The following is a 72,089-nucleotide window of genomic DNA, read 5'->3' on the forward strand; positions in this document are numbered from 1 at the left end:
GGACTAACCGTTCAAACAAAGGTAAGTGGTGGATTCTCCATCTCTTGATGTTTTAAAATGTAACTGGATATCTTTCTGAAATATATGCTTTAATCAGACATAAGTTATCACCTTCCGTACACAGATAACTGACTGAATTTTTTTGGCCTGGGTTACACAGTAGGTCAAACTAAAACGGTCTTAAAAAGTCTATGAATCTATGAAAATGGCTACCAGGATAACATTTATTTACCGAATAGGTTGTTTGTAAAATATACAAAACTAGAAAAAAGAACTGAAACAACCTTCAAAAAGTAAAAATAGTAAGATCAATCGCTATAGGAACCAACACTATTACATCATAGTTAGATCTGCTGATGTCACTGATCTTTGAGCATTACTGAGTTTTGTTTTTTTCCAGACATAGTTAAAGTTCTGTGAAAAGTGATCACCAGAATGGTATTTGGCTCAAGGAGAGGACAAGAAACAGCAAAGGCAAGTTTGGTAAGTTCTTGTCAAACAGTATGTTTTTCATATTGCTCAGATTTCATGTCAATTGACATGGTTGTGCATTGAAGCTGACTTATGAAAAGGCAACTTGTTCTGCTTTCCATATACAAATAGAATGCTCAGAGCTGAGTCAAGCTATTAAGAGAGAAAAAATACAAAATAAAATTGTGAAATAGAGCATTGGATTGGGGAAGAAAATAAAGTATGTGTGTTACCTCTGAACTATAGCAAAATGGTGAAACTGTCATCGCCAATATCCTCTAGAGATAACCTTTAATCATGGCTCAGGATCACCTGAACTTTGAAAATGTCAGGAAACAAGTACTATAGCCTTTTCAGAACAGAATCCAGATGACTGTAGCTATATTTTGGACAGTTTTCAGGAAGCCATGACTGTGTTTCCCGGCAAAATGCTTTTAAAATGTAGAACTGGATTTTTCTTTAAGCATAGGTATGCAACTGAAATTCTATCCATGCAGAATTGTTAAAACTTTACTAGATTTATGAAATTGGAGGGGGAAAAATACATAACCTGCAGTGTAAGCATTCTCAGAAAGGTTTAGAAAGTTAATATTTTAATATTGTGCACTATTACATTATGACCGTAATGATGACAAATTTCTGAGTGATACAGTAGATTCTCTATATTTGTGGAGCAGATCATTTGTGATTTGAAGACATTTTTCAAAAGAGCATTTAAAGTATGATTATGTTATCATGCAGAGACATACATTCTATTCTTCTCCTGCAAAAGTATGTCACGGAATACAAATACAATATGAAATGCATTTTCGATAGCATTTTGTTTTGTTTGATTGAACTGCTATCTGGAAACACAAGCAAATGAAACCCTTAAGATTGTTTTTGTTGTATACAGATTCATGCTTTTTTGTAATGGGAATGTGAACACAGTGTATTGTTGCTACATCAACATTGCATAGCAGCGTTCACTTAGAAAAAACAGATATTTTTAAACGAGACAGTGGAAACACTGAAATCTTGCACTGTACTTTTTATTTGTGAATCAATAAAAAGTTAACTTATTTTAAAACTTGTGTCTGGGAGGGAAAAAAAGACAGTCCCTGCTTTAAAAACATATATAACATTTTAAGCTGCGGGGTGGAAAAGCAATATCTATGAAATATTTTTAATGTGAAGATATGGTTGGTGATTGGAAAAGCATTTTCTAACAAAACATATTTAATATTAAAGTCAGACAGTGACAATGATTGAATCTGAACACCAACGTGTTTACAAATTATCTGGAAAAATACTCTCACCGAATTTAAAATCTATTTCTAGAACTTAGATGGCTCTAATGCTTAGGCTCTGTGTGTCTGCCTAAGGAAAGGATAATGAATTGCACACAACTAATAAACCTTCATGTTGTGTAGCATAATATCTTCTCTGATATTAGTCTATCGTACATTGGTTTTCAATAGCTATGCATTAAGGGACATTATTTACAACACTGCTTGTCATATGACCAGCAGCCTGCATATGGACAAGTAAGTTTTACATGCTTCTCTTTCCATGCCAACACAGACTTGCCCCATCACTGGACCCTGGTTGCTACCCTCAAGGCAACTAGGACGTGCACCTGTGTGCATAAGAAAAACAATCCTGTGCCTACAGATCCACACCACTGCCTCCATGCCTGGTCTTCCAACATCTGGAATGGAATCACAGGCACATTAATGTTGACTCACCACCTGAGGTTGCACACGCATATTGCATGCTTCTGAATGCCAGTGCCCACTTGTCAGAATTGCCTGTGCCCCCGTATCCAGCTGTACCGCTGCTATTATGGCCTCTGATTGCCAATGAGTGAGAACAAAATTCCATGGGGCAGAACCAAGCTCACAGCCTTTCTGGAAAATAACTAATGCTCCCCAGCCTTCTTGATCAGTTACTGACCATCACAAGTTTAATATCCCTGCTTGCCCTTGCCAGTGTACATCACAGAGTTCCAAGCCTCCCGCCCCACCCTCCCCCCGACAGTGCCCATGCATAATTCAGGCATTAGCTCGCTAATCCCAAAAGCGCCAAAATTGTTTTTGAGAATGCTGCTCAAAGCAAGGCCGCTTAGATCCCTGAGAATGTTAACTGTGATGTGCCTCCAAGACTGCTGCATGGGGCCACTGGAATACAACCACCCTGCCAGCAACCTTTGGGTTAAGACTGCTGTGTGGATATGAATAGCCCTTTAGCTTCAGCCTGCTCCATGTGAAAGGGAAGCTGCCCCTTTTAAACCCTGCATTCCCATGGGATGAGTCAGTGACCACGCTGACCCTTTTGCAGCAGTTTTCACCTCTCCCCTCCCCCCCAGCCATAAAGAACTGTTCCCTTCATTCAGCTAGCCAGCCAAATATTCCCCCCAGACCACCCAGAAAAGGTGCAGGGTGGTCAATCTCCCGAAGGCATGGAGGCTTGATGGTTCGACTGGTTAATTGTACAGAGGTTTGCACAAATTTACATGACCAGATAGGCAGATTATCAGCACGGACATCAGGCCCATTCTATCTATTAATTAGTTAATGTTAGATGATGTAAATCACTTTATAAATGGTAATAATTATTATTATTATTTTCTACATTATCCTTTTGGCAATGAGGCTCTTTTTCAGCTGTACACAGTTGGTCAATTTGAAACCTAAATGACTTGCCTGAAACCTGGAGAACAGCAAGTCCTAAATGCATTTTAAAAATAATCTTTCCTCCATTGTATTATCACTTTATAAAATCTATCATGCTGCGCTTTCATAGAATGAGTTCTAAAGATGCTACTGAATACAGTGCTGTACCTTATTGATCCCATGCACATCCTTATTTTACCTTAAATGAAAGCATTGCTATTACAAAGATACAGTACATGGTATATTGTATATGGAAATAAATGTTATAAAAATAACAAAGAAGTAAAGAGGCAAAGGATAAGAAAAATCTAAAGTATGTTTCAATAGACCGTTTGTCTGAGGTAACATTGAGGACAAATTCTTCTCTTAGAAACAACAGCACCACTACCAATGGAGTCGATGAGAGTTGAATCAAATTCTTCTTCAAAAGTGATGGAAGCATTTGGGCCTATCATCTTTAAATGGTTATATTAAGTAGGATGGGAGTTCATAAATTCATAGTTTCATAGGTTTTAAGGCCAAAAGGGACCATTATGATCTTCTAGTCTGACCTCTTGCATAACAGAGAACAAAGACTATAACCAAGTGATTCCTGTATCAAGCCTATAGCCTCTGGCTGAGCTAGAGCATTCAGTCTTGATTTAAAGACTTCAAGTGATGGAGAGTACACAGAATCCCTCGGTAAGTTGTCCTAATGGTTACTTATCCTCACTGTTAAAAATGTGAGCCTTTTTTTTCTAGTCTGAATTTGTCTAGCTTCAGTTTCTAACATTGGATCTTATTTTGTTTGTGCTCTACATTAATGAGTCCTCTATTATCAGAAATATTTCTCACATATAAGTACTTCTAAGCTGTGATCAAGTCACATCTGAACTTTCTCTCTGAAGAGAATGAGGATCTTCCAACTGAGTAATCTGTTAGGTATCAATATATTTAAAAAAATAATTACAATACCTATATAAAATCATTTTTTTAGCTAAACAGGTTTACTACCTTTACAAACACTCTCTGTTCAGAATAAGACTAAACTGTTTTGAACAATATTGACCGCTGTTTTACTAAATGAAAATATTAGCTATTAAAAAAACAGATAGGTAGACATGATAATACTCCAGTCTGAATAATTCTGTATTTGAAAAGCTCCACTGAAAAACTGAAATAGGTAGAAATGTAAGCTGAGACTGAAGATGTCTCATGTGTTTGACATACTGATCATGTCATCTTAAATAGTGACAGGTGGGATCTTTGCTGTAGAAAATATATCTTATTTATCATGTACATAACCCTGTCTGATAAGTCACCAGCCCTTTTAAATATCTAGTGAAAAGAAAACTGTAAAAAAAAAAAAAACAACACAGCTTGTTGGTTATCTTTTGTATTATCATAAAACTCCAGAAACCAAGTCATGGGTTAGGACTCCATTGTGCAAAGCACTATACAGTTGAAATGCTTCTCTTTCATTGCAAAGATTGTTGAACAAAATAATCTATGCTAGTATAAAATGAGCTAAGGATTATCAAAGATTGATAATCATGGTCATCTCCCACCGCTGTAAATTTCTGTAATGTTTCAACAAAAACAATTTGTAAATAAAATATAGAATAAACTCTTTTGGAGCTGATTCTCATTTACACCAAGAGCTCTTTACATTACTCCTAGCAGTAAAATTTCAAAGTGAGCATAAATGTGACTCTTATACACTGCCAGTGGGGCTTAGTGTAATGAATATCATAATGGTCCTGCATTTTGACGTTTGTATTTTTTTCCTCTTATCTGCATCCTTCATTCTCTGATTTTTTTCCAATGGCAGACCAACAAATCATTTCCAAATATCCATATATCTACACTTGTCAGTTATAAAATACTACAAAGTGCTGCTTCATTTATATGCTGTAAAATAAAAATATAATATCATTGGGTTTCTAGTGATGAAAATGGCAAAGAGTCCTGTGGCATCTTATAGACTAACAGACGTATTGGAGCATAAGCTTTCGTGGGTGAATACCCACTTCATCAGATGCATATAGTGGAAATTTCCAGAGGCAGGTATAAATATGCAAGCAAGATCAGGCTAGAAATAACAAGGGAGGATAAGGCCCTCTTCTAGCAGTTGAGGTGTGAACACCAAGGGAGGAGAAGAACTGCTTTTGTAGTTGGCTAGCAATTCACAGTCTTTGTTTAATCCTGAGCTGATGGTGTCAAATTTGCAAATGAACTGAAGCTCAGCAGTTTCTTGTTGAAGACTGGTCCTGAAGTTTTTTTTTTTTTTGCTGCAGGATAGCTACCTTTAAATCTGCTATTGTGTGTCCAGGGAGGTTGAAGTGATCTCCTACATATATTACCTGTATATTACCATTCCTAATATCTGATTTGTGTCCATTTACCCTTTTACGTAGGTCCTGTCCAGTTTGGCTGAGGTACATAGCAGAGGGGCATTGCTGGCACATGATGGCATAGATTACATTGGTGGACGTGCAGGTGAATCAACCAGTGATGGTGTGGCTGATCTGGTTAGGTCCTGTGATGGTGTCACTGGTGTAGATATGTGGGCAGAGTTGGCATCGAGGTTTGTTGCATGGATTGGTTCTTGAGTTAGAGTTACTATGGTGCGGCGTGTCATTGCTGGTGAGAATATGCTTCAGGTTGGCTGGTTGGCTGTGGGTGAGGACTAGCCTGCCTCCCAAGGCCTGTGAAAGTGAGGGATCATTGTCCAGGATGGGTTGTAGATCATGGATGATGCGTTGGAGAGGTTTTAGCTGAGGACTGTATGTGATGGGCAGTGGAGTTCTGTTGGTTTCTTTCTTGGGCTTGTCTTGCACCCACGAAAACTTATGCTCCAATACGTCTGTTAGTCTATAAGGTGCCACAGGACTCTTTGCCACTTTTACAGATCCAGACTAATACGGCTACCACTCTGATACTAGTGATAAAAAGAAATCTGTGGCCTCTGTCCTTCACATACTTCTTGCTAGTGTATTGGTAACTGCTGTAAGAAGTCCCATTGCCTATAGAGGACTTACTCTTACCTATTACTTAACCACATGCCTGAAAGTTTTGGAATGAGATATATTCTATGACATGCCTTTGGTGTATATTCCATTAAACCCATTAGATATTTGAAATTAACAAAAAGTAAAACCAAATGTCACAGTCAGAGTACTTCAATGTAATCTAGTTTTACAGATTCAGCACATTTCCCAGAAGGTAGATTTTTCCATTAATCTTTTAATCAACTATTTGTTACATTTTTTCAGCTATTAGCTATCATGGCTCCTGTCACTATTACAATAACAATTTCATGCGATGAAATCAGTCTTTCCTCCACTAAGTGTGCATTGTGGTATCTGATTCTCCTTGCAATAAAGGATCTTAAATTGCAACTGCAACACCACAATTCAGTGAAATTGGAGCATTAAGTTGGGAACTGTGACATGACAGGAGTTTTCTTAGTATTTTTTTTTTTTTTACAAATGAGAAATACAAATGTTAAATGTAGCTCAGTTTCTGTGAGCTGTGAGAGATGGAGAAAATCAGTCTGCAGAGAGGTGACTCGTGGTGTACGGGGAGACTTTGGCAAACCAGTAAAGTGCCTGAAACCACTATGGCTTATTGCTAAAAGCAGCCAAGTCAGCAGGCTGTAAATTAGCCAAGTCAGCAGGCTTAGCTTAATCAAGGCAGGAGGGGAAAGGGGTGTTTGGGTGCCACAGAGAGGGCAGCTTGACCCCCCCCCCCCTCCTGATAAGAATCGTGTTGAAGTTGCTGATACATGCATCTTAAAAGAGCAGGATGTGCCCCAGGAATGTCTATTGGGGCCTCAAGGTTGCAAACACTGGAAAAAACCCACACCTGGTTAATCGATAATCAGAAGGAACCTCTCACTTGACCATTGAAACTGCTTACTTAACAAGTTTGCTTTAAGGGACATGTCATTCTATTACAAATGTATAAATAAGGGGAAAAAGTTTGAAGCAGGGGGGCTCTTCAGGACTGGACTCTCCCTTTGGATTCATTTTGTGTTCCCCACTAGCAGATGGGCTGCCATTGTGCCACTCGAGAGCCACTCTCAGCTTCGGTAATTATCGAGGGTTAGGGGTGTATTACTAACCTATTGTGGACGTATGTAAGTGCTTGAGACTAAGTTTAGCTTTAAGTAAAAGCACTCTTGTGTTATCCTGTTTGTGCCAGCCATCTATCGGTTGGACAGCCGTGTCTCCCCTGATTTATTTCCTGACACCACCTCACACAGAGTAAAAGTTACCAAGAGCTTTGGGTTGAAAGAACCCCGGGTAACAGTGGCTCATGACTATGTTTCATTGACTCAAACAGACATAAGTGTTCCAGTTATGTCTCAACAGTAGCTTTTTTGAGGCTATGGGTTTCTCTTTATTTCAACTGATGAAGTGACCATCCAAAGCGCTAGGAACTGCAGATGTTTGAAAAGGACAGGTTTTTTTACACTTTTAAAGGTGACATACAAATCCTTTTTTTTGGGTATGGACTTAGTCTTATTGTGCTTCTCTGTGTCATATAAAGGAAGCCTGGAAGGTATTGTTTTGTTTTAGACTCTCTTCTCTTTGTGACAAGCCTGCTTTTGCTAGAGGTTTCAGAGATGCTTAATGTGAGTCCCCACCTAATTCAGCAAAGCATTTGCCCATGTGCTTTAAGCAGGCCCTTAGGGCTCAATGGAGTCAAAGGAACTTAAGCACTTCACTGATTATGAATGCTGAAGCAGGATCTCACACTTTATCTATCTAGCATGGCCCTGGATCTATCCCATGGTGGTTGTTGTTTTTTTAAATACAGTGTATTTTGTTTTGTGGGGAAGGATGGTAAATTGAAAGTATATGTACATAGTGAAAGATAGGCTGTTGAGAGATTAGCAAATAATTACAAGATAAAGGAGAAGTTCTAAAAAGTAAAATGATAGAAAGTCTAAGAACATTAGGGCCTCAAGGGATCCAATGACAAAACTTGGCCCTACAATTTTATAAAAGATATATGGAAATGTTTCAAAAGGCTATGACCCTTCGAACAGATAACTAGAACAGAGCCTGTAACTTCAGAATGTTCATAGTTTTATATATTACTTAGTCAAGAGAATGAGGAATAATCTGTGTTCAATTCCTTATTATACAGAATCAGATAAAATTGTCTTAATTTTTTAGGTAAAGAGCTGTGCTCAAAATCAGTGTTTCACACCCATTTTATATCCATGTTTAAAACAAGGAATAATAAAAAAGCAAAAAAAAAATTAAGAAGATAATAGCATCTATATTTTCAAATCCTCTCCAAAGTGTGTTTAGTAGCAGCAGCCAAAAAATAATTTATACTATCTAGGCTGATGGAGAGTGAAATTGTTCCCATTACAGATTGCAATGATAAAAACTCCTTAGGGCTCTATTCCTTGTTATAAATGTTGTGTGCCTATCTTTATTTTATCTTAATGGTCTGTGTTTCAGGATGGTCTAACAGTCTTCAGAGATACTTAGAAGAACATGACCACATACTGGCTCCTTGATGAAGTTTGGCTGACCACGTACTACTTGATTGCTCAATTAAAATATGGGCAGTGAGAATTACTTTACTCTAGCCACATAAAAGAACTGTGCAAATTTTAAATGAGAAGTACATAGTGTGTGTTCTTCAACAAAGCAGGAGACTCATTCAAGGCTAGTCCATAGAAGTTTTGTTTTCATGACCTATGTTTGATAGGGCAGGGGTAGCCAAACGTTTCTTTCTAATGTGGACTACGTTGTAATATAAAGATGGCTGGCTGGACCTTCTGACTTCTCATCAGGACCACTTTTAGGGGTGGGCAAACAGGAAGTCTCCCTGGGCACAAACTTCCAGGGGACACTATCAAGCTATGTGTTGCCCTTCTTGGCTTTTGGGTTTTTTTCTGTCTTCCGGATTGGCTGGCTATTTCAGTCTTGATGGTGGTTGGTTGGGAGGCAGAGGGGGGAGGGGTTGAGAAGGGGCAGTGTGCTGGAAACATTTTCTGCCTTGGCTGACAAAGCGGCTAAGGCTGCTACTGCTTCCCAGTCATCTGAGGATATTACACAACTATAGCAACTTCTGACATCCGTGGAAAAAAAAAAACACGAAAAGTATTCAATGCATTTCAAAAGCTGAAATAGGAAGAAACGCTCATCATGTGACAAGTCAAGTTTTATTGGACCCCCTTTGTAAGCCACCAGTGGTCCCAGCATCACAGTTTGGATATCTCTATAATAGGGAATACTAACGGAAGGGGACAAAATTCCAGAGACCTGAGTCTTGCCTCTATGTGTGCATACACAACTTTCTGCACATACATTATTTCTTTATGCAACCATGTATGCATTCAAATGATAAGTGTAAATAGGATTGTCTTTATACGTTCTGAATTGCATGTGCAAATGATTATTTTGTTGGTCTTTGACCAAAATTAGTGCTCAAAATTTTGCGTTTGAGTGACTGCAATGCCCAGGGCATGGGCAGTCAGTCCTAATTATCAGAGCAGATGGTCAAAACCCAAGACAGCATCAGATACCAAGCCAAAGGTCAGAGACAGAGTTAGGTGCCAGGCCAAGGGTCAGAACTGGAGACATGTCAGGGGTAAGGCAGAGGTGCAGGGGCCTGGCATAGGGCAGGACAGCAGAAACTGGGAGTAGAGAGGGGTCTGGGAGGACAGGAACTGGAAGCAGGCAGGAATGCAGGGCTTAGGAATAGGATCGCCAGCTTTCTAGTTGCACAAAACTGAACACCCTAACCCTGCCCCTTCCCCAAGACCCTGCCCCTTCCAGAAGCCCCACCCCCCGCTCACTACATTCCCCCTCCCTCTGTGGCTCTCTTTCACCCTCACTCACTTTCACTGGGCTGGGGCAGAGGGTTGGTGTGTGGGAGGGGGTGAGGGCTCTAACTGAGGGTGCAGGCTCCAGGGTGGGGCCAGAAATGCAGAATTCAGGGTGCAGGAAGGGGTGCTGGGCTGGGGCAGAGAGTTGGGGTGCAGGCCAGAGTAAGGGCTCTGGTTGGGGGTATGGACTCTGGGTGGGGACTGGGGATGATGGGTTTGGGGTGCAGGAAGGGGTTGTGGGTTGAGGCAGGGTGAGGGTTTCAAGAGGGGGTGAGGGCTTTGGGGTGGGGCTGGAGATGAGGGGTTCACGGTATGGGAGGGGCCTCTGGGCTGTGTCACAGGGTTGGCGTTCAGTGGGGGTGAGTGCTCTGGGCTGGGCGTGGGGATGAGGGTTTGGGGTACAGGAGGGGGTCCAGGCTGGGGCCAAGGGATTCGGAATGTGGGAGGGAGCTGCGGGTTGAGGGTGGGGATGAGGGATTCAGGGTGTGGGAGGGGGCTCTGAGCTGGGGCAGGGGGTTGGGATGCAGGAGGGGGTACAGACTCTTGCCTGAGTGTGTGGGCTCTGGGATGGGGTCAAGGATTAGGGGATAGAGGTGAAGGAGGGGGCTTGGGGTTCAGGTGCAGGCTTACCTTGGGTGGCTCCCAGTCAGCAGCACAGTGTGGAGGGTAAGGCAGCCTGTCCTGGCACTGCACTTTACGTGCCCTGGAAGCAGCCAGTAGGTCTGGGTTCTATGCAGGGGGCGGCAGGAGGCTCCATGTGCCACTCTCACCCACATCTCCCATTGGCCACAGAGGCAGTGCTTGGTGCAGGGGCAGGACACGGATCCCCGCCCTCCTGCTTAGGAGCCGGACCTGCTGGCCGCTTCCGGGGCGCAGCGTGGTGTCAAAATAGATAGGAACTAGCCTGCCTTAGCTCTGCAGGACTGCCAATGGGACTTTTAACGGCCCCTTCAGCCGCCATAACCCACTCCCTTCCATTCCATGACCCAATTCTGGGTCGCGATCCATGGATTGAAAACCACTGCTCCTAGGGTGCAGTCCCATTGCCTGGTGAGAGGTGTGGAGGCTTCCCTCCCCTCATCCTAGTTTCTTTGTAGTTGAGGAGTGGGGAAGGGCTGGGATATGGTGCTCTGCAGTCCTTATCCAGCCTGAGATTAGTTGATGTGGGGATCCTGATTTGTCCAAAGGACCAATGGAGGAGCTGAACAAGTAGGCATTCTGCATCAGCTGCTAAACTACCTTTCCTCTTTGTTCTTTGTTTTTACAGCCATAGTTTGATGCTAAAATTCTGGGAATGCCAAGGAGCTTCAGCCCCCACCACACAATGCAACACTGAGTGTCCCCCTTTCCCTTCCACCCCACAACATCCCCTCATCATCCAGGAGAGATCTGGTGTTCCTAAAGTCCATTCTAATGTCCACAGTGCAACATTTGCAGAAGTCCAGTGTGGATGTTGAGCTTTGTAAGGTTCATCTGATATCCTATTTAGGTTGCAGATGCTTGGGGGCTTGGTATACCTCCTAGGACTTATGCAGCCTGGATCTCCTCTCATCTGAGCTCTTAGCACTCACAAGAAGTAAGGGCAGAAGGTGAATTTATCATGAAAATTTTGAAAGAGCAGCTGGATAGTCTATAGCTTTGATTACTTATAGGAATCAACACTTTGGGTTGCGGTCCAATACTGGGAACCTGCACTGGACAGCTACCGGCTAAGTAGTTAAGGTGATTTAAGCCTTTTTTGGCAGTTTAAATTTCATAGCATTATGGCCTATTTTAATTATTGCCCGGTATCTTGCTGTGTGTGGGGGGGTTAATTTATGATGACCACCCACTCACAATTTATGGTCCCCTATCCTCATCCTCCTGCCCCCCCCCAACCTAAAATGGTTTCACTTGGCTCTGGAGAAAAGAAACACCAATAGTTCACGTCTAATCCCATTTACTTTAACCAATAATAGAAAATCAACAATAACACATGTTGAATTACAGACGTGCAAGCATGCATTATATGCTGGAACCCTTCTCCCTCATGCCTTAGGCTCTTTCTAACCTACAATTCCTTTGAAGGATAACAACGACGTGTACCTTTATTCTGCATATTTCAAAAAAATTAAAATTTAGTAAAGCAGTTAAGTGAAGCAATGTGATTATGTAGTGATAGAGGCTCAAGGGACCCTTTTTTCCCCTGTTAAAATAATTTGCATTTTCCTTCCTGTAACTTGTAAATAAAATTGAACAGTAATAATGATGGAATCATGCACTCTATTGGGGTTTCTAAAGAAAGAGTAGTAACAGAGGTCTGAATTGCTTGTGTCTCCATACCCAACCGTACCGCCCCATACATAATAAAGGGACAGATTCCCTTCAGACCTGTGTTTCTACTCTTTCTAGCACATATCTACCTACACATTCCCAGCTACAGCATAGAAATAGAACCAATGAATTGGGCCCCTGAAGGTATCACTACTTTGTGCCAATTAAATGTTGAAAAGCAGTCAAAGTGGGTCCAAGATTTGAGCCCTTGTGTTTCAGAAGAGGAGTCATTAAACTTCAATGGTTTCCTTTTGTGTTGCCAATGCAGGTGCCCCAGCTTCAGCCTATGTGATGTAACACTTGGTCCCTGTCTATATGAGAGACTTTTACATCAGTGTAATTAGATCAGTGAAGTTACAACAGTGCAAATTCCTAATGTAGATGACCTGCAGATATGTAAAGTGAAGTTTATGCATTCATGAGTCTTACTCTGGTAACTTATTGAATTAAGTTGCATTAGTGTGACTTTTAAGTCAGCTGTATATTTTGTGCAGCACGTCTATGTTAGGGGTTTACTCTAGTGTTGGCGAAAATGTGTCTAATGCTGACAGGGCCTTGGCTTTAGGGCATGTATAGCAACCTTCTGAACAAAAGCTGTGACTTTGACAGATTGAAAATACAACTATTTGCACATGACAAGTACCGCTGGTGCTTTTGCTGTATTATTGAAAGAACAACATGCCTATTGCAAATGGAAACAGAGTAAGAAAGAATATTCTTAGCCTGTATCTACTCATTCTTCTCCCAACAAAGAACTCAACCGCACCAAAAGTCTAAGTCCTCCCTGACAGCTAAGAAGTTGGAACAGGTATAGAGTATATAACATGAAAATTATAACATGATCCAAAGTCTGTAAGTTAAAACTAGACAAATTCAGATGGTAAATAAGGTGTAAATCATTAATTAGCCATTGGAACAATTTACCAGTGGTCATGGTGGATTCTCCTTTACTGACAATTTTTAAATCAAAATTGGGTATCTTTTTCTAAAACATATCCTCTAGGAATTATACAGGAGGTCAGAACAGGTAATCACAATGGTCTCTGCACCTTGAAATCTATGACTCAATATCACTCACTAATATTGTCAGACAACATTGGCTTTGGGGGGCGGGGTTACTGACATAGCAATTTAAAAAAAAAATTCACCCCTCAGGACCCAATCAGAACCCAATTACACATTTTTACTTTTAGGATAACCTAGGAAGCCAATGTTTATGTTGGGATAAATACAGTGCTGACCTTACCTATGGGAATGCCAGAGGTATTTCCTCCTATCCCTGTATTACTTCTGGTACCTCAGTAGTTTCATATCTGTCTCTCTTTTGCTATAGTACTAAACTCTGTCAAATTCCATGTAAAACAGTCTTCCAGAGCTGTTGATATTGTCAGAGAATCTGACATTCTTAGAGTTGCTGGGAGAAAAAAGTTGGTGAACTAGGGCCTAATCCAAAGTCCTCTGAAGTCAATGGGAATTCTCCAAAGCTCAGTCAGGACCATATTGAAAGCAGTGGTTCTGGCAGAGTGAATCATGAGCCCTAGTTATAGGCCAATGACTATTTTAAATATTAATATCCTATGATACATGAATGTCAGAAACTATTGCTACACTCCACTGAAACTGGGGATTCAATTGTCACAGTAGGTTTTTCTAGCATAGGTAGTTCGTGAAATATCTGCCCAAAGAATCACATAATTATGACCACACACCTTGACTACAAACTGATTTTAGTGGCTGCCCTCTCTAGAACTGTTATAAGTAGAACAGGTGCCATATAGCTATACATTCTGAAAGCTTGTAGTCCCAGTTAGAGCTCTGCAGGAACCAGAATTTCCATTCTGTGAAAAGTTACAAGATTTGAACATTTGTTTTCATTCTGATTCAGAATACAGGCCAAAAACACCCTATTTTTTTTCCGCATACCAGACTGGGATGGACAGACTGGAGAAATTGGAATGTTCCACTCCATTGCTGGCTTTTTGAAAATAAATTAATGAAAAATATTAAAAACAAAAAATCAAAATGGTTTGATAGTCAAAATATTTCAACTTCATCAAAATGCTTTTTTCTTTTTAAAAATGAAATTTCAATATCTACACATTCCTGCTGAAAGTTTTGATTTTGACAATAGAATTTTACAACAAAAAAATATTCCATCAGAAAATGTTTGACCAGACATAATCCAAATTTTGAAATGGGAAAAATATTAAAGTTTCAGGGTCTTATCAAAAGCTCGTTCAGACCATAGGTCATCAGAATAGAATCATAGAATATCAGGGTTGGAAGGGACCTCAGGAGGAGGAGGAGAAGGAGATTCCACCACCTCCCAAGGTAACGCATTCCAGTGTTTCACCACCGTCCTAGTGAAAAGGTTTTTCCTAATATCCAACCTAAATCTTCCCCACTGCAACTTGAGACCATTACTCCTTGTTCTGTCATCTGCTACCACTGAGAACAGTCTAGCTCCATCCTCTTTGGAACCCCCTTTGAGGTAGTTGAAAGCAGCTATCAAATCCCCCCTCATTCTTCTCTTCTGCAGACTAAACATCCCCAGTTCCCTCAGCCTCTCCTCATAAGTCATGTGTCCCAGTCCCCTAATCATTTTTGTTGCCCTCTGCTGGAATCTTTCCAATTTTTCCACATCCTTCTTGTAGTGTGGGGCTCAAAACTGGACACAGTACTCCAGATGAGGCCTCAGTGTCGAATAGAGGGGAATGATCACGTCCCTCGGTCTGCTGGCAATGCCCCTACTTATACATCCCAAAATGCCATTGGCCTTCTTGGCATCAAGGGCAGACTGTTGACTCATATCCAGCTTCTCGTCCACTGTAACCCCTAGGTCCTTTTCTGCAGAACTGCTGCCAACCATTCGGTCCCTCGTCTGGAACGGCGCATTGGATTCTTCTGTCCTAAGTGCAGGACTCTGCACTTGTCCTTGTTGAACCTCATCAGATTTCTTTTGGCCCAATCCCTACTCTCCAGCGTATTTACCTCTCCTCCCAGTTTAGTGTCATCTGCAAACTTGCTGAGGGTGCAATCCACACCATCCTCTAGATGATTTATGAAGATATTGAACAAAACCAGCTCCAGGACTGACCCTTGGGGCACTCCACTTGATACCGGCTGCCAACTAGACATGGAGCCATTGATCACTACCCGTTGAACCCGACAATCTAGCCAACTTTCTATCCACCTTATAGTCCATTCATCCAGCCCATACTTCTTTAACTTGCTGGCAAGAATACTGTGGGAGACAGTGTCAAAAGCTTTGCTAAAGTCAAGATAAGTCTAGCAGACTGTTAGCAATTCCTGCTTCTACATTCAAGAGGAGCTAAATGGGCTAAATAAAGTAAAATGGAGAAAATATATAACTAAAAAAGAAAAGATGATGAAGATGTTGAAATGAGATTTTTCTCTGTTTGAGTTCATTGGCCATGGTAGCTGCCAATGAATGGGGAAAGAGGATGTGCTTGTGATGTCAGTATCAGTATGGAACCCAATCATCCTCTCAGACTTTGCTGGGTGAGGAACCAGCCAAGAGACTCAAAACTTTTCAGATTGTGCACAGATAACTAACACTTAAAGATAAACATTAAAATATCATTAAATAAGTTATATATCACCTACAACTTATTGACTATGGTTTCACAACTTGTTCATAAACACTTTTTGGGGGGGAGGGGGACAATACAAATGGTTCAGGACCAGTAAACTATAAAAGAACTGATCCTAGAAACAATGATCAGATAGGAACATTTACGGAACCTGACTCTTATGTTAATCACCCTCCTGTTCCTCACCACCTCACTTCTCACCAGCTTCATTCACATGCACTGAGCCACCACAAACCTGCCATTTATCTGCCTTTAGCACCATCCACCACGATCATGACTTAAGGTGAGTGTTTATGCATAATGGGGGAGGGGGAGTGTCAAAGAAAAAAAGAGAGAGTAGTTGTACATCAGGGTCCAGCAAGCCCAAAGGGGGCAGAGAGAAGTGGGAAAGAGGTGGTAGATACAGCTGGACATTCTTTACACTATAGTGACACCCCTGCAAAATTTCGAGCCCTTGTCCCAAAGCACAAGTGCACTAGATCTTCTCAATAAATTTGTAGTATAATTAAAAACAAACAAACCATGGGCAAACTAAATTATTGTCCTTGTTCACAGAAATCACCAAACCATTACAACTAAAAACTTTCCAAAATATCAGTCTCAGGCAGATACCTGGCATGGCAGATTTCAGACCAAACAGCTTGTCAAAATTACAAACAACTGAAAAGAGCACCTTATAATGGCAAGCACTGGGCAGCTTTACCTATAGGCATCACTACCTTCACAGCTTTATATATTCAAGGAGATTTGAAGCAAAGATTTTAACTATTTATAAACAAAGTGTATTAATATTGTTCTCTGTTATCTTAGATTTATTATTTACTAGTTATTATAATGTTAATAAGTGAGGATACGTTGGCTTCTTATCTTTCTTTTTCCTATGTAAATGTATGATCAAAACTGTTATTGCAACTATTTAGGGCAAAAATTATTACTTGTTCGATGTAGCCATACAGGAGAGTTACTGGGACAGAAGACTTTCACCTTATTATCTTTAGTCTTCCAAAATCAACATGTGGAGTGGACACCCAACTCTGTAGAGCCACTAGTCCACCCTTATTTTGGTGGGGATTTGGTGGAGATAGAGAAGAAGTTTCAGAGTAACAGCTGTGTTAGTCTGTATTCGCAAAAAGAAAAGGAGTACTTGTGGCACCTTAGAGACTAACCAATTTATTTGAGCATAAGCTTTCATCCCGATGAAGTGAGCTGTAGCTCACGAAAGCTTATGCTCAAATAAATTGGTTAGTCTCTAAGGTGCCACAAGTACTCCTTTTGTTTTTTCAGAGAAGGAGATCCTCAATTCTTCTTCCCCTCCCAGTCCAGCAGCCAATGTTTCTTTATCACTAGAGAAGGGGAAATAATCAGCTACCAATGTCTTTCTAACAAGGGTCAAGCTCTCTAGAGTGTCTCAGGAGCATGGGTACCAACCTCAGGACAGACTGTTAAGAAGCAGGGCACAAACCCCAAATTGGCTGTGAGTTCTACACTTAGATATCACCAACCAAGTGTCAACTCCTCAAGCACTAGAACAGCCTAACCATGGACTCAGACAGTCCTCTTAGATACTCCACTCTTTCTTGCCTACCAGGTAAGTCTGCCTTTGTAATAGTTGGTATCGTAAATAAAAACTCGCAACAATATTCAGGTCACACTCACTCCCACAGGACTAGTCATTTACTCCTATTCAATTGTACCTCAGACCCCACATCAAAGATGCTTATAACTAAGAAAAAGAAATAAGAGTTATTTCCAAGGTTAAAGCAAGTGAACACACACAAAATGATTTACAGTGGTAGATTTCAAAAGTTGATATAGAGCTTGTATATTACAGCAGCTTCTAAGTTCTCTAGGGCTAAACTCAGGCTAAGCAGCTGGAGATCCCTTGCTTATGCTTAGAAATCTTGTCCTCCCAAAGTCTAAACAGCACAAAGACCTAGTTTCTTCTGATCAAAGATTTGTATTCCCTTCCCCCAGAGTTCAAGCTGATGGGATGAGTCCTCAGAACCATAGGACTGGAACGGACCTCGAGAGGTAATCTAGTCCAGTCCCCTGCACTCAGGATAGGATCAAGTATTATCTACACCATCACTGACTGACATGCACATCTCTTCCTGGGTTGCGGAGGAGGATGCAAACTAGCTCATTGAACAGCTACTTGGACCTATTCATCCTAGGAGAAAGAAAATGGAATTACACTAGAATGTATTTGGCCCCATTTACCCAACATTTTATACCATATTTGTTTGAAGGAAGAAATATCAATAAATCCAGTCCCTAACATCAAGCAGATATTAGTTGGCTTTTATAAATGGTATTAAGTTTGTTGCTACTAATAGTGCTCTTAGTAGGAATCTTTTGGATGGGTTCCTGATATTTATGGATTCCTTGATAAATTAACTTGTTGCTAATTTTAAGAATCCCAATGGTGTAAATTCATTCTGCTCTAATAATAATTTGATCCCATTGTCATTTGTGCAGTTCCATAGTGTATGAAATAAAGACCCAGGTCCTGATTCTGGGTCTTCTCACTTTTATTAGTTTTATATCAATGTAACATCATTGCTTTTTGGAAGTACATGTGATTTACACCAGTGTAAGATCAAAATTAAGCCCGAACAATATGTACAATACTAGCCAGCAGAGTGCAATCTGGTAGACTCAGATGTGTGCTTTGGTTAAATGAGGTTATTATTTAAGGTCAATGATTAATTTTGGATATTCACAATTATGGGTCTGAGTAAAAATTGACCTTTTTGCTTTTAAATATTTTTTTGGATAAAAATATACCATATCTGTAGACATTATAATTATAAATGGAGTTGAACTCAGCCCTGGCAGGGACATAGGTGTCCCTCCAAAAGCGGTGAAATTTAAATTCCTGTGCATGCCCCTGGAAGGGAATATCCATACTTCAAACTTTCTACTGTAGGCAAGTCTTATGTACAACTTAAGAGGGGAGTCTGATAACCAAATCAGCTGGAGCACTACAGTGTATCAGTCAGGATTTGTTTGCAGGCCAACAGCAAGAAGATATGGCTGCTGAGGTTGACAGTATGTTCCAAATGGAGGTGCTTTCTGCTCTGTCTTGGAGCTTCTGGAAGGGACAAAAAAATGGATGTTGCCTTCCTTCAGCTATCTTGTCCTTCACAGGCAACATAGGTCTAGTTCTGGATACATGTCCAGCATCACACTATAGACATTCTCTCTCTCTCTCACACACACAATCCCACCTGAGACATTTTAATATAAAACAATTGTGAAGTTTAGATTTGTAGACAGCTTATTCCAATTAAATTCTGTGGATTTCAGAAGGCCATATCTCTTTTGTAAAAAGAACCATAGATGTGACCCTGTTTGACCATAAATCACTTATTTTTTGTATTTCTCTAAATAGCATAGCATTATTATTTATGATGGACAGTTGACTAGTGGTGGCAAGGTCTTTTTAAATCAGTAAGTCCATATGAATCATCTTGTAAGACTATTCCTTTGTGCAACCTTTGACCCTGAAAGTGGGCTTTGAGAAAGATCTAGCTTTTTGAACTGGCAAGGATTTGATCCAAGCAAACATTCATGTTCATTAATAATAATTAATATTGCAGCAAAAAATTACTTCTGCTTTACACATAGTTTACCTAACAAATTAGTTACAGGTTAAGTACAAGAATGGATACCGATGTATTTTTAACAATGTTATTAACTGATAACAGTATTAAAATAGTAATTGGAAAAAAACTATTAAATGACAGGTATGCCCTTTAGAAAACAAAAACAGACCCATTGTACAGTCAGACATACCATATTATCCCAGTGTTCATTAGACTACAGAAGAATCATTCTAATGACTGGAAGCATTCTTGCTTCCAGTTTCTGACTGATCATTTTTATGATGAAAAATCTAGCATGTTTGCAGTGGAGAGCAATCTATTCTTATTAGCCTGCTATCGAGTTTTTCTTCATATATATAGATCTAGATATAGATACATATAAAGCCTGTCTGTGCAGGATATTATTACAGTTAGTACATGGAGGAAATAATCACTTAGTGCAAATGGAAACACTAACAATGCTTACAGAAGTCATTATGGAGATTTTCATAGCTTCATTTTCTGAAAGGTATCTGTTCCCTCAGATTCAAACTGTATATTGCATAGCACACAGTGATGAAGTTAAGGAAGCTATATTTGCCTCTTCCTCATAAACAGAAAAAGCAGCAAGCTAATTTGCATTAATGAACACCTCCCACCCTTGAACATTATCTCAAAATCAGAGCTGAACTTGAAGGAAATTTGAGATTTATTAATTTTTTGGCATTTAGTAAACTTTACCCTGCATCATTTTCCATGTATTCACCCCTTGTTTTTCAAGTGTGGGACACTCAACTGGAAACTGAGATGGAAGACCTGAAATATGACCTCTTATAAGATGAAATTTACATACCCTAGTTCAAACTACATGTGCTATGAATAATCTCTAATATTAGCTTAAGGTTCACTTTTCCTTTTAACTTTAGGCACTTATTTTTATAAATCTCAAATATTTTCCGCCAACAAATTCATTTGCTAGAATATTCTTATTTATTTTTATTACAGTAGCACCTAGGTCCAGCCATAGCCAAAACAAGGCTTCATAGTACTAATCACTGTATAAACACATAGGAAACAGTGTCTCCGATCTGAAAAGCATACGGTTCTAAGTAGTCAACATCAACAATTATTCCTGCTTTATAAATTGGGGATTCAGGTACATAGGGCTTGATCCAGCTCCCATTAAAGTCAATGGGAGCCACTCTACTTTTCTTAATTTGAGCTGGATGGGGCCCAGAAAGATTAAGTAATGTAAGGTTTCATTAGAAGTCTGTGGCATATCTGGGAAGCGAGCCCACATTGACACTATGCCATTCCAGTGCCACAGCCACATGACTGTTCTTTGCCTCGATAGCTCTAAATTAGAATATTATACTATAACACAGTCTAGAACTATACAATTCTCAGAAAACTAAAAGAGGCAAGAAAACAGCTAGCCGTTTTATTCAAGAGACTATGGAAATTGTACTGAAGTATTTGACCAACTCAATTTCAAATCTCTTTGGCTCTCCTATGACAAGATTTTTGTATTTGTTTTTCTTAAAATGGTTCTTGCTACATACAGTCAGTTGGAGATAATAAATGCCCATGTGGAGCGCCATCACTCAACATCCAGTCTACGTTTGTAGAAAAGTCACTGAACGTGGTGCCTGAGATTTATAAAAATAAGTGCCTAAAGTTAGAAGCTAACTTCAGAGTTACTTCATTTAACTACTCAGCCTGATTCATCAAAATCTACTGCTCTCCTAACCATTCCTTAGGGTATTAGAGGTAACTGGCAATGAATCCCAGAACTTCTGTTTAAATGCATTGCTATGTTGTGTCTTTGTCTTCTGTAATAATATGTACGGTCTGATATAGACTCTAACACAGCTACAAGTTGTATCTTATATACAGTATTGTATTTTCAAAGTAGCTACATGTTCACCAGCCCCCCATTAGAGATAAGTTAGGCAATTTATTTAGGTGCCAAAATGTGGATTTAGGAGTCATTTTGAAAATGTTGGCTAATGTTTCACATCATGCCATTAGTGTTTTAACTCTACTAATGTTCAGCAGTAGACAGTGCTATTAACAGTCATGAGGATCTCTTTTTACCAAATCTCGTGGGTTGTAGGTGCTTGTTAAACAAGGTGCTATCCGGGCATTCTCAGATCCACACAGACTATGGATTCATGAGGACAAACATTGGGAATCTATTTCACCACTAATGTTCATTTCATAATTTCCAGGATGGGCAAGATCCACAAAGAGACTTAGGCCCCTAACTACCATTTTAAGCACTTAAATTCAACATTTAGATGCCATGGAGCTCCTCAAGTTTCCTTAGCTGCTACCCAGCCCTGTAAGCTCCTACGTTCCCTAGGCATCAAAAGTTTCTACTGGGCGCCTACATTTCTGTTGATGGGCATGCACAAAACTGCCAAAGTCCTGGCACCTGCTTGGTGCCAAACTCATGCCTACATCCTAGCAGGTCTCAGATTATCTTCCCTGCAGGACTCAATCTAATAGGCATATGCAGAACATGCCAAACTGACACAGAAGACAGCGGAGGGGGTGCCATAGTCTCCCCCCCCCACACCGGTATACCCAATATCCCAGTAGTCACAGCACTCACCCAGGATGTGGGAGACTCTGCTTTAAATCCCCAGTATCTTTTATTTAGAGCAGGGACTAGAACCCAGGTCTCCCACATGGGCTGGGTGATTGTTCTAGTCACTGGGGTCTTAGGTACGAGAGGGTCCTCCCTCCCTCTCTTTTTTTTTTTTTTTTTTTTGGAGGGGGACACCTGAGGAAGCTTTCAGGAGAGACTTCACAACTGAGAATGCCAAGTAGACAGATGCTCCAAGCTCTTAAAGAGGCCCCACCCTTCTCCTTGGCATTTCCTAATGGCTATCTTAGTCAGTTCTTGGCTTAGCTTGCCAGCTTCTGTGAATAATTAAGTGTCCAACTGTCCCCCTTATACAGGGGACCTCAGTACTTTTAGCACAATGCCTAAAAGTTAGGTAGTACAACATAAAGACCCATTGTGGACCTAGCTCCATGAATCTCCAGTTATGCCTGATTATCTCAGTCTTCCACAGTGGTCTAATGAGACTACTCTGGGACAACTAATCTTTCTCTCTCATCTGTGTCTTTATTCAAGGGGTTTTATAGCCTGGTTGAATGTACTCTCTGGCATGAATGGGCAGATTTAACCCCTATTTTTGTTAAGTGAGAACTAATGATAATCTGGCATCAATAAAGGTATTAACAGCTAATCAAGGAAGACACCTGTGGTCTATTACCTAGCAGATGTTTACTGAATTGGAACCTTAATGGTTCACCAATCAATAGAGTGAACTAAGAACATTTCTTCTGCAAATCCAATAGGAGCAGATATATTAAAACAGAAATGTGAATGCATAATTACCAATTCAGTGTGACTAGCAAAACTTATCTGTTCCCAGGACAATGAAGGAAAAGCTGTGGCAAACAGTCAAGCTCCTCATGAGCTTGAATCAGATACAATAGCTAACAATTATTGTTCAGCTAAATGTGATCTCTCCTGGTGAAAATACTTCAGAGTAGCATGTGCAAGAGTATACCCAGCAGTCTGATTGCAATGTATTTTGACAGTCCAAACTACTGAATGATTTGCATTTTAGAACTTTGTACAAAATATATGTCTTGCTGGAATGATGGGGTATGCACCACACCAGGAGTGTGGTTATAGAAGATGTAGGCAATTAAGGTCTTAGAATCTAGCCCTAAATCTAACATTTAGGTATCACTGGCATTCACAAACCCCTGTCCATCCGCTACCTAACTTCCCTAAACATCTAAATTTCTGTTGGTGGGAATGCACACAGCTGCCTAACTCCCTGCATCACTGAGCTGCTCAGTGCCTAACTCACACTTAAGTTCTGATGGGATACTCAAACTAGGCATTCTCCTGCACATCTCATCTGTGGGACCTGACTTGGTAGCTGTACTCAAAACATGCCTAATCCTCACAAAAAGATAGTCAAGGTAGCCCTTTTTACCCAATAGCCCATTGTGTAGAGCACTCAGTAACAATATAGGAGACTCAGGTTTAAATCACCATTGTGCTTAATTGGTGAAAGAACCTTGAACTCACCTCTGTACTTTGAGGAAGATTTTGGGATGATCAGTGATCGGGAGGAATTCACAGAAAGACGACTCTTAACATGTGGTCCCCAGTTGAGTGCCTGAGGTATTAACATTCTGGGATCCAGGCTGGCACAAGAGCTTTAAACTAGGACTTGAATACTAAGATCTCCTAAATGAGTGACCTAACTGTAATTGGACTATTGTCTAAGGGGGGTCTTTGAAAAAAACTGTTCTACCTTCTATAAATAATTAAATATGGGAAGAGACACACAGAGAGAAAACTTTAGCCCAGGAGTTAGGAAACCACTATCACCCTGTTTTTTCCACAAGAGAGGTCTGACCTAGCTTAGGGATCTCTCAGGTAGAAGGGAAGCACCTGCCTCTATTCTGGGTTCAAAGTTGTGAAATCTCTCATGGGGTTGGGTGCCTGAGTCCATCTCCTTGAACTTTCCTACTGGCTAGCTTCCACTCCCTACTCAGTGTGTTGGCTTTTGTGAGTCTTTCTTGACACCTATAAAAAGGTTGAATCACTGCTGGAATACCATCTTCTTCCTGGGTAAGGCATAGCTAGCTCTCCTCCTCTCTAGCACCTTCTCCTGACAGTTGCTCTGTTCCTGCAGTGATCTGCCTCTTATGACTTGGGCCTCTGGCCCGATCACATTTTAGTCCCACCCCTTCTAATGTAAGAGAGTCCAACAACAGCTCAGTTGTCCTTACAAAATGCCTTCAGCCCTGTGTGCCTCTTAATCCCCACATTCTTCTCTCACTGATCCTTATTTCCTTCTCCAAGCTTCATGCCCTGGCTGATAGGGGAACCCAGTCCCACTGGGTATGTTGAGCCCTGTCTAGGGACCTCAGGACAGACAATGAAGGTTCACTCTGCTAAACTCCTTGCTGTCACTTCCCTGGACTACTTCCTGAGAGTAGGCTTTTCTCACCACCTCTCTAAGTTTACCCTGTTTTGTAGAGCCAGGACTCTTCCTCAGAATCCCCCAGTAAATCCCAAACCACAAGAGAAAATTTAAACCCATTTCTACCCTCCTCAGGCTTGACATTTCATCCCCTCTGTTCCTCAGATGAACACCTTCCAGGACTCTCTCCCAGAAATCTAGAGCCTTCTTTATTATCAGACCTCACCACCAGAGCTTCCTCCACCTCAGTGGCTAACTATCTCTTCAAGCTAGACTTTACTACTCAGTAGAGGACTCCACCTTGACCATCCTGATCTTTCTACTTGCTAGTCCCAAAGAACAGCTGTAGAATTTCTCTCCTTACAGTGCCTTTCTGTTCCAGGCTTCCTACCTTTATAGAAACCACCCAGTTCCTTTCTCAGCTGGGACTCATCTTTAATTGGGGTTGCCCACCTTCCAGGTGCAGCTAAATGGGTAAATTAGCCTCTCAGTCCCACAATACCTCTTTTAAAGACAGGATGAGGTATATACCCCTTTACAGCATCTAACTCTCCCCTTGCATTGTATGGGGCCCCTAATTCAGGGTTGTAAATGTTGCTAAGTGGCACAGTACTTAAAAGCTGGGCATTGCACTGCCTAACTCCCCCTTGTGAATCAAGTCCTTAGAGGTCAATTTGGAGGAAGGTGACTCAGTAATGCTCTGCGATGCAGGACATAGTACCTCCTCAGCATTCAGGAAATCACTATAGGAATGTCAGATTATGAAGTATGACAGAGATGGCAGAATCCCAGAAGCTTGTGTACTTTGATTTTGGTTTTGCTAGGGCTTCTTCTTTGGGAGTCCACTGCCTAGGATGCATTCCTTTCAAAGGCCACAGATGGAAGCATAGACAAAGCAAAACAAGGTATAAACTTGAGGTGAGCAAACGGGCAAAATTTTGTTTTGGATATAATTTAAAGGAATGACACAATTTTCAAACACCTTATTTCCCATTATATAGATTTCACCTATCCAATTTTTGGGAATCTGTAGATTTTTAATCTATTCAAATATCGTGTGTCTAATGAGCACTTGAATACAAATTCTACTGAGCATACTGCTTCACACTGCATTTATAATTTCAAAGAGTAGTCCATAAATCCATCTGATTTATTGTATTTGACAGATGCTATATCATCTGGGAGAAAAGGTATAAAAATATCTCTATGGAAGAGCTTAGGATATACACCTGTCTTTTGTCTGACATAATGTGTTCTGATCTGCACATTCTTTACCCTTGAGGCTCTGAAGAGATACAAATATGGAAAGGCAGACATTCCTTCAACACTTCTGGTGTTGCTGGTGGCTAGAAGACACTTGTTATCTCACCAGCATATAAGTCACCTTTATTGTAAGGACTTGCGTTGTTGTTGATTTATGTTTTTGGAGTTTTATTCCCATGTGTAACAATTTCAAGGTGAGAGAAATATGTTGTAGTTCTTAATTGCTACCTTGTACACACCATTTTAATCCTATTTCATTACATCCACTAATGAGCAATTTTAACATCATGTGTTTTGTGTGTTTTTTGTTAAATTGCCCTGAAGAATCTGAGTGATGGAACAGTGTACTCAGGACTGAAGAATAGCATTCCTCCCAAGCTTCTGCACTCCAATTTTTTTGGCCTACATTATTAATACAGTGCATTAACATTCAGTGCATAATCATCTTTGACATCCACAAACTTCTTACCTCATTTCTGGGTCTTGTGTTTTGTAGGGTGGACAAAGTAGTGTCTGACTTAAATATAGCCCCTTTTGGGAATATTTTGGGCTAATCAAGTTCCAAAAGTTACTAATATCAGATTATTCACAATTATCTTTATAGGAGTCCTTGATTAAATAAAGCTCTTCCACCCTCTTTCTATTTCACTCTTGTACACATTCCTCCTTTAAACTGTTTTAGAAACTACTCAACAAAATAGTGTTTAGCTTTGTTTTTTTACAAGAGAATATTTAATACACCCATTGTTTAACTGTGATATATCTATCTATCTTTTCTCATCGCCCTTTATGCTATTAGATTTACTGGGAATGGGTCTGTTATCTAACAAAGTTTCAGTTGTTTACTTTATGGTTGGAAAGTCTGAAATGGGAGTATCTCTGGATACAGAAATTATTTCAGCATATTGATACAGCAGAGGGCCTTGAAACAAATCCCAAAATCCAAACCTCTTTCTGCCAGAACTCAGGGGGAGGTTCAAAAACCAGATATGAATTTCACAAAGGGCCTCTTTCCATGCATGTCAAACCAAACCTTGAGATTCAAACACCCCAAATATTGGAAAATGATGATGAAGAAATGGATTCCAGTGACAAATTCTGTCACTTGAGCCAATCCTTAAAATACAATAAGCAAAACTTGGAAGCAGATGAGAACAAAATGTATTAGCTATCAATGATTGTGGGATCATTGTTTCTGTATAGAAACAGTCTTAATAAATAAGAATGCATTTCCATATTAAGTACACATTATACCGTTAAAATGAAATAACAAGGATGACTTTACAGAACAAGCCATTTGTTCTAGAAGACTCATCAAGGAGGTTAGCTGTGAAAAACCATAGGATTTTTGTTTTTAAAAATTCTGTAGTAAAGCAAGGGAGGAAAGTTAAACTGATTTAATACAAAAAAAATGAGAAAGTAGTTCATTGACAGATCGCAAATTAGCTTTCCCCTTCCCCTGACTTTTGTCCTGGCTTCTGTATGACTCCACAGCACACTATAAATCCTACAAAAATTATATAAGGGCTTGTCTACATGGTGCAGTATTCTGCATCAGAGTAGTGTTAATTCTAGTGTGCAGTAGCATGTCATGCACGAACTGGCTCATGTGATAAAAACATTAATGTAGTCCCGTTTCAAAAGGTACTAGTTAATGTGCACTAGGTAATTTTTACTGTGTGCCAGCAGAATCCATTTGCATTGGTTAGTGTGTGACACACTCGTGCATAACAGAATTTACACACCTCTTGTGCAGATGAGCCTTGGGAAATCATCTGTAAAACAAACAACACATTTGTGCTGAAGACGTGCATCTGATATTAATTCTTTAAGACTTAGAGAGAGAGAATTCTATGACATCTGAAGATGCATTTGTGCAGAGAGCAGTAAAACATGCAATACTCAAATGTCAGGAATTGAACTGGAATGTTGTCTCTGGTCATCTCTGGACTGTTCAGATTTTGTTTTGAAACAAGAATAAGAAGAGATATTAACATTCTTTGTTCCAAGTCTCCAGCTGTATCAGATAAGTCCCGTTAATATTTGGAGGGGACACTTATAAGAAATATAAAGGGAGCTGTAAGAAATACTATTAGTGATTTAATACATTTTGCCTTTACTTCTTACAGAGCTGGATAAAATTCAAAACTAGATAAAATGCTGGTGCCATTGAAGTCTATGGAAGTTTTGTGGTTGAATTCAGTGGAGGCCCAGACTTCATCCTGGGTTTTGATGTGACTTGTTCATATCTACTTATTTGTTTCAGAGCATTAATGGAAGCAAAGTTTCCATGTGAGTATTTGAACAAAGCAAACATCTATTCCCCAAACAAAGTTTTAATCGCAAAACAAAGATTGTTTAATGACAAAACTGAATTTTTTCACATGAAAGCTGAATTAATTTTAGATCCTCCCATCAGTGAAACCATGTGATTTAGATGACAGGTCACAAAATTTGATCTCTAAATTTTGCATAGAAAATAATCAACTCAATATTCATTATGAACAATTCCTAGATGAAATATGTTAATTAAAATTGTTCATTAACTGGTTTTGAAAAAACAAACTTGTAATCATTATGATCTGTATGATCAATCTGAACAGAAAAAAAGTACTAAATTCATCTCCTATGATAGCTATGACTGGTTATAATTGGTGCTGAACCAGTGTCCCAAAATGGCATCACCGTCCAATTTAGGCACCCTGGCAGTTGATGGGTAATGCTTATTAGTGAGTCAGAACTATCTTATCCCACTGTTTTCATAAGTCTTCAGAATCAATTCAGACTCTTTTTAAGAAAGCAGGTTGATCCCTTTTTACCATCATTTTGCAGCTCTAGTGTCAAAAGAGGTAAAACTTGTGAATTGAGAGACTCCTAAATCATGACTTAGTTAAAGCATTTGCTATAAATATTATCTCATGTAAGGACTTGACTTAAAACTTCCTGAGGGAATCTTTTGCCATTTTGATACTATTATCCAAGGGACAGATCACCCCTTCCAGAGAGAAACCAGCAAGAGGCAACCAGAGGAAATACCTGGGTGATGAGCTTTGCAAACTAACTTACTTATGAAACATCCTCTCAAAATGCAAGGTAATGAATATTGAAGGCAATCATTTGGACTACTTGTATATATTGCTGGATTCTAAATTAACTATAACCACTAAGGACATCAGTGTGGACATATTGATTGAAAACCATGGTTCATTATGCAGTGGTGGTGGTTATTATTATGATTACTTATTTGTATCACAGTAGTGACTAGCAGCCCCAACTGAAATCAGGGCCCCATTGTTCTAGATGCTATATATAGACATACTAAGGGAGAGTCCTTGCTCCAAAAAGCTTACAGAGTAAAAGACAGGCAAAGGGTTGTGGGGGAAAAAGAAAGGCACAGCATGAGGTGTTTTTGCCCAGAGTCACAAAGCAAGTCAGTGGTTGAGCTGTAATTAGTACCGAAGCCTCCTGATTCCCAAAACATTGTTGCAACCACTAGAAAATGCTGGCAAACAATGCTGGGATGCAGAAAGAGTGGGCTATAAGTAAAGATAAAATTATAATTCCAGTATATAAATCAATGTTATGTCCTTGTCTGGAATATTATGCTCAGTTCTAATCAGCCCATCTCAAAAAAACAAACAAAAAAACCAACAAAAATCAATGGAGTTCATCATAGTAATGAGAAATATATAGTGTAATCATTTTTTTAATCTCAGAAAGAATCCTGTCTTTCTTAGGGTATGTCTACACTATGAGTGCTACACTCGTGGTGCAGCAGGTACACTGTTGTAGCACTGTAGTGTAAACATTTACTACAGCAATAGAAGTGGTTTTACGTCATTGTAATAAATCCATCCCCTTGAGAGGTGGTAACTAGATTGACAGAAGGATTCTTCCATCACCCTAACTGTACTTACAGTGGGTGTTAGGTCGACCTAACTATGTTGCACAGGGTGCAACATTGTTCACAGTTCTAAGAGTTACAATTTGGTCAACCTCAGTTTTAGGTACAGACCAGGCCTTAGACTGACACCAAGTTGACAGTAATGGTTGGATTGTGCAAAGGTCTGAGTGCTTCCTGAAAGACACTCCACACTTTCCATTGACCCTGAAGTTAAAGAGGGCAGATGGTCTTTGGCCCCTTGTAAGATCAGTTCCTAAAAAAAGCCAAATTTTAGCCCTGGATATTCCTGAAATGGGGATTGTATATTTAGCTTTAGAAGACAGAATTTGTCCCAAAATGTTCATTCATTCACATTATTATCATCATGGCAAATCCCAAAAGGACAAACCCTCCCTGCAGATCCAGCACACCAAGACCAATCTCTGGCTAGCTCCTTAAGAATAATTTTGGGTTATTAATTATTCACAAAACAGTAAAATGCCAACTGAGACTAGAAATTAAAATGCAAACAAATTTATTAACTGAAAGTGAAAATGTGGCACTTGTGGAAAACCACAAGTCAAAATAGAGTATCTATTTAAGCCAGCTGTGTAACAAATCTATTATGGCATTAGGGATCCCAGCTTTATTTATTTTTCCACTAAACAACAGTTCCTCTAACATTTACATTTCAAATGGGAAACTCTTCTAGAAAGACATTGCACTATAAATTCATCAATATTTTGTCATATAAGGGCTATCCTAAAGTAAGAAATTGACATTCTTGACAGAGTGCTTTAGAAGTGGCAGGGGGAGGGGGAAAAGCCAAAATGTAGCTCCCAGCACAGGAATCTATTTACAATATCCCTGTTTGTGAAAAATGTATATCTGTATTAAAATTTTACAGACTCCACAGCTCAGATTCCCTCTCCTATTTGCTCCTGGCTCCTTGCTCCTGATTTTGGCCATGTTGCTCTGCCCAAGCCACCTGTCTGGATGTCCCCTGCATTTCCTTCTCCATTCTCACCTCTGACCCTTCTTTCAGGCTGCCCCACCAGCCTGGAGATGCCTCCTTTAAGGTCAGGCTTGACAAAGCCCTGGCTGGGATGATTTAATTGGGGATTGGTCTTGCTTTGAGCAGGGGGTTGGACTAGATGACCTCCTGAGGTCCCTTCCAACCCTGGTATTCTATGATTCTATGATTCCTTGTGAGTTTGTCATGGAGGTCATGGAAGTCATAGATTCCATGACTTTCCATGACCTTCATGACTTCTGCAGTGGCTGGTGCACCTGGCTCAGGGGCAGCTCAGGCAGCCCATGCACAAGCTCCTTCTGTGGCAGTCTCAGGCCACTGCCTTCCCCCCACCCCCAGCAGCCATTTGGGTGTGGAGGTTGTGGCATGGGATGAGGTGAGGCAGGCTCTGGGCAGCACTTACGAGGGGGGCTCCCCAGAAGCAGCAACATCCTCCTTGCTTTGCTGCTAGGTGGATGTGTGGCCAGGCAGCCTCCGCTCAAAGTGCTGTCTTCGCAGATCCCATTGGCTGGGAACCACAGCCAATGGGAGCTGTGGGGGCAGTGCTTGTTGGCAGAGGCAGCATGCAGAGCTTCAATGGCTATGCCTCCGCTTAGCAGCTGAGTGAGGAGGACGTTGCTGCTTCTGGGGAGCCCCCCAGGTAAGCACTGCCCAGATCCTGCCTCACCCCATCCTGTGCTCCAATCCCCTGTCCCCAAACTCTGCTGCTGCTGGAGGGGGAGGTGCAGAGCCAGGTAAGGAGCTTACCAGCCCCGCCAACCCCCACCCCCAGCACTACCAGGCATCCCGGGCCGTACACCGGGCCCCCCCGCAAGCAGCCAGGCTGCCCTCCCCCAGCACCCACAGGACCCCTGGGCAGCCCCCTCCACATTTTATTCACTGGGATTTTTAGTAAAAGTCATGAACAGGTCACAGGCTGTGCATTTTTGTTTACTGCCATGGACCTGTCTGTGACATTTACAAAAAATACCCGTGACTACAATGTAGCCTTAATCATGTCCTTTATGTCCTTTCTCCAAATCCCACTTCTTCAAGCTCTATAGCTCTAATTCCATGGGAACAATTTATATTAACTGACACAGAAACAATAACCAACAGGGCACATGCATTAGTCTTGTATTTAACCACATATCATCCCCATCACCCTGCTCCTTTCTCATCCCTTTTTATGTTTTCTTGTTGTTCTGATGTCTTATGATCTTGCAAGCACAGGTACATGTGAATAACATTATGTATAAGTATAGATTCACTGAATTCCAGATTTAAGTAGCATCATGGACTCAATGGTACCACACATGCATAAAGCAGTGTTTCTAATTCTTACAATTTTATCATGAGTCACATAATAGCGTATGGTTTACTTAAAGCCCCAGCTCCTAGAGGCAATTGATTATGTAACAATCCTACGTTTTATTTTTAAAAGAGAGTTAAGTTTCTAGACCTCAGCACTGCAGAGAGAAGCTTGCCCCAAGTGCAGCCTGAATCTCCCAAAACCAAAGGGCAATGAAAGAAATCACATTAGGGTTTTTTTGTTTTTTTTTTTAATTTCAGTATTTTTAAGCCAACCTGAATATTTTTGGTTACTTGATTTATGATTTTTGAACATTTGGCAGTTAAGCCTGACCTTGTTACAAACACTTAGAATGTATATTTAGAGTGGCACACACCGTTTCAACTTTCGTTAGAAAGTAAATGGCTTTCCCATCCTTGACTATAGTCCTCACTCACTTCAGTAGTCAAATTACATTGCTAGAAATACAAAATACCTTTTTTACAATTATATTAAATGTAAAATTTTTCAGTCAGATGGTTTTTGATGTTGAAATGTATAAAGAGAAGACAGTGAAAACTATAAGATTAGTATTGTGCATGTCTCCAGAAGAGTTTTCTTCCTGAAAGAGCAGCAGAGTTGTTCTATCTTAGTGTTTCTTATCTATTTCATATGGTTTGCTATTATTTTAATTAATTAATTAATTATGATAAGATTTGTCAAGAATATCAGAATCACTTATGCCCATTAAGTTTATAATTATCCTTCTTTACACAAAGATTGTATAATGATCACATTTTATTCAGCAAATGCTTTACCAACTATCATTGTTCTCTTTGTGGAGCCTATGGACCCCCATATAATAATTCATATCTTAAAAAGCTTACAAGGCTATCCCTCCTTGACCCTTTATTGACTCTCATTGATCCTGGACTGAAAGGATTAATGTGATACCCCACAAATACTCCCTTAATGTGTGCTGACTGAGTACTGATATACATATCTCAATAATTAATTCCAGTGCAATACTAACTTGTACAATATCCCTTTACTTAATCATCACTAACACTGTCTCTTTGACACTTAGGAGAATTTATTGAATTATTTAAAAATATTATGCTTATTCAGCCTCTGAATTCAATCAAGTGTAAATACTGTGTCATAAAGGAATGAAAATAACCTAATTTAAAAAAAAATAAAAATCTGTTTTATATAAACCATTTTATGAATGGCTTGTAATTCTGGCAAATAATAAAACTTGTGTATATTTGCTTTGAATATTGATCATGAAATTGAATCATAATGTGTTTGCCATGTCCTACCATATTGGAAATATTTTAGATATCTGGAATGGATATGAACTCAAGACAGATTCACTAATGGAGTTAATTTAATGTATATTTCAGGAACAGTGGTTTCTAACAATACCTGAAAAAGTGAAAGGATTACATTTCATTTCAATTAATTTACTGAAGCTATTGAGTAAAAGTAGATTAAAATGTTGAAGAGTTACTATAACTTATATTGCTTTCAAAATACAAGAAGTGGTCAGGAAAAACACCTCCCCCCCATCCATGTCAGAATATTAAAATTCCAATTGTCCTTGTTTATTTTTAGAGAGGATAAAGATTTGCCACATCTTAATTATTATCTGACATACTATGTTGTGTGGTCAAGGTCTAGAAAAAAGATTAGAAAATTCTTCCTTTAATTATAGGGGATGAAACTGTCACCACCGTCTTTGCATTGCATGTAACTGAGGCAGTTGATTAATGATATATTGTAATATTGCATATGATACATATTACATGTTTTGTGGTATATAACCCCCTAATCTTGCAATGGGATAAAATAGAGACAGATAGTTGATGAGATTAACATTTTTAAAGACCATTATCACACACATGTATAAAGCTGGAACATTACGTTACTTCTCTCTAGATGTCTGACCATGGCTATCCCTATCAACAGTAAACAATCAACTCCAGACATCTTATAATACATTGGAAGATTTAAAGTCAAGGTTTTCAGAAGTAGGAGCTTAAGTTCTTGCTTCAAATATAATTATCTTTCTAATCCAGAAAGTGAAGGTGGGGGACAGTAGGACAGATTAAAGTAGAGGACCACGTGGGTGCTTGCAAGTGGAGGAGGTTGCATACATTGCAACACCTGCTTTAAATAACTTCCCTCCAGTTTACTAACTTTTAAACCCTTTAAGTTTAACAATTGGTCCCACCATATATTTAGTTTGGACATTCTGGTTACCTTCCCCAGACATGAGGAAGACCTCTATGGAGCTCAAAACTTGTCCTTTCCATGAATAGAAGTTGGTCCAATAAAATATATTACCTCACTGACCTTCTCTCTCTCATATCCTGGGACCAGCTCAGCTACAAAAATACTGCAAACAAGATTGAAGATCAAAAAGTCTCAAAAGAGCCTGAAATAAAAACCCAATTGGTAAAAATTGCATCACATCTATCAAGGTATTTTTATGGCTGATATCACCATAATATCTGAGTACATTACAATCATCCACAAATATATCCTCTGCAAGTTCTTCCCTATCTAGCTCCATTTCACAGATCAGGAATTGAGGAAGAAGATAGGATGAAACACTGGAATGCGTTACCTAGGGAGGTGGTAGAATCTCCTTCCTTAGAAGTTTTTAAGGTCAGGCTTGACAAAGCCCTGGCTGGGATGATTTAATTGGGGACTGGTCCTGCTTTGAGCAGGGGGTTGGACTGGATGACCTCCTGAGGTCCCTTCCAACCCTGATATTCTATGATTCTATGAAGTGACTTGCCCAAGATGTCACAGGAGGCCTGTGGCTGAACCAAGATCTTCAGAGCCCCAGTATAGTTCTTTAGCCATTAAACCATTCTTCCAGGACAAAAATAAACACTTAGGAAGCAATAAAGCACATAGAAAATATCTAAAGTCATTTTAATAATGAGGAGGTCTGGAAAGAGGCAGGTGTTTGTCCACATGCGTCATTAATAAGCAACTTGAATCAAAACAAATCCAATAACTTCATTATGTGATATTTTTCTCGTTATCTCCAAATGACAGCAGCAGTGAAACCTGCAGTTTGTTTAGAAAAAGTGTCACTAGAAGGGAGGAGGTGTATACATTAGAATGTCTGCTCTAAATAACCCCCCTCCAATTTTGTCACTTATAGGTCAATTTGCAAAGTACAGAATTGTGTGGGTTGTAGCTGTGTGAATCCTAATAGAGTCAGTGGGAACTGTGCAGCTGAAACACTGCAGAGCAGTTTGAATTTTGAACCCTAAAGTTAGATAGTAGACATCCAGCTTCCCAGATTCCATGGTTCAACTTTTAAAAAACTGTTGATGCTTAGCTGTTGCTCATCCACTTTACAGTGTGTGGAGGTTTAAGAACTGTACGTAGTTATAGCACCAATAAGATCTGCAGTATTTTGTGTGGTAAAGTTAAAAAAAAAGTGTCAATTGAAGCTGGAGATGGTGTTAGCAACTTGTCAAAACCTGTCAGAAGCATCGATATTTATGGAGACTATTTAGGGCTTGTGCTTGTCCATTAGAGGCTATTCAAGTCTAGGTATTACCCATACGAGAGAGCAAGATGCTGGGAAAACCATTTAGGGCCGGATCCCTTCCTTTGCTAACTGCCCAGTGGCTGGAACCCAATTACCACTGGATCCCAAGAAAGTAACCTCTCCATCTGGGAAAGGACATGGATGAAACAGCCATCTTATTTGTCCAATTTGTGGAGTCCAGTGACCGCATACTTCTGTCCTTCACACTCAATCAGAAGGTGGTGGGGCAGGGGGTGGAAATTCAATAGGCAAGCATAAGAACAGACGGTCTTGGTGGGGGGGGAGAGAATGTAAGGCTTAACCACCTATAGCAGTGCAGTTTCTGAAACTGATTGGGTTAAGTAACTCTTCTCACTTTTGGCCCATTACAAAATCTAATGTAATGAAAATCCTTATGATATCATACATTCTGCATTATAGTTTCATCTCATGAAAAGTAGGAACAAAGAATTGCTGAGACAAAGTTTCTAAACAAAAATATCTTTGTTAATTAGGAAATGTGGAAGGAAGACACATAGTTTTGATTTTAGTTGAATATATATGACAGAATTTCCACACAGCCCCCTCCACCCCTTGGGAAATTACTAACTGAAGGAAGAAGGGACACAGGATTCAGTGAAATAGATCAGTATTTATTAGAGCACACTGGCAAGCCACGTGCATGCTAACAGTAGCTGATGGATTAACTTCAAAAGCAGAACTACAGTAGGTGAACAATCTCCAACAAACTATTTACATAGGTGCAGATTCTCTCACCTGTACTCTCAGTGTGTAAACCCAATTCTACTGCTAAGCAAGAAAAATATTAGAGTCACTGTTACAGTGAAAGGGGAAAAGGGCTGTTAGAATCTGTTTACATAGGAGAAATAAGGGCACAAATAAGAAAGGGATGTGTATATTAAATAAACATAAGTGTAGTGATCTGTGTGAAATTATGAGCACAAAAAGATTTCTGTAAGTTATATTTTTTTGCTCAGGGTGGTCTCAGTTGGATACATAATTGTGCATGTAAATTTCCTATTTCCAAATACACCATTCACTTAATTTAATCTTATTTAAACATTTCTATTTCCTATGCACCTTTTAAAGTACTTAAAATGCATTCCTTGCAAAATCAGACATTGTCACAAATATAAAGGGAAGGGTAAACACCTTTAAAATCCCTCCTGGCCAGAGGAAAAATCCTTTCACCTGTAAAGGGTTAAGAAGCTAGGATAATCTCTTTGGCACCTGACCAAAATGACCAATGAGGAGACAAGATACTTTCAAAAGCTGGGGGGAGGGAAAAACAAAGAGTCTGTCTGTGTGATGCTTTTGCCGGGGACAGAACAGGAATGGAGTCTTAGAATTTAGTAAGTAATCTAGCTCAATATGCGTTAGATTATGATTTCTTTAAATGGCTGAGAAGTTAAACTGTGCTGAATAGAATGGATATTCCTGTCTGTGTGTCTTTGTGTAACTTAAGGTTTTGCCTAGAGAGATTCTCTATGTTTTGAATCTAATTACCCTGTAAGGTATTTACCATCCTGATTTTACAGAGGTGATTCTATTAAAATCCTTCTTTTAAGAAACTGAATGCTTTTGCATTGTTCTTAAGATCCAAGGGTTTGGGTCTGTGGTCACTTATGCAAATTGGTGAGGATTTTTACCAAACCTTCCCCAGGAAGTGGGGTGCAGGGGTTGGGAGGATTTTGGGGGGAAAGATGTTTCCAAACAACACTTTCCTAATAAATAAACCCAGATAAACGTTTGGTGGTGGCAGTGGAAGTCCAAGGGCAAAGGGTAAAATAGTTTGTACCTTGGGGAAGTTTTAACCTAAGTTGGTAAAAGTAAGCTTAGGAGGTTTTCATGCTGGTCCCCACATCTGTACCCTAGAGTTCAGAGTGGGGAAGGAACCTTGACAGACCTATATGTATAATTCTACTCTAAGAGGTTCTGAAGCCTGTGTTAAGTAATCCTTCTTACCTTCAGAACATATTTTAGTAACATTTCTTTTTAAAAGTTCAGAAAGTAGGTCTGATTGAAATAAATAGCTCTGCTTACAAAGCAAGGTACTACTCAATATGAGTAAGAGGAGCAGTATCCATCCCTCAGTGTATTCGGCCATTTCTCTTGTTTGTGAATTGTCCAAGAATAGATTATCCAGGTACTCAGGTGATGTAAAGTGGCACAAACCCATTGAGGCCAATAAGCTATGCTTATTTACACCTGTTGAAAAATATAAAATGTTCCCATTAATTTACACTATTTGAAATGTTTTGATGAATATTTTCTACAAAACACATTTCAGCCTGTGGATTGCTCATGAAACTGTTAGATTTGTGAGTATGGCTTTGAGTAGTCAGCATACATAGTTCAACACTCTTGTGATTCTAATTGGGAATATAGGTCACATGGGACATTTCTGTTCCCTGATTGGATAAATGAATCTTTTAAAATGAATAATTTTCCTTGTGATTACAACTTCAAAATTCACTATCAAGGCTAAATTCACTTTTCATGTGAAGAGTGGGAACCAGTACCTCTATTCCAATTAGCCTTTTTTTTTTTTTTGTAGGGTCAGATGCTGAGTGGCTTAATGGTGGTGCCTGCACACCAGCTGCATGCAGCAAAACCGGTTACTGTGCCAGCCTATGTATGCTGGTGCAGAAGAATAACGAGAGGTGGAAGAGACAAAGGTGTTTACAGGGTGAACTGGGGGAGGATCATGGATTTTATGCAAAACCAGTGACACTGGTGACCCACTGAACCAAAGGAAAGGAGTTGTGTCTACCGTTCCAGCCCACAAACTGCAGTAGTAGCCAGAAGGGAGCTGCACAGAAAACACATAGATTGGCCAAGAGTTGAAGAAGTTAATATCATCTCCCATCCTCTGCACGTTCCACACAGATTCTATGCAGGTGTAGTTAATTCCACCCTCCATGGATATTCTATGTCATTCTCTAAAAATTCTTTCCTAAGAGACACAGGGCAGGTTTACACTTAAAACACTGCATTGGTGCAGCCGCTGTGAGGCAGCTGCACCGCTATAGCACTTGAGTGAAGACACTCCTACACCAACAGGAAAGCTTCTCCCATTGGCATAGTTAATACACATTCTTGAGAAGCAAAGCTCTCCCATCAACATAGCACTGTCTACACCGGGGGGTTAGGTCAGTATAATTACATTGCTCAGGGGTGTTGGTTTTTGATAACCCTGAGCAATGTAGTTATACCAATGATCAGTAATATAGACCTGGCCTTAGACACTATTCATGTCTAGTCTATTTGTTGACATTGTTCACACTTTGTGTGTGTGTTTTCAGTTTAGGTCAATTATTGAAAAAAGTGTCTGTAAACTATTGCTAATTCATTTTTGCTAAATTTACTCGGCACTAAAATAATGTAGTGTCTGAATTTGGCCTATTTGTATAACATTAAAGACACTGACGTGTACTATAAAGTAAAATAATCTCAAATCTCAATGAAAATTAGTAATAGAGGAAATAAATTGCAGAGAAAAAATAAAGGAGAATATTTGCAGTGATAGTTATTTGGTAAAATACTCATGTTCAGTATTTGTTAATTTACATCTCCAGAACCACTGAGTGATAAACGCCGAAGACTTCAGGATGAGTAGTTTATGCATCACAGGAGATGGATATTGCTCAGTACATGCTCCCCTGCCATGTAGTTATTCCTGTGATTCTGAAACTGTTCAATTAAAACAAAATTAAATGAACAGAGTTGCATAATAATGTTCTACAGTAGACAGCTCTGTGAGTTAGTATTGTGTAGAGCAAGGTTGCAGGATGGGACCCATTCAGAACACAGGATTAGTGCATTGTCTATTCATCCTCTCTTGAGAATAATTTTATTGCATTTGTTTTAGTAATTATAGTATGGTCATTGAATGTAACTTTTGCAAAAGGTGATACAGCTTTAATTTAATGTTGGACAACAACAGATGTTTCTCATGCAAATTGAAGAATTAATATTTTGAATATACTTAAAGAGAAATGAGAGAAAAGTATTCATGGGATTCTTTTAAATGATTAACTATGTATTTGTTGGGATATTGATCTATTTTCATAGAAACAGTGAAAGCCAAAGTAACGAATTTGTTTAAATAACACTGAGCTGTCCGGCACAACTACATGATAACTAGAAACCAAGTGATTATATCCACGACAAAATGGTCTACTTTTGAGCTAACTGAAGTACTGTGAACTATGTCAATATATCAGATAGTTTCTAAACATATATTCTAAAAAACTGTAAGAAGATTAATTGCTTAAATTTCCAGAAACTAATTATCCATCGTGAAGGCCTAGATGATCAGTTTGCGATCTTATCTGTCATACGAGGTACTATGAAGCAGCCAGGGAGGGAGATTATGATTCCCCAAGTAATAATGTCCCTGCCAGTCTCCCTGCAGCTTCGAAGATGGAGTACACTCCCTGGCATGGCAGCTTACCTACACTGCAAGATATGTTGGGGGAGTAAAGGATCCATCCACTTCCCACCACCCCCATCCATCTGTGCAGGATGGGCACACATAGCACCTGTGTAGAGCCTGTTTCTGCCTTACCCCTTGCCACATTTCCTTGCCCCAGTGTTCATGTTTGACCACAATATGAGGCAGACCAAAATACTTTTTTATTACAAACCATTTGTAACAATGTATTTAGACTACATGGAGCTATGCAGATTTACACCAGCTGTAAGCCCAGTGTATGTTTAGTATTTTCTCTTTGAGGAAGAAAACTAGAGTCCAGATTAGCCTAAAATATTGGTTTTGTTTATTTTTTTTTTCCTGATTGTAAATTATTACAACTTTATGTATTCATTTGTAACAAACAGGTCTGATTACAGTAGGGATTGGTGCACTCAGATGTTTCCCCATTAGAAACTTCAATTAAATACGAAATTCTTTATTCTTTTCTGTAGAAACTACTTGGCAAATAGAAAACATTTTGTTTAAATACACCTGATACCATACTAAACAACAATAAATTACCTCATTTTTATGCTCAGCAGACAAGCTAAAAGGTCATTCCGTTTTTAACTTGCATTAAAATGGGATGAAGTAACTTTATCACAGTACAGTGTAATTTAAGTTCTCTTGGGTTTTTGTTGTTGAAAGAAAAGCCTTCCAGGCTAACATAAGGACAAAAGAATAATCTTTTAAATTATTGATCAGATATCTAATCTCAACCCCAAACTGCTGACCTTATTCAACTGACAACATAGAAATATATTACATAGTGCACTCTATTCATCAAATTCACATTTTTTAACATTCACTAGTAGTGCGTGGAAAGTTGGGAATGATTAAGAAAGTAATTAACTACAATCTACTAACAATATCACTATCACTTGTCAATAGAGTATTGAATATTGAACGGGGCGACTCAAGCAGGGTCAGCTAAGCCTTTTGGGAGGATGAAAAGGAGAGCAAGTTAAATAGTCACATATGTGACTTTAATTTAACTAAACCAAAATTGTATGTTGTGCTCCTTTTGTTTTAATCCTGATTTTGTAATACAAGATATGATGCTGTAAATAAAAATACTTCACATACTTTTGTATCCATAGACCTGAAAGGCCTGGTAATCATTATCCTTACTTTAGAGGTGAGACACTAAAAGGTTAGGAGACTTTCTCAAGATCTATACTGTGGTTGAATGGCAGTTGGGAATAGAACCCTGGTCTCTTAGCACAACATTCAATCCAGCGAAACAGATGCCCTAGTTGAAGCAGCAGGGAAAGTGGTACTTGCACACCTGTTATGTTGTGACAGGATGGAAAGAATTCTGTTAATTGGACTTTTGCATCTTCCCTTTCCACAAAAAGACTTATCTGGCTTTAAGATTAGACTCGATAAGTTTATGGAGGAGATGGTATGATGGGATAACATGATTTTAGTAATTAATTGATCTTTAAATATTCATGGTAAATAGGCCCAATGGCCTGTGATGTGATGTTAGATGGGGTGGGATCTGAGCTACTACAGAAAATTCTTTCCTGGGTATCTGGCTGGTGAATCTTGCCCATATGCTCAGGATTTAGCTGGTAGCCATATTTGGGGTCGGGAAGGAATTTTCCTCCAGGGCAGATTGGAAGAGGCCCTGGAGGTCTTTCGCCTTCCTCTGTAGCATGGGGCATGTGTCACTGGCTGGAGGATTCTCTGCTACTTGAAGTCTTTAAACCATGATTTGAGGACTTCAATAGCTCAGATATAGGTAAGAGGTTTTTTGCAGGAGTGGGTGGGTGAGATTCTGTGGCCTGCATTGTGCAAGGGGTCGGACTAGATGATCATAATGGTCCCTTCTGACCTTGATATCTATGAATCACCAAAGCCAGGGTGAAGTTAAAAATCCTGGTGCACAGCTGTTGTGGTGGGAGATGTGTTGAATAAGCTGTCAGACAGACCACAAAAGGGAGGAAAGAAGCAAACTGTTTTCCCCTTATTGTATTTCCAAGGGTGGTACTATCAGAATAGGCAAGTAAGATAAAAAAAATAAAAATAAAAAGAGGCTGCTATAAAATCAGAGCACTATTTTAGTTACTTGTGAGTTACATCCAAAAGAGATTTTGACATTTGATGCACCTCTCTTTTATAATAGCGAATATTTCTCAAGTGACACAAGTACTTCTTATGGCCCCAGTCCATTCATGTACTTCTATAGTAAATGCTCTTTTCAGTGTTCCTGTTTGGTCAAGTAAAAAGAAAATTTAATAGCATGGGGAATCAGAGGGAAAATGATGAAGGATTGGTGAAAGTGAAGTAAATCAGTTTCAGTACTGGACCATTATGATAGATGAATCAGGATACTCTCTCATGTACACTTTTATTTTTTCCTGAAGAAATAATTCCTGTTACAGAGGGAGAAAAAACCCTCATCAATCCCTTCCCCTGTTAGCAGAGAGTACTGGTACATTAAACTTCAATAACAGGTGAAAATTACAAACTGCATGTGAATGTTTTTAATTGCATAAACTAGGGATTCTTGCAGTGGGAAAACTAGAATCTCATCACTTTCCTTGCTGCTGTACATTTTGAATTATTTTATGTAAATTCATTTGGTTATATGCAAAAAGTGTGACATCATGGAAGGCATAACAAAAGCAAATCTACTTTTTTAAATCTTTCAAAACTTTATTAGATAAGCAAAGAATAACTAATCAATTGAAAAAGAGGGGCCAGGTGGGTGAGGTAATATCTTTTATTGAACCAACTTCTGTTGGTGAAAGAGACTAGCTCTTGAACTACACAGAACTCTTCATCAGCTCTGAAGACCTGAAGCTCGAAAGCTTGTCCCTTTCACCAATGGAAGTTGGACCAGTAAAAGATATTGCCTCCCTATCTTGTCACTCTAGTGTTTTGGGACCAACCTGGCTACACCAATATGGCAAACAACTGAAAAATAAGTGTTTAATGAAGCTCTGATTAAAAACTCAGGCCCCCATTCTGTAAACATTTAAACATGTATATATCACGTGAGTAAAGATACACATATGCTTCAGGTACTGATCCTGCAGAGATTTAGACACAGAGCTTAAGATCAAAAGGGAGCATTACATCATCCATTCTGACCTCCCGCATATCCCAGGACATTGTTTCACCATTCATCCCCAAACTGAGCCCAATAACTTGTATTTGGCTAAAGCACATCTCCCAGAAAGATGGCCAGTCTCAATCTGAAGACATCAAGAGATGGAGAATCTACCAATTACTTTGGTAGTTTGTTTCAGTGGTTAGTACTGTTATTTTAAATAGTTGGGTCTTATTTCTAATTTGACTTTGTTTGGCTTTACATTCCAGCCCTTGGTTCTTGTTCTGCCTTTTTCTGCTATATTAAGAAGCCCTTTCGTAACCAATATTTTCTCCCTATGAAGGTACTTATACATTGAATTCAAGTTACGTTTTATTCTTTTTTTGATAAAACAGATTGAGCTCTCAAGTATCTCAGTGTAAGGCATTTTCTCCAACCCTTGAATCATTTTTGTGGTTCTTTTCTGCACCATCTCCACCAGAACTTTACACAGTATTACAGAATTGATCTCTCCGTGTCATATACCAAGGTAAAATCATCTTCCTCTTCTTCCCCCCTACTCCCCTGTTTATACAGCCAATGATCACATTGAGCGTTCTTGGTGAGTTGCATCTCCACTATGACCCTAAAATCATTTTCAGAGTAACAGCTTTCAAGGATACAATCCCCCATTCTGTAGGTTTTGGCCTGAATTTCTTATAACTAAATGCCCAAATGTACCATTCTGCCAATCTTTGTGTCACCCACAAATTTTATGAGCAGTGATTTTATACTTACTTTCAGATCATTGATAAATATGAAATTGATGAAACAGTTGAAGAGGACTGATCCCTGCAGAACCCCATTAGAAAAACCTCCATTCATGATTGATTTACCCATTGACGACTACTTTTTGAGATCTTTATTGATACTGTACTGCTAATTTCTTTATTAGAAAGTTGGGTGGTAATGTGTCAGATTCCTTACAAAGTCTATTGAATTATCTTTCTCCACCAAACGCATAATCTCATCAAAGAATGAAATCAGGGTGTTTGAGATCTATTTTCCATAACATCATGTTCACTGGTATTCGTGTTATCTCTATCCTCTAGTTCTGTAGGAACTGAATCCTATATCAACTTTTCCATTATTTTGTTTGGAATGGATATCAGGCTAACTGGTTTATTGTTACTTAGGTTATCCCACTTGCCTTCTGGAGTTTCCCTGGTATTCCAAGATTTATTAAAACATATCAGAAGGGCAGAACTTTCCTCAGGCAACTCTTTTAGGACTTTTTAGTATGTTTTATGAGGTTGCTGTTTTAAAAATCTTTATCCCTAGTAGATCATATTTCCAGTCCTCAGTTACCAATGGACTGGAAATACATAACACAAACATCTATTGAACACTTCTGCCTTTGTTCCATCATTATTATTAAAAATGTTACTATCTCCATCTGTCATGGGTCAGGTATATCCCATCGCCAATTTGGGTTCTGTAGCCCACAGTCAAATTCAAATAACTGCTTTTCTTCTCACTGTGGGAAAGCCAAATGGTCAGAGATGATAGGACTGTCCTCGGATTCAGGACAGTATGGCCTAAGGGCTGGAGTCGATGGGGCCACCCAGGGGTGGGTCAACGGCTTGGGTTGGAGACACAGGCCTTCCCTACACCACTGGGTCCCAGCCCAGGGCCCTATCAGCAGTGAGTGTATTCACCAGTGGGTCAGCGGGGATCCCTCTGAAATATGCTGACTCTTTTCCCAGATCAATGTCTGGTTCCCCTGGGCTACTTCCTACACTGTCTTCCTGCTCCATAGACTATGGGATCTCCGGTTCTCCAGGATAATTGTCAGGCAGAGGTCCCAATGACTCCTTCCCCTCATGGGGTTCCATTGGCAGCCTGGTATTTGCCTGGGTCTTGGGGTGCCTGGTCTCTGAGAACTGGGGCTCTGACACCTTCCAAACAGAAGCATGCAGCGCATGCTGTCTCTCCTCCACAGCGAGCCCAGACTAAGCTGAGCTGCTCCCACTTATACTGTGGTTCCAGTTGGAGCATGCCCAGCACAGGCGATGGGGCATGGCTTCTTCAGCCCAAAGTATAGGATTATCCTCTTCCTGTTCTATGTGGGACAGGTATATCTTGTCACACCATCCAATAATTGATGTATACTGTTGATGAGATTTCCTTTTATTCCTAATATACTTAAACTCCTCCTCATTGTCCATTTATGCAAATATATTCCCTTATACTCTGTGAGCAGCCCCATTGAAGTCTTTCTAGGACTGTGGATTTAATATCTAATAAGAATTAATAAGCAATCACTTTCGTATTCGTATCTTTTGGACTATGTTTTTCTGTTGCTAACTTTTCTCAAAAGGGATTTGCATTCCTTTCTAACTATATAAGAATCATTCATATTCTTTATTCTGACGTTAAAACTCATTGAGCATGCAACAGAGAAAGGAACATTTTGTGAAATCTATTTTAAGAGACTTGTCTGTATCAGACAGGAATGCCTCTCCAAAATTCAATTTAAGCAACCATGTAGATAGTCATAAGGAGAGCATGGCAGCAATGGAGTAAAATTTAATGACAAAAATAGATCGGTCAAACTGGACAGACCATAGAGTACTACCATGTCTCCCTCACAGTCATCAGAATCTCTGTTATAATTATCTTGATCTTTTGACATTGAGGAAGAATGGTTTTCCTGGAAACCATAATGAGCAAGAGCAAGCAGGCTGAACAGAAAGCTGAGTATTGTTCAGGTTATTTATACCTGGTCTCATTCATACAGTACTAATTAGTTAGAACTTAATCTGATGTATAACCCCACTTAACACCTGAATAATTCCCCCAGTCTCTGATTTGGTGTCTCAATTAAGAGTGCATGTACTTGTTTTACTATTGTATATCTAGTTTGGGGGGGAATTGATTTATGTCCATTTTAACTGATTATCTGATTTAAGAGTACCTATCTCAAGTTGAATGCACTATAATTTGAAGGATATCCTCTCTGAAGCAATTACTATACCATCAATAACTGAGATTTTCATACAGCTGTTCCACAGCAAATAAACAATTTGGGCTTCACTTTATTTATAATTCAGTGGTGTCAGGAACAATGACCATGATATTCATCTCCTGAGCAGATCTCATTGAAACACATTTATGAAATACAGATTTCATATCTTCACTGTATAATAGCAATATGCACTCCAGAATAAACTATTTGAAAGACTATTGCATTATAATCTCAGTCCTCTTGAGAGTTATTTAATCAAAATATCTCAGTTTAAATGCAAAACAAGAGGAGACACACAAGACTTTCAGAGGATCAAGGAGAGACAAAGGACTAGAAATTTTTACTTAGGAAGCTATTTGAAGGAAAGATTTCTGATATGTTGTTTTGTCAGGCTGGGATGATAAACTAGAAACAGAACTGGTATTGCAGTTGGGTCAATGATGTTCTCTGGGTATGGTAAAACATTTCTTCCCAATTCTAACTAAACCATTATATGTGCCAAATTTGAAAGTGAAGCTGACTAGAAACTCACTAGAAACAAAAAGAACAGGACTACTTGTGGCACCTTAGAGACTAACAAATTTAGGGAAGGGCGGCCAGCACATCCCTCGGCCTGTGCCGCTTTCTGCAGCCCCTATTGGCCTGGAGCAGTGAACCGTGATCGGCCGAACCTGAGGATGCGGTAGGTAAACAAACCGGCCCGGCGTGCCAGGGGCTTTCCCTGAACAAGTGGTAGACCAGAGTTAAGAACCACTGCACTGACACAAATAAACAAGGAGAGAAAGTATAGGGAAGGTGGACTCTTCAGGAACACAGTTTAGGGTTCCCAATGGCAGCTGAAAGACTGGCCTATCGGAAGGACTGTACCATTCAAAGACTGCTTCTGACGTTGGTAATTATTGATTTTTGGGGTGTTTTACTAACCTGTTGCAGATGTGTGTAAGTGCTTGAAACTAAAATAAAGTACAGCTTTAAGTGAAAGTACTCTTGTATTGTACTGTTTGTGCCAGCCACCTATTGGTTGGATGGCCGTCTCTCCACTGATTTATTTCCTGCCACCACCTCACGAAGAGTAATAGTTACCAAGAGCTTTGGGTTTTAAGAACTACAGAAACACTCATGAAAACTTCAGTCAATCCAAAGGAAATTTGACAGCATAACAATTGGGTAGGGACCTAAGAATATGACACACATTTCTTTTTAAAATCAGCTTAAAGTATTGTGCTTAGAAAGAACAGAAAAACTGGAAGTTCTGATTTTTGTCATCTTATACTATGTCACATGATTGTTCTTTGCATTTAATGTTTTACTAAAAGAACCTCCCATCACACTTTGAGTCTCCAAGTCAATATTCTTCAAACGGTTATATGAGCTAAGGTTTACCTAAAACCTGGATGTACAGTAGTAATGTATGCTCCAGACCAATGATTTGACCTGATTGATTCCAGAGGCTTGCTTTCAAGCCATCAAGGAGCACTTCTCTACATTTCAGAGAAGAAACAGGGACTCTGTTTTTTCCAACAGTTTCCTTTTTGACAAGATCATCTGCAAAGTACCTTAAGAAAAAATGCCTTGGTGCTACACAGTTTGTGCTAATCCAGTTACTGAATAGTCTGGGAAAATGCCTCAACCACCGTATGACACTCAGAGCCTCCATCTGTAATACAGAACAGGAATGATGGATGATTTGGTGACACACAGGCTCTCCCAGCTGCCATAATTCTTTCCCATGAGATCAGTCTGAAGAAAAGGGACTTAAATAGCTAGTCCATTTTTGGCATTTCGTTATTGTACTGAGAGAGAAAAAAAATGTTCCTGACTCCGTGGCCTCTCTTAAGAGTAGCAAGCTGTGATTTGAGATTTAAGTCAATTCAAATCCTTGACCCAACATGTTTACGTGAAGTAAGCCTAAGGGTTTCTATGGCAGTTTATTCTTTTGAGCACCATTGGAAGAGTGCAGTGGTAAAAACCCTAAAGGCATTGTGGAGAGTATGTTAAAGTGCCCTTAATTTGATGTCCGTGATGTAGACGTGTACACATGGACTAAAATTAAATCAGAGGTAAAAATAAAGATGAGTAATAAATACGTTGTCATCATCACTGATCATTAGTAGCTCACTCTGCCACAATGCCTACAGATTCTGAAAACTGTTTTGTTCTTAACAGTATAAAAATGTCTTTAATAAATCCTCTTTGTGTACAGCTCAGTTTGTTTTATTTGTTACGACAACTTTTGTAAAAGCAGTAAGGGTTGTTGATTTCAATGGCCTTTGGATCAGGCTCTAATTGCACACATCCACTACAGAAGCTGAAAGTCCTTTCCAATCCAGAAGGCAGGTCACAAAGACAAATCTGTGAATACTACGAGTCCTTGAATAAACTAGGGAAAAATGTCCCTAACCTGATATGGTTTCTCTCAGGTGATATTCAGACCTTTTATAAAGAGATAGAAGGAACAACTCTCCCAAATGGAATGGAATTGTACCTGTTTATACCAGACCTCGATATGGCCCTTCACGAATAACCTGGATTAGTTGATCATTTCTCTGAATCTATGTCTGGTATATTTCTACCAAATAAATCAGTTTTGAAATTATTTTACTGTCATTTGTTCTCTGTTATTTCAAAATGCAATCCAAGTGGGATCTAATATTTACTAATCTTATGTAACCTTGATTCTTTCCCCTTTTCCTATTAAAAAAATTTGCATTTGAATATAGATAGGCATATTCTATTGGAAAATAAACTAGTTGCTGATACAAGAACTCTGCTGACTTCATGTTAGATAATCTTGACTTTGATAGTTTTATTAAGGTTGACCTTCTTTGTTAGTTGCAATCTCTAATGAAGCTGAATATTTGTTTATGGGTCCAGTGGAGCAGAACCATGTGTCTTCAATTCTTACTCTTCCCAAAGGTACTGCTCATTTAATCATTTAACCTTATTACAACATCTTGGTTAAGTAACATCAAAAATATATGTAAGAAAAATACTTTGCCTTGATTTTTAAGACAGGTGAATCTCTTTAGAGGAGAGTGTTTGTTATTTATTTTTCAGTTTGTGGTTATGCCTGGGCATCTTTAAAATAGAATTTTGTGCCAAAAAGCTTATGTATCCAAAAACTTGATGCCAAAAAGGTGTTCTCTCCTGCAGTTAATTTTGCGTAAGTGTCTGCTAAAGTATGAGAGTGACAGGGTTGTTGAGGTAATATGTTTTATTGGACCAACTTCTATTGGTGAGACAGACAATTTTTTGAGCCACACAGAGCTCTTCTTCAGGTCTGGGAAATGTATATAATATAACTTTGCCAAAAGCCCTTTTTATGGAGTACTGGACAGTTGTGGTGTCCCTGGATTAGACCCATACCTCCCTCCCACAATAGGGGATAACATGCACTGTTAGTGCTATACCAAAACAGTACATACACTCCTGCAGTTGCTCTGGCTGGAGTCAAGGTTCCACCATTTCCCTTCCCCTTCCTACTCACCTGCAGGGAGATAGGGAGGAAATAGTAGGCCACTATAGCTTGCTTTCCCTTCTATGCTGCCACCCCTGACCCAGGTGAAGCACTTTCACTATGGAAAGCACTTAAACACATGTGTGATGCCCATTGACTTCAATGAGGCTTAAAGCACATGTTTAAAGCTCAGCACATGTATAAATAGGGATGCTTTCTTGAATCACCAGTGATACCAGAAATCACTATTGAAATTTTAACACTTTCTACTTTTCCATTGCATATTATTTATACAGAAAATGAGGAAGAATAAAAATGCTCAGAAAATCAAACAGCAGCATATTAAAAAGGTCAGGGTAGTGCAGTTTGCAACCAGATTTTGCAGATTAGGGCATTGAAATTCTGGTTTTACATTTCAGTGACAATGACTGTAATGAGAACTGAAAGTGACAGAACGTGAAACCATTCTTGTGATAATATCTGTAAATGAGAAGAGGAATACTAGAAATTTAACCTGATCTCATGACAATTTCTGGTGGATATAATTTGATATCTTGTGGTCTCCTTTTTGATGCCATACTCAAAATGGAAGCTTGAAATTGAAACATATTTTCCATTCAGCTATGTTTGTATGAAATAACATTGACATGTATATATTCTCTCTATTCCAGGTTCTATTAACTGCCTAGTCTAAACATACTCAATACATGTCTATAGCTGTACTGAATAAACTATGCCTGTTTTTATGGGTGCTTGTAAATATAACTTACAGAAGCCATCCCGGCACCTAGCATGGAAATGTCTTGTGTCAGCAAATCCCTCTGCATAACTTCTTTCAGTATAACAAAATCGCAGTGGATGGATCCATTTTTCATGATCGAAAGAAACTCCAATTAAAGAATTTCTTCAGGTTGCATGGATAATGGATTACAACAGAGTGTGCCGAAGGCATATTATCTATTATGTTAAGACCGGATTCTCAGGAATTAACTGTCTTGATTGTTAAAACACAGTCCTTCTGAGAGTATTTTATTACTTCTATATTAAAACTTGAGGCAGAAATAGTCCACAAGATGCATGCTCATCTAGAAGGACCAATATTTTAATATTCCTTGAGGGGATGCTGGAACTCAAATGCTGAAAGGTATTTAAAACTGAATACATTGCATTTTATTACTTTAACCAATAAAAAGTCTTTTCATTAAGAATATGTTTTAATAACTTAGTGAGGATTTTAAAGGTTATAACAGGCTCAGTTTATATGAGATGTATAGAGTAGATTAATCTTTCAAAAAAGAGTTTAAACCAAATTATAGTATTCTTTAACAGGAATAAATATTAAATATCTATTAAATCCTATATGATATTTAAAAATATATAGATTCATAGAATTGCAGGACTGGATAGGACCTCAAGAGGGCATCTAGTCCAGTTCCCTGCACTCATGGATCAAATTCTGTTAAATTACATGTTTCAAAGTCTTTTCTATAGAACCCTGTCATTTCTATTGATCTCATTCCTATTAAATCCTAATGGACTTTATATATAATGAGGTCACAGAGATATGTTGTTAAGAGTCACAAATGGTAGATGTACTCTAGTGTTTCTCTGATTTTATTTGTTCAACACTAAAACAATCTGTGAAAAACAAACGTGTAATCTTTTGGCAGCTTCCAATCTTTCACTGTAACATTTTAATAACACATTTCACACAACGCTACTGTTCTCTCCTTGTATATGAAGAGCAATATTAATCTGGTGGATTTGCTTTTAGGAAAAGCGATTTGCCATAACAATTTTGAGGAAAAATGCTAGGGCAAATTGTTAGAACATTCATTTAAATCTGCTTGGGTCCTTATTTAGTTTGTAGATTTTCACTTGGACAAATAAAGTGAACATAATAGGATGTTAGTGAGTGTTAAAATTGAAAATTTGGTGTACTCATATTTTATGGGGCTTATATTTTTGTTATGATGATTTTGATTGATGGGTGGTTTTCTAGCTGCTTCTTGTACTGCCCCATCCCTGGAAGTCTTTAAATCCAGAATGGATATCTCTTATTTGACCACAAAGTTATGCCCTGTGTTTTACAGGAGATCGTACTAAATGACCCAATGGTCTCTTCCAAACCATAAATCCATTAATTAAAGTATTAAAAATGGTATATAACTGGCTAGGTGGTAGTTCAGCGGAAAAGGATCTGGGGATAGAGTGCATCACAAATTGAGTAAGTCAACAGCATGATGCTCTTGTGAAAAAGGCAAATGTTATTCTGGGATTTATTAACATGAGCGCCATATGTAAGACACAGAAAGTAATTGATCTACTTTATTCAACATTACCATACTCAGCTGGAGTATTGTGTCCAGTTTTGAGTACTACATTTTAAAGAAGATGTGAACAAATTGGAGAGTGTCCAGCGGATAGCAAGAAAAATTATAAGAGATTTAGAAAACATGACTTATGAGTAAAGCTTGAAGGACTTGGGCATTTGTAGTCTAGAGAAGAGAAGGCCGAGAGGGGACACAACATTCTTCAAAAATGTAAAGTTGTTATAAAGAGGATGGTGATCAATTGTTCTCATGTCCATAAAAGTAGAACAAGAAGTAATCAGCTTAGTTTACAGCAAGGGAGATTTAAATTGGATATTAGGAAAATCTTCGGGCTATAAGACAGAAATCTCTTGATGAGCTTTTCATTACAAGACTTCTGTCCTCTTAGCCAACATCTAAAACTAGATGTAGAAAATGGGCACTTTCTAATTTGTAGTCTGGCAGCAAATCACAACCATGATGTCAGGTTCAGATAGGGACATTTGCAAATGTCCCTGACCCCCAGGAAACTTAGGAGATTTGGAACAAGGGTTCCAGTTTGGTCGTTATACATACACTAATTATCAGGACAGATTCTCAAAAGTGTTTAACAAAGGAAACTGCTGAGCACTTTTGAAAAATCTGGCCACTTCATTTAGATGTTTAAATAGAAATTGAGATTTCTTGAAAATCTCATCCCAGTTGTGGGAGCTGAGCACTTTTGAAAATGTGTCCCATATAGTATAGGTACTGAGTATATAATTACATTTATAGGCTTTTATAACCTTGTATTTTAAAGTATATTCTCACAAGCTCTCATGATAAGTTTATAAAATATGATATCACAAACTATAAGCATCTACCATATGATTACAGAAAATGATGCTACATCAAGGCCATGTTGGAGACAATATAGATCATAGACAAAGGAGTTAATGAGAAATGGCAGAGGTTTAAAACATAGGTTAGGGAGCCTCGATAGAAAATCTTGTGGGTTGTTGTTTTTCAGAACATTAATATTAAGACTGATTTGATTAAAATGAGTATTATACATATGACCTACCCAAAGAAGCATAGTCTTCATACAAAGGCAAAATGATAAATCTTCATTTGTGAAAAAACTGAACTTTTTCCTGCTGCACAGCTTTGCAGAACCCTATGGAAATATGGTTCCCCATATCTGGAACCAAATGCTGAACACCTTGAGTACCTTTTTCCTATCTTTTGCCTCTCTGCAAACAGCAGAATTTGTTTTATTCTTCTCCAAGAGTGGCCCACAGATTCTGTCGCAAATTATCTTTACAAAAAAAGTAGTGTTTTTGAAACATCAAAAGGGAAAAGGAAAAAGTAACGTCATCTCTAGGCTCAAAGTTGCATCATTTTAAACTATAAATTTTTATACCAATGTAAAGAGTTACACCAATGAAAAATCCCATGTAAGTTTTAAATTCGTTTATTTTTTTTCTCCGTGACTTAAATTGCTATGAGCTCACCAGGCTCAAATCCCTCCGTTAGCTCCCAGTAAACTTCCCATGTTCAAGGTTTTGGTCCTAAGTTTCAAAGCAATTAATGGATCAAGCCCCAGTCACAATAAAGACCAAATATTGGTACTAATTAGACTTTAGCCTTTCAGTTTATGAACCACTGTAACAACTGCACTCCACTGGGACAAAGCAGATCACAAAGCCCAGGACAAAGCACGCAATTGCTGGAAATAAAGCATAGATAAAGAGAGGATATGGCTAAGAAACAAACTTCCAGAGTCAGATAAATTCTGATAGGCTTTAGAAAATGGTGCAAAAATTCTGCCCCATGAACTCCTACTACCACCAACAAAATCTAGAAGAATCCAAAATGCACACTTTACCCCAAGCAGAAATTTTACTCCCAAGAAGAAGTGCCAGAGATTCCATGAAGTACCATGTGGAATTTGCTACTACTATTTCTTTTACTTGGAAGGTGCTCATATACTACAGTAATGAGAGGCATTATAAAACTTTAAGGGTATGTCTACACTGCAAAGAAAAATGTGCTACACCAAGTCTCAGAGTCTGGGTTCGCTGACTCAGGCTCACAGGGCTTTGGCTGCAGGGCTAACATGCAGTGTAGAAGTTCCTGCTCGGGTTGGAGTCCAGTTTTCATGACACTCCCTAGTTGGTAGGTTACAGAACCTGGCCTCCTGACCAAGTAGGAACATCTACACTATTATGTTTAGCCCCATGAGCCCCAAACAGTAGATCTGAGCTCTGAGAATTGGTTCCATGGGTTTTTCTTTGCTGTGTAGACATATCCACCAATAGGTAAGGAAAGATAGACATTCTTAATTTAGTTTAAACCTGGTTTATATTAATTTAGGTTAATTAAATAAGGAATCTAGTTCAGCTAAATCAAATTAAGAATGTCTACACACAATTTTGCACCTGTAACTAAACCAGCTTAAAATAACCTTTGTTAAACCATTACAACTTTCAATATAGACAAGACCTGAGATGGATAATAGTCATATTTCATAGGGTGAAAGCTTGTTGTTATAAGCTTGTTTAAACATAACAATAAAATCCTTACATTCATAAAGTGTGTATGTATTTTAGTCTTTCTGGTTGGCAAAGCCCCGTTTCCCGCAGGCCAAACAAGCCTCTCAGTTATGCTGTTAGGTAGTTGTGGAATTTATGTGAACAACTCTTATCTCACAACTTCTAATAAACCATAGGTTTTGAAATTATCATTGGGATTGATACAATGTAAAATGATATGATGCACATCAGCCAATACTGACTTGAAATCCATAGCCCTAGATATTTCATCTTCTGTCACTTCAGATATCACTTCAAAAGCTCTTTTGAGCCTTAGGTGGAGATGCAATCTTTTTTGCATATCCCTTCAGGTCTCACCTGCCAGAGCCTTCACCATACACAATGGTTTCTTCATAACTGAAAATGGTCCACTGACACTTATATACTTGACTTTTTAAAAAAATAAATCTTACCCTAAGATAGCTCTGCTTTCCCTTAACTGTCAGATTAATCTGTAAGAAATACCCATACATCCTAAAATCCCTTCATTTATTTATATTTGTATAATATGATTTACTTTTGGACAACACTTGCTTTCACGGTGAATTAGTGTGATTACAACAGATATTTCAAAAAGAAATGTAAGATCCCTAATATTTTTACAGTTCCAGCTACAAAATTCAATAACTATATCCTCAACTATATTCTAGCTATCTAAGTTTCTTTCTCACAAAAATGTTTTCACTTATTTGAAGAAGACGTAGAGCTAGATAAACTATATGATATTGAACCAGACTAAGAAATCGTCACAATTTAGTTTAAAGGCTAATTTAAAACTCAGCATGTCATTTTTATTTTTAAAGCTTTCCCTCATCATCATCCCATGAGGCTTTTCATAAAAGTAAACTATCTCAGAACACAATTTAAAGCTTTCCACAATAAAACTTTACAAGCAACTCTTGTTTCCAGCTGTGACATTATTGTCATAATCTGGGACCATATAGATCACTATTGCAACCAAGGTCCTTTAGTGGCACCAAATCTTGTATAAAGGGGATCAAATAAGGTGTCTATGACAAGGTTATGGTTTGCTGGTTATGATTATGCTGTCTATATGAGTATTATTTTTGTAGTTAAAATTATGGATATTGGCGCTATACTGTCTCTATTTCAAATGTATGCTATGCTTCTGGGTGACACCGCAGACAAGTTGGAGTCAGCTCTGCCTAGCCTGCTTGATGGCCTATTAAGGATCATCAGCTATACAATTGAACCATTGAGAGAAGGCAGATTTGCCTTGTGACTCAGCAAAGTATGCAGGAATTTGCCCATGTGACTCAAAACTCCATTTTGCTGTAAATTTTCCACAGTAAGAAGAAAGAGGTGTTCTTACACCTGGAAAAGACTATAAAAGGCTGATGCCTCATCTCCATCTTGTCTTCAATCCTGCTTCTTACCTCTGGAGGGACTTTGCTGTACTGAAGCTTTGAACCAAGGACTGAAAGACCCATCCAAGCTGTGGATGTACTCCAGAGACTTGATTTGAACCTGCAGTTTATTCTATCACTTCTACAAGCCTGAATTAAGAACTTTGCCATTACTATATGTAATTGATTCCATTTAACCAATTCTAGCTCTCATCTATATCTTTTTCCTTTTATGAATAAACCTTTAGATTTTAGATTCTAAAGGATTGGCAACAGCGTGATTTGTGGGTAAGATCTGATTTGTATATTGACCTGGATCTGGGGCTTGGTCCTTTGGGATCGAGAGAATCTTTTTTCTTTTACTGGGGTATTGGTTTCCATTACCATTTATCCCCTTAACGAGTGCCACTGGTGGTGATACTGGGAAACTGGAGGGTCTAAGGGAATTGCTTGTGTGATTGGAGGGTCTAAGGGAATTGCTTGTGTGATTTGTGGTTAGCCAGTGGGGTAAAACTAAAGTCCTCTCTGTCTGGCTGGTTTGGTTTGCCTTAATGTTGGAGTTTTTTCACCTCTGGGCTGTAACTGCCCTGCTTTAAGCAATTTGTACTGAATTGGCACTCTCATTTGGATCCCACCAGAACCAGCATTGTTACACCAGATGTCAGAGTTCTTTCCCCACTCTGAATGCTAGGGTACAGATGTGGGGACCTGCATGAAAGACCCCCTAAGCTTATTCTTACCATCTTAGGTTAAAAACTTCCCCAAGGTACAAACTTTGCCTTGGCCTTGAACAGTATGCTGCCACCACCAAGCGTTTTAAACAAAGAACAGGGAAAGAGACCACTTGGAGATGTCTTTCCCCAAAATATTCCCCCAAGCCCAACACCCCCTTTTCTGGGGAAGGCTGGATAATAATCCTCACCAATTTGTACAGGTGAACACAGACCCAAACCCTTGGATCTTAAGAACAATGAAAAATCAATCAGGTTCTTAAAAGAAAAATTTTAATTAAAGAAAAGGTAAAAGAATCACCTCTGTAAAATCAGGATGGAAAATACTTTACAGGGTATTCAGATTCAATACACAGAGGATCCCCCTCTGGGCAAAACCTTAAAGTTACAGAAAACAGGAATAGCTTAACACAGGGAAAATTAACATAAAACAAAAGAGAAAGTAATCCACCTTGCCTGGCTTACCTATACTGGTTGCAATATTGGAGACTTGGATTAGGATGGGTTGGAGAAGATGTATTTCTGTCTGGCCTCTGTCAGTCCCAAGAGAGAACAAACACGTAAATAAAGAGCACAAACAAAAGCCTTCCCCCCACCCAAGATTTGAAAGTATCTTGTTCCTTTATTGGTCCTTTGGGTCAGGTGCCAGCCAGGTTAGCTGAGCTTCTTAACCCTTTACAGGTAATAGGATTTTGCCTCTGGCCAGGAGGGATTTTATAGCACTGTATACAGAAAGGTGGTTACCCTTCCCTTTATATTTATGACATCAGCCCATCTCATCTTTTCCATGATGGCAGTTGGATCCAAGTTTTCCTGAATATTCTGGGCAAATTAACTTGCGGTTGCAGAGATTTGCACAACTGATAGAAATACTGAAATGATAATTTGCAAAATGGGTGATTTTTATTGGAAGGTTGTAACATAAGTACAGCATGAAGGTATAGTTGATACTTCAGTAAAGACAAAAATGGAGTAGGAAACCTAGGAAGAATCTAAGTTACAGACCTCTTATATTTAAATTAGCAGTGCAGAATAAAAAAGTTCCTATCATAATGGTTAGCCCTGGAAAGTGTTTGATTGTTAAATATTTCCAACTGTAAGGCTTTCTGCTGAAAATCTAGGTATATTAACATTTCAGTGGCAACAGTAAGTCCATAGGGTTGGCACAGTAGCTTCTTCTACCTTGTTGGAAGTGTGATTTGTTTAGAACAGGTTCAGTGTTTTCCCATTTGTAGGTCTATTCTTCATATCTGCTTTCAGATGTCATCAGCATCTAATGTAAATAATGAAGATAGTTCTGTGCTATCCCTACTGTACTAGGCTCCTGATCTAAAGCTGTATGATTTCAATGGGAGGTTTTTTCCATTGACTTCAAGGGGCTTTGAATTAGGCCCTTACTGTGAAAGGTATATAAATTTGGTGCATCTCTGACTAAATAACTGTTGTGTGTGCATTTTCACACTCTCTCTACCTTTCATTCACTGCACACCACTGTCACGTTCACAGTTGTGATCATGCAGGGTGGTGAATCTTGTCAGCAGTACACTGCAAAGAGGCAATTTTCTGCTTAGAATCTTTTCTGTAGAGAAGAGAATGGCAGAGTCCTAAAAAGAGATACTCATTACCAGTCTCAAGAATACTGATGTGTTATTAAGATTGCTGTCAAACAGAAACCACAACGTACAAAAACGTTTCCATCAGCAGTATAATCAGCAGAAAATGAGGAAAACATAATCAGAGAAAACACAGTCCAGCAAAAAAAAAAAAAGAAAGAAAGAAAGAAATCTGACATAGCTGACAAGCAAGCAGAATTAAACGCATTTCTATCTTAAAAGACTTGCTTTCGGACAGATAAGGACTGAATATCAGCAAAATAGCCTCCTCCAGTCTCTCTTGCGGGATTTCACTGTCTTTTATAACAAGAGTGATTGTCCTAAACTATGTTTGTGGAGATTACAATATTCCTCTATATGCTCAGGAAGAAGAAAAGGGTCAGACTGACAGCACAGCAGTAAGATACACCTCCAGTACAGAGAGGGTTTAGTGAAGCATAGCAGAATCTATGCACCCTCCTATTGTATAATAAATATCTGACACATTAACAAGATGACAAAAGCCACACAGTGATTTTCACTGAAATGTATTACTCAAGATTAGGGGGTCTTCTGGGCCAGGGTACACATTGACATGAATGAGAGCTATGTGGGCCTCAAGAAAGGAGAATTGACCTCTTGCTGATTTTTAAACAACAATTATGCAGAGGAGATGTGTGTTAATTGTGTAATTATCCAGAGATGGTGCAGTAGTGGTAACACAGGTTACTATGTAATTACCATTTTCTCCAATGGAATCATTGTGTTCTTTTGGAACTCCACCAGACACAGTGGTAACAACTGGTGCCACTCACAGATCACAGCCCCACAGGAAGGAGAAATAGAGCTATCACCTACATTTAGGACTTGAAGGCCTCCTCTGCCCCATCCACCCCAAAAACCTAACAGGAAATTGCAGCAGATATTCATTAACTGAAAAATACATGGAGTGGCAATGTTATATGTAGTCTTAATGTCTGTGTTCTTTCAATGATAATTATGTGGGTTGGAATCCTCCTCTGCTTATCACATTAGTTCTTTCACCCAAGCTATTGTATGTTTGCTCGGCTCCTGCCTTTGAACTGCAAGTATTCTGGTGGAACAACAGGAGGTGGAAACAGCGATGGCAATAAAGTGAATCCTGGTCCAAAACCTTTTGTTAGGTACATCACCTTTAACATATTCATATAGCTGTTAATAGCTTCAAAATTAGAAAAAAATATTGGGGAGAATGTTAATTGTTATTTTGTATAATCTTTTAATTTATTGGCCTTATTAGCACCCAGTTCCAACTGGAGATTTTAAATTTTGCCTATCAAGCACAATTCCTGACCTTTTTGAACCTGCTAAAGTTAATAAAGCAGCCCTTTTTAATGAAAATGGTAAGAGATCATTATTTTCCCCCTGAATTACCTTGACATCCCGCCCCCCCCCCCAAATAAAAGCAGCATTTCTATATAGTTTATTTCTTTCCAAAACTTTGACTGCTTGAAATAGATCAGCACTAGGGGGGCGGGGCAGAATGTAATCAATAACTTGTTGTGATCTGATTTAGTGGAGAAAAAAAATGGAAGGAGCACCAAGAGTCAATGGAGGAGGGGTCTTCAAAGAATTGGCCTCCTCTGCTGCTGATTTACATTCTGAATATGGACATTGGCCTGGATCCACAAAGGGAGTTAGGCATTGTGATAATGTATAGAAGTATCTTCCTGTGGTATGAACTACATAGCAAGCCCTACAACACCAGCCTTCTGACCTTAGTGTTGGGAGCAGGTGGTGGGAAAAGGAGATGTTGCAAGGGCATCCCTTAGCCTCAGCAATCCATGGCTGCCATAATTTCCTCTGGGGGTTGTTGGAAGACAGCATAGATTAGGGCAACTCAGAGGATTCTCTAACCTGTGGTGGCAGCAGGCCAGTGCCAAAATGGTCATTGGATTAAGGGTGTAACTAGGCACAGCCCCTAAGCACGTCTTCTTGCATCACAGGATGGTCCTGTGAGTATTCTGCCTCAGTTTCCTCCCACATCCTGTGGCCTATCAGGCTGTAACAACCGCAAGACCCTGAAGCCAGGTTATCTCCTCGTGCACAACCCCTTCCAGGGGAAAGGAGTCTTCAAAAATAAAGTCCCAAAAGCTACAAAACAAAGGAATCTTCTACACTGTTGGGCTCTGTCTCCAGTCCCTGTTCCTGTACAGTCATTACACCTTGGCATCACACGTCTCCGACAGATAGTTCAGGTTAAGTCACCATCTTCTGGGTTAAACTTTCATTTCAGCAACCAACTCTGACCAGCTATAATCTACAGACAATTTCTTATCCCCTAGCAAGCTACTAGGTCCTGGCAGGAATTCTCTGTCCTCAACCCCTGGACTCCCCCATTTTAAAAAAACAAATCTAGCACAGGTGTAGCTACTTGAGCCCAAGTATGACCTTTAACCTTCTCTACCCTAGGATGGAATTTCACCTCATCACAAGGGGGTTGCCATGGTAACCCAAGCACAGCTTGATTGGAACAGAGGATCTGGCCCATTATGTGCAAGGTTAACAAAAAGAACAGGAGTACTTGTGGCACCTTAGACACTAACAAATATATTTGAGCATAAGCTCTCATGGGCTACAGCCCACTTCATCCGATGCTTGCAGTGGAAAATACAGTAGGATGATTTTATATACACAGAGAACATGAAACAATGGGTGTTATCATACACACTGTAATGAAAGTGATCAGTTAAGGTGAGCTATTACCAGCAGGAGAGAAAAGAAAACCAAAACCTTTTGTAGTGATAATCAAAAAGTTGTCTTTTGCTCACTTAATAGTTGGTTCCAGTTTTCATTTGATTTCTTCGTTCATCAACACACTAAGATATGGATTAGACAGGAGACTTTATAAGAGTCTGCTTATGCCTAGAGCTGTCGCCTTCACTTTTAGCAGTTCAATGACTATTTAATTTTAATTGCTCCCCGAGCATAGGCCAATTCTGGATGGCAAAAGCCAGCAAGAATGATTCACAGCTCCTTTGAAGTTTGAAGAGCCTGTATTCACGTTGCCTTAGGCTTTCATTCTTACATTTACCTGAGAATGTAAGCACCTGAACACCTTTCCCGTACATCTAGGACATAACTTAACAGGAAATATCTTGTAGAGTGCAGAGGAATTGTTTCCTGTGGACTTCATGTTAAGGATCCTAAACAGATGTAATTGCAAAATGTAATCAACATTATTTAAGGAAGTCTAAAGTTAATAAATTTCAATAGGGGAAGGCTTCAAATCGCATTGCACAAACCTTTCATGCAATCTTTTTTCCAGAAGGGTGGGGGAGGGTTATTACATCTGTGAATAGCCCCAAGTACACATAAGTAATTCATGCCTGTACCTATTAGCATGCAAAAAGGTTCACACAACGCAAAAGTGGTAAATGTTGCCTTGCTGACTGTTTTGTAGATAGGTAGAAGAAGTCATTTTCCTCCTGTTCCCCCACTTCTCTTTTTTCTTTACCAAAAGCAAAATTCAGATTTCATCAACACAATCTCTTGGAGCTTTCTGAAAATTAAATGAGTGAATCACTGGAGTAGGTAAGCTGAAGTTAAAGGGGGCACAAACAACAACATATTTGCCTCCTGGCTGTTTCCTGTTGGGGATTCCCAGTAGTCAGACTTTTTAACTGGAAAAAGGGAAGCAGTTTGAAAGGGTATCTGTAGTCTAGAAAGAAAAAAAAAAGAGTGTTTTAAAAATATAATTCCCCCTGTCATTGACACTAAAGATAACAGGAAAGGAGGCGATAATGCTGGAAGGATGCAAGTTTCTCTGATAAAGCAAGTTTCTCGGATAAAGTTATTGTAGCCAAAATACTGGAAGTTAAAGCAAAAATGTTGTCAACAAATGAAATGTGTATTTCCTACTCTTGTAAGCTAGTATGTGTTAATGTCTGGTTTGCTGAGCTCAATAGATAAAAATATAGACTAGTCTACACTACACACTTAAATCGACACAAGGCAGCTTATGTTGATCTAGCTGTGGGTGTGTCTAGACTTAAATGTCATGCCTGCCGACATAACTAGCCCACTATGCTGATATAATAACAGCACCTCCCTAAGCGGCATAGAGTTAAGGTCAATATACTAACGTTGACAAAATGTCAGTGTAGACACTGCGTTACTTACATTTACTGTTACTGGCTTCCAGGCAGCGTCCCACAATGCCCTACCTGACCACTCTGGTCACTGCTGTAAACTCCGCTAGCTAGGGGCCAGATGGACGGGAAGCTGCCCCTCCTCCCCCCTTTGAAGCCCCGCAATTTTAAAAAATGCCTTTTCCTGGTTGAACGCCTAGCAACTCTAATGTTGTATGCATCTGCCCAGCTGCCCATGCCGAGTACATGCTGCAGAAGTGCTCCTGCCTGGAATACACAGGAGGTGTTGGATTTCCTGGGTATGTAGGGAGTAGAGGCTATTCAGGCACAGCACCTATCCAGCCACAGAAATGTTGACATCTAAGAGCAGATTGCTTGGGACATGTAGGAGAAGGGCTACAACAGGGATCAGCAGTAGTGCCACATGAAAGCAAAGGAGCAGAAGGCAAGGGAGGCCAACAATTTATCTGGTGTGGGGCTGCAGACCTGCTGCTTTTACAAAGAGCTGCATGCCATCCTCAGTACAGACCCCAAGAGTCCCATGGATACGCTGCTATCCGCTTTTCCTTTCCCTTTTCAGAGGCGGCCATGTGGAGCAATTTATGTGCACTGGGATGTCCTCTGAATTCTCTGTAGAAATCTCAATTAAACTTTCATGGGGTACTCTGCAATCCTTTGCCAAAGGTTACCGGGGAGGGCTGCCTTATTTCTTCTTCTGTGGGAGAAGATTTTCCCACACCACTCAGCAATCACTTCAGCAGGCATCATTGCAGTACAAAGACTAGCAGCATAGAGACCTGGGCATGATCTGGATGCGAGCAGCAGTTGTGCTCTCTCTGTGTGTGCCACCCTCAGGAGTGAGATATCAGCTAAAATAATCACTGCCTGTGGAAAATGGTGTGAGTATTCAGTGCCATTGCTCTATACGCATATATTTGTGCCTCTGAGCTATCCCCAAGTATCCCTCATTTCACCAACCTCACCCAACCCCGGGCCATACTTACCATGGCTGGTGCTCTGACTGGCACCATGTGTATCAGTCCCAAGGAGAACTGAGAATGTAGTGCTTACAACTTGTGTGGACAAAAGGGAGTGAGTTCAGTATCCTAGGTTTTTATTTCTGTCATGAATACACTGACATAACTTGATACCTTGGTTTGTTGTATCCTCAGCTGCTGGTATTGTTGCCTTGAGGGTTCTCCCTCTACACCAGTGAAACACTTGAGCCAGGTAAAGAGAAGAAAGAAGAGGACTCAGGATAATATGTTCTAGGAGATCCTGCAAGCCAGTGCTGCACCAGAGAATGAGCACAGGGCCTGGAGGATCACCCTTGCAGACAGCATGGACAAGGATAGAGAGGAGAGAAGAAAGGCACAAGAAAAGGAGAGTGACGTGCAGCAAGATATGCTTGTGCTTCTCATACAGCATATAGAGATGCTATAGACTCAGGTGAGCCTGCAGGTTCAACATCCCGTGCTCACCTCCCTGTGCAACCCATAGAGAATTCTGTACCAGGACATCCCTACACCTTCCCTCAACATTCCATCTGGCATCATGGGTTGGTACACTACCCTTGCCACTGCACCCAGGGGACATTAAAGAAATAACACCAACCATGTCTTTCACAGATCAGAATATATCAACGTGAAATAGAAATGACTGTTCTTTCCCCTTCCTAAGCTATGTTCCCTTAATTTATTATGTTTCATTTTTTTTAATGGCCTGGTTCATGTTACAGAATAAAATTATATTTTTTGGAATAAAATTCATTCTTATTAGTTCACAACATATGCTGTCCAATGCTGACAACATCTGACACTCAGTTTCCTGTAACTTAATTTTGTCACAGAATCCATACCATCATTCAGACAATATTAATATTAATATTAATATTAATCTTTAAAAAAGGGAAGAAGGAGGATCCTGGGAACTACAGGCCAGTCAGCCTCACCTCAGTCCCTGGAAAAATCATGGAGCAGGTCCTCAAAGAATCAATCTTGAAGTACTTGCATGAGAGGAAAGTGATCAGGAACAGCCAGCATGGATTCACCAAGGGAAGGTCATGCCTGACTAATCTAATCGCCTTTTATGATGAGATTACTGGTTCTGTGGATGAAGGGAAAGCAGTGGATGTATTGTTTCTTGACTTTAGCAAAGCTTTTGACACGGTCTCCCACAGTATTCTTGTCAGCAAGTTAAGGAAGTATGGGCTGGATGAATGCACTATAGGGTGGGTAGAAAGCTGGCTAGATTGTCGGGCTCAACGGGTAGTGATCAATGGCTCCATGTCTAGTTGGCAGCCGGTGTCAAGTGGAGTGCCCCAGGGGTCGGTCCTGGGGCCGGTTTTGTTCAATATCTTCATAAATGATCTGGAGGATGGTGTGGATTGCACTCTCAGCAAATTTGCGGACGATACTAAACTGGGAGGAGTGGTAGATACGCTGGAGGGGAGGGATAGGATACAGAAGGACCTAGACAAATTGGAGGATTCGGCCAAAAGAAATCTGATGAGGTTCAATAAGGATAAGTGCAGGGTCCTGCACTTAGGACGGAAGAATCCAATGCACCGCTACAGACTAGGGACCGAATGGCTAGGCAGCAGTTCTGCGGAAAAGGACCTAGGGGTGACAGTGGACGAGAAGCTGGATATGAGTCAGCAGTGTGCCCTTGTTGCCAAGAAGGCCAATGGCATTTTGGGATGTATAAGTAGGGGCATAGCGAGCAGATCGAGGGACGTGATCGTCCCCCTCTATTCGACATTGGTGAGGCCTCATCTGGAGTACTGTGTCCAGTTTTGGGCCCCACACTACAAGAAGGATGTGGATAAATTGGAGAGAGTCCAGCGAAGGGCAACAAAAATGATTAGGGGTCTAGAACACATGACTTATGAGGAGAGGCTGAGGGAGCTGGGATTGTTTAGCCTGCAGAAGAGAAGAATGAGGGGGGATTTGATAGCTGCTTTCAACTACCTGAAAGGGGGTTCCAAAGAGGATGGCTCTAGACTGTTCTCAATGGTAGCAGATGACAGAACGAGGAGTAATGGCCTCAAGTTGCAGTGGGGGAGGTTTAGATTGGATATTAGGAAAAACTTTTTCACTAAGAGGGTGGTGAAACACTGGAATGCGTTACCTAGGGAGGTGGTGGAATCTCCTTCCTTGGAAGTTTTTAAGGTCAGGCTTGACAAAGCCCTGGCTGGGATGATTTAACTGGGAATTGGTCCTGCTTCGAGCAGGGGGTTGGACTAGATGACCTTCAGGGGTCCCTTCCAACCCTGATATTCTATGATTCTATGATTGAATAGGTGCATTGGCAATGTTATATTTCAACACACACAGCACTCACTACAAGATTCATACCAGAGTATGAGCAAGGCCATGTAGAGCACACTACAGCAAGACACACTTCTCACTATTAAAATGGCCTATCAATGCCTCCCTGAGCTCTTGTATCTGGTTCAAATTCAGCAGACAGCCATTCCACCTCCACCCCAGGAGAAACTTTTCCCTCTTTGCTTCACAGATATTATGCAGGACACAGCAGGCAGCTATAAATCTGGACTTCAGTGAAAAAAAAATCCCAATCTTATAAGAGGATAATGCCAGCTACCCTTCAAATGGCCAAGAAACACATTGTACTGTCAATCTTTGCTGAATGCCAGTAGCTGAGGCTCTCCTTGTTGCTGTTAAGGTGGCCAGAATATTGTTTAATGATCCATGGGAGCGAGGATGGGTCTCTCAGGATCACTACTGGCATTTCAACATTCTCAATGGTAATCCACTGGTAGGGAAAGTAAGTCTCTGCTTGCAGCTTTCTGAACAGTCCTGTGTTCTTAAAGATGCATGCATCATGCGTCTTCCCTGACCAGGCCACGATGATGTCAGTAAAGTGCCCCTGGTGATCCACCAGTGCTTGCATTACCATTTAAGTTAGCCCTTTCTATTGATGTACTTTGTGGTAAGGTGGTTTGGTGCTAAAATGGGGATATTTGTTCCATCTATCAACCCTCCCTCCCCAATTCCCTGCAGCTTGGGAACCCCATTGCCGCAAAACTATCCACTGTGTCCTGCACATTTCCCAGAGTCATAGTCCTTCATGGCAGGACACAATGGCCATGCACATGTGCATCACTACAGGCCCTGTGATTGATTTCCCAGTTCCAAATTGATTCCCAACTGACTGGTAGAAATCTGGCATTGCACATTTCCACAGTGCAACCACCACTCACGTCTCAACTGTCAATATAGCTCTCATTTCTGTGTCCCGGGACTAGAGGGCTGAGGCGAGTTTGGCACAGATATCAAGGAATTTGGCCTTGAACATCTGAAAGTTCTGCAGCCCCTGCTCATCATCCCAAACCTGCACAACAATGTGATACCACCAGTCAGTACTTGTTTCTTGGGCCCAGAACCAGCAGCTGCTCCATTAATGCTGTCAGCAACTTTGAATTGCTTCTTTCTATGTCCCACAGCAAGCTAGCCTACAAGGAATCATCATGTTTCCTGCGGCTCCTCTTTCAGCTCTGAAAATACTGCAGGATCAGGTGCCTCATGCTTGCAATGCTCATCACAACAGTGCACAGCTGTTCAGGATCTATGCTTCACAGATGGTGAACAGCAAAGAGAGATTCATGGATTTGTGGGGATTTTTAAATGAGGTACAAAATGTTATGAGATGAAGAACACTGTATTATGGGATGTTGAATCAATGCTCCTAGTCACCCCTGCATGGCTCATTTTGGCCTCATGAGGCACTGCAAAAGTTTCCCAAAACACCCTGCACTGGATGGTAATTAGTTGCACAGTGGGATAGCTACAATGGACTGCCCTCTGCATCAGTACAAGGACTCCTGGTGAGGACACATACTGCCGACACAAGGAATGTAGTCTGGACGTTCACAAATGATGTAATAACTGCAGCTGCTGTATGCCAGCGTAACTTAGGTTGACACAATTTTGTAGTGTTGACATGGCCAAAGAAACAGGGAAGGGAGATAAGTAGAATGGATAGCAAGAAGGGAAATTTGTCTGCAATATTTTGGTACATTAAGGTTTGACCCTACACTTATTGAAGTAAATAGCAAAGGTCTTATTATTTTTAATGGTGGATGACCAGAAACTAATTGTGATCTGATATTTTATCTGCTTTTCTACAATCACAGTAAATCACTTTACCACTTGCTTGATATTCCCTTACTGTGATAGAAGGAAAGGGAGCGTGCAACATACCAAAGCATCATCTACCATAGAAGCACCTTCCTTTGTGTCTGGTCCCTACTCTCCCACTCTAGTACACATTTGCCTTAATATATTAACTTATTTTCCCAGCATGCCTTCATTGAGCTAGCCCTTTAAATATGGCAACCTTAGCTCTAAAGTGGTCATTACACCTCTAGTTTTCCTTTACTTATTCTTGAGAAAACAGCAGACTCACTCTAAAATAAAAGGTCATTCAAAATATTAACAATTGGTAAATTTAGGAAGAGATGATAAACAGTTGGTAAGTTCTTTAAATATAAGAATTACATCATGTGTGTGTGCATGTATATACAATATGATGCAATTATATACATCATACATGTATACACATGCACACACACACACACACACACACACACACGACATAATTATATAGTATATATTTGACTATACTCTCATTTTCTATATATCACTTGTTTCTTAGGTTGTTCTAAACTCTAGATCAGTGGTTCCCAAACTTGTTCCGCCGCTATTGCGGGGAAAGCCCCTGCCGGGCCGGGCCAGTTTGTTTACCTGCCACGTCCACAGGTTCAGCTGATTGCAGCTCCCAGTGGCTGCGATTCACTGCTCCAGGCCAATGGGGGCTGCTGGAAGCGGCGTGGACCGAGGGACGTACTGGCCACCACTTCCAGCAGCTCCCATTGGCCTGGAGCAGTGAACCACAGCCAGTGGGAGCTGCGATCGGCTGAACCTGCGGACGTGGCAGGTAACCAACCAGCCCGGCCCAGCAGGAGCTTTCCCTGCACAAGCGGCAGAACAAGTTTGGGAACCACTGCTCTAGACCAACAAGATGCTGAAGCAATATATATTGTTTTAAGAACATGAGTAATCCCACTGAATTTGCACTGAAGTCAATGGGAACACTCAGGAACTTAAAGTTAAGTATGAACTTTAATATTTTGTGGACTCGGGCCAGTCTGTGTTCTACTTTGGTTGTTTTTCAGATAGGATATGCAATATCTATTGATACCAAAACATATAATTATCTAACTTATTGATTTATTACTGTACTCATCACTGTGGGATATGATTGCCTAACAAGTAGTTGCATTAACCCAAACAGTTGCCAATACCAAACCACTAGTATTAGCAAACTGTTGCAGGATTGGTTCCAAAGGTGATTCATGTTCCTGAATTGGAAAGAAGAAAAATCTACTTATATTAAGAGTGCATTTGATGTGCATAAAATGAGTTTCTGCTTGGAAGTTGTGGCTCAAGTATTGCTTTTTAAAAACAAATTCAAATGTCTGCAAATACCACTAAGTAGTGGCTGCAAAGAAATTTGCATAGAAACACACTTTCAAAACTCCTGTCTATTGCTTCAATCAAATAAGAATAAAAAAAGGAATTTTAGTTATATGAGAGGGGCCAAACCACAAAATGTAGGCTTGAATACAAACTTTCTGAAACCTTGGAAATAGCTGGAAATTCAGATCTGAATTAAAAAAATTCTCAAAGTTGTAGATATCATATATACTCATTCATTAGCCCATTCGTTTATAAGCCGACCCCCCAGCCCGCAAGATGGATAGGTAAAAACAGTAAAAACTGTATGACCCTTTCATAAGCCGACCCTATATTTCAGGGTTTGGCAAACTTTGGTTCCTAGCCTGTTAGGGTAAGCCACTAGTGGGCCTGGACATTTTATTTACCTGAAGCATTCACAGGCACAGAGCCCCTCACCTCCCAGTGGCTGCGGTTTGCCATTCCCAGCCAATGGGAGCTGCGGGAAGTGACGCCACTTCCCGCAGCTCCCATTGGCTGGGAACGGCAAACCATGGCCACTGGGAGCTGAGGGGCTCTGTGCCTGCAGATGTTCTAAGTAAACAAAACGTCCCAACCCACCAGCGGTTTACCCTGATGTGCTGGGAGCCAAAGTTTTCCAATCCCTGCTATATTTTAAAAGCTGGCATCACAAGAAACACTCTAGAAAAAGTTTTGCTATAATTATTTTAATGTAATCTAATGAAAAACCTGTTATAATAACTGAACAAATATGTATTCACCTTCAAAATTACAGTCAATATTTAAAATCAGTAAATGGATATTTAAAACAAAACAATATGAGACTTTTTTAAAGTCTTAAAATCCTTCAAAGTCTGAATCAATCTCTGATTCACCAAACAGTTCATTAAAATTTGGCTTCAGTCACAGCTGCACCTACATTGTCATCGCAGATGTAGGCAGTGTTGTCTTCAGACTCAGATTCCTTCTCATCATCAGCCTCTGTTGTGTCATAATCAAATATGGCATCATCTTCTGACCCGCCAAGTACATTGCTGATACAGCATTTTCTAAATTATTTTTCTATCATTTCAATCATAGAATCATAGAATATCAGGGTTGGAAGAGACCTCGGAAGGTGATCCAGTCCAACCCCCTGCTCAAAGCAGGACCAATCCCCAATTAAATCATCCCAGCCAGGGCTTTGTCAAGCCTGACCTTAAAAACTTCTAAGGAAGGAGATTCTACCACCTCCCTAGGTAACGCATTCCAGTGTTTCACCACCCTCCTAGTGAAAAAGTTTTTCCTAATATCCATTTCTGAAGGAATGGACACCCACACATCCTTGATCCACTGGGCGACAAGATTGATTTTGGGCTTCATAAGATTTCTGCCTTTTGTCAACTTCGCCATGCCTGACCACATCCATTCAGACCACATTTTGTGTAGCCTGTCTTTAAAGGGTTTGTTTGGCAGTTATAGAACCGAAGTTAAGCCTCCAGGTATTACAGTCAAAGTAGTTTACATATTTTTGGACACATTTTTCACTGCATCCGTCTTGTGTGCCCTGAACATGTCCCAAACCAGCATAGCAGGTTTCTTGAAAAGTGCTCCTGGTCTCTTATTCACACTTCTGTAGTTCCATTCAGTAGTTCCACTTTCATCCATCCATCCATCCCTTTTCATGTGCACGTACAATGACACCAGCAGGACATTTCATGGTTTTAGGCAAGGTTTTTCTTTTAAAAATAACAGGAGGGAGCTTTGATCCATTTCCCAGACATGATAAAAACACCGTAAAATGTTTTTTTTTCTGGCCAGTGTTTAATTAAAACTGTTTTTTCACCAACACTGGTTACGGTTCTGTTGCTCGGGAGATCGAATGTCATCAGTGTTTCATCCATATTTCCTTTTTGTGACAGTTCAAATCCATATTTCTTTCGATATTTTATAACAAACCTTTAGAAAGATTTGATTTTTTCTTCCGGATCTCTCAGCAGCTTTTGTGCCATCTTTGTTCACTGACAAAGACAGAGACCATGACAGTTCATGAAGCGAGTACACCTACCCGCTGATACGACAAACATTGATGGCTTTACTGACTTGTATTTATCGTCTTTCGATGTTTGCAGAGAATGCAGATGAACTCCAGTTCTAGTGACAATGTACCCATTTTGTCGACATTCAACAACCTAATTATTGAGATCTTTCTCCAGCTTAGAAAATGAAGCACAGCTCATTGGACATTTTTTCTTGCTTCTTGGCATGTCTTAGTGTTGTTTTATTTTTTCACCATTCTCTTACTTGCTTCTCCTTGATACAGAATTCACGAGCAGTGGCACAATTATTGTTTGCTTCTGCATATTCAACAACTTTAAGTTTGAACTCTGCGTGGTAAGCAGACCTTTCTTTTGATTTCACTATTGTTCATTTTAAATACTAGTATGAAAATAGATTATTATTGTAGTTATAGATTTTGTAGGACTTTATATAGGAATGTCACCTGCTTTATCACTGTCAAATTATTATAGTTCTTTGTTTATTTGAAAACAGCCCTGTAGATTGGCATATCTGTGGGGATAACAGGCTATTTTAATTTTATTAGAGATTCCATCGATTCTGCACATTATATTTTCATATTGGCTCGAGACTTATGAGGTCCATTGGTAGAAAAGCATGTGAGATCAAATTACACAGTAGCGGACTGACACCAGTGCTATAGTACTATCATTCATTGTATTTTTCTGATTGGCTTATAAGGCACAGCATTTTGTGAAATGCATGGGTTAAATATCATGCAGATCTGCAGCACTGCTCTTTTAGTATTCCTTTCAAGCCAATCTAGTCCACGAAAAAAAGCCTTTGTAACTTTAAAAGGCTGCAGTATGGATATCAATAAATGGGTCGGCAAACTTTGGCTCCCAGCCTGTCAGGGTAAGCCGCTGGCGGACTGCTTCCCGCAGCTCCCATTGGCTGGGAACAGCGAACTGAGGCCACAGGGAGCTGAGGGGCTCCATGCCTGCAGACCCTCCAGGTAAACAAAACAACAAGGTATTAGATATTCAATTCAATGATTCCATAGAGTTTAAAATCATCAAATTTTGATGTAGACCTGTTTATAAGCTGACCCCACTGTTTGATGCATCACTTTACCAAAAATATTTGGCTTATGAACGAGTATATACGGTACTTGGTTCTTGGATTTTGACTTAAAATGTCCAGATGTTAAGAACCTCAAACTAGCTCATAAGGTTTTATCCATCTCCACTGAAGTTAACAGTAATTTTGACATTGACTTCAGTGGAAGCAGGCTCTTGTCTATATTCCCTAAATCAAACATTAGGAAAATGATCATGTATTTTAATATTCTTTTCACTAG

Source organism: Eretmochelys imbricata, chromosome 4 (assembly GCF_965152235.1).
Source record: "Eretmochelys imbricata isolate rEreImb1 chromosome 4, rEreImb1.hap1, whole genome shotgun sequence".
NCBI classification, from domain to species: domain Eukaryota; kingdom Metazoa; phylum Chordata; order Testudines; family Cheloniidae; genus Eretmochelys; species Eretmochelys imbricata.